This window comes from Lactuca serriola, chromosome 3, assembly GCF_051521515.1.
Source record: "Lactuca serriola cultivar US96UC23 chromosome 3, Lser_US96UC23_V15, whole genome shotgun sequence".
NCBI classification, from domain to species: Eukaryota; Viridiplantae; Streptophyta; class Magnoliopsida; order Asterales; family Asteraceae; genus Lactuca; species Lactuca serriola.
This window is the reverse complement of record NC_136410.1, coordinates 15661544-15733632: the sequence shown is the minus strand read 5'-3', so window position 1 is coordinate 15733632 and position 72089 is coordinate 15661544. Positions and strand designations below refer to the sequence as shown.

General features: G+C 35.9%; 4 protein-coding genes across 6 annotated transcripts; all 4 read left to right on the top strand.

Annotated features, from left to right (window-relative positions):
* Nucleotides 1–31715: 31715 nt before the first annotated feature.
* On the top strand, nt 31716–33094 carry LOC145091540 (Integrase-type DNA-binding superfamily protein). The gene has a single exon (XM_079029280.1). It carries the CDS (start codon nt 31966–31968, stop codon nt 32854–32856), a length of 891 nt encoding a protein of 296 aa, XP_078885406.1. The 5' UTR covers nt 31716–31965; the 3' UTR covers nt 32857–33094.
* A 16972-nt stretch (nt 33095–50066) lies between these two features.
* LOC145091539 (polarity axis stabilization protein) lies at nt 50067–53172 on the top strand. 2 transcript variants are annotated; one of them, XM_079029279.1, is made up of 4 exons: nt 50067–50402; nt 50860–52518; nt 52632–52824; nt 52919–53172. In XM_079029279.1, exons 2-4 carry the CDS (start codon nt 50987–50989, stop codon nt 53054–53056), a joined length of 1863 nt encoding a protein of 620 aa, XP_078885405.1. In that variant the 5' UTR covers nt 50067–50402; nt 50860–50986; the 3' UTR covers nt 53057–53172. The 2 variants fall into 2 exon arrangements, with proteins under 2 accessions (XP_078885405.1, XP_078885404.1); XM_079029278.1 differs by having other exon boundaries at nt 52916–53172.
* A 5408-nt stretch (nt 53173–58580) lies between these two features.
* LOC145091538 (abscisic acid receptor PYL8-like) lies at nt 58581–60826 on the top strand. Its single transcript, XM_079029277.1, has 3 exons — nt 58581–58915; nt 60066–60281; nt 60365–60826. Exons 1-3 carry the CDS (start codon nt 58781–58783, stop codon nt 60581–60583), a joined length of 570 nt encoding a protein of 189 aa, XP_078885403.1. The 5' UTR covers nt 58581–58780; the 3' UTR covers nt 60584–60826.
* A 5122-nt stretch (nt 60827–65948) lies between these two features.
* Nucleotides 65949–68842, top strand: LOC145091537 (putative polygalacturonase). 2 transcript variants are annotated; one of them, XM_079029275.1, is made up of 6 exons: nt 65949–66117; nt 66202–66245; nt 66347–66699; nt 67420–67540; nt 67624–67798; nt 67944–68842. In XM_079029275.1, the coding sequence occupies exons 3-6, from the start codon at nt 66355–66357 to the stop codon at nt 68641–68643; spliced, it is 1341 nt and encodes a 446-aa protein (XP_078885401.1). In that variant the 5' UTR covers nt 65949–66117; nt 66202–66245; nt 66347–66354; the 3' UTR covers nt 68644–68842. The 2 variants fall into 2 exon arrangements, with proteins under 2 accessions (XP_078885401.1, XP_078885402.1); XM_079029276.1 differs by lacking the exon at nt 66202–66245.
* The last annotated feature ends 3247 nt before the right edge of the window (nt 68843–72089 follow it).

Below are 72089 nucleotides of genomic sequence, written 5' to 3'. Positions count from 1 at the left end.
AAAGTGTCGTACGCCGTCTTGTTGGCTTGAGGCTGGGGAAAAGCAGTTTATGGGACTGGAGATGGTTCATCAAACTGCTGAAAAGTTGAAAATAATTAGGGAAAGAATGTTAGCAACTCAAGATCGTCAAAAGAGTTATGCTGACAAAAAGCGAAGACCGATGACGTTTGAAGTAGGGGATTCGGTTTTGCTTAAAGTCTCGCCGTGGAAGGGACTTATAAGATTTGGTAAAAGGGGAAAGTTGAGTCCAAGGTTTATTGGACCGTTTAAAGTTCTTCAGAGGATTGGGAACCAAGCTTACAAGCTCAAACTACCAGAAGAACTAAATGGAATTCATAACACTTTTCATGTGTGTTATTTACGGAAGTTCACGGGGGAAGTTCCCGACATGATTCCACTTTCGGAGTTGAGAATCGATGAGAACAAAAGGTTGATTGAAGAACCAGAGGCAATTGTTGATCGAAAGACTAAGAAGTTGCGACACAAGATGGTCGAGTTAGTGCTTGTCCGATGGAAACACACAAATGGGCCGAATTTCACCTGGGAGACGGAGAGTGACATGTTGAGTCGCTATCCGCATTTATTTGTTGATGTGTGATTCCGGGGACGGAATCATTCTAAGGTGGAGAGAATTGCAACGTCTGTGTTTCCAGGCTTGCCATTTTTAGCAATGTAATGGTCTAGGTTAACCTTTGTAACCCGTTTTGAAATAATAGAAGTGTATTATTTGAGTATTATGTGTTTTGTGCTTAATTGCTTAATTATGTGGTTTGATTAATTAAGAATAAAAATAAGCATCAAAATTTAAGTGTATAATAAACTTGATATCTTTAGATAATGTTGTAGTAGTTGAAACAAGGTTTCCGAAGATATAAAGAATGCCGAAATCCGAGTTATAACGAAGAAGTTACGACCTGTCGAAGTTTCGCGACATAACCGACACGACACAGCCGACGTAAATAGTGAATTTACGTTAGAGAGATATTTGTCCTTAGCGATCTAAATGAAAGTCGTAGAATACATTAAACCGAGAGCGTGCATAAAAAGAACGTCTAAATCTGACTTCGTATGAGGAAGTTATGATTTTTCGAAGTTTCAGCATTAGCAGTATGCAGCCCGAAACTCGAGATTGAGGTCGAGTGATATTTAGCCAAAACTTTCTCAATGATAATTGAATATCTCATCAATATTAGTCCAACGATAAAAAGACAGACGAAAACGGAGTTCAGATGAAGGAGTTATGAATTTCGAACGGAGTTTTCCTGTCCCGGCCTACTAAAAGTAATATATTTATAATATATTAAAAATAAAGTCAAAATTAGCCAATGGAGTCTAAACGAGAGTTGTAGATCATAATCTCACCTTCGCGGCGATATAAAGAACGTCGAAAACGGAGTTCGTATGCGAAAGTTATGAATTTCTGAAGTTCGGGGCACGAAACCCGGTACTGTGTCAGAGTTCACGACGTGAACACTGTGTTCACGACGTGAATTTTGAGATTTGACCTTCCGGAGCTGTCAGACACAAGTGGATGAGTGACGCATGCAGTGACGATCAATCCCCACGACGTGAGCCTTAAAACTCACGACGTGAACCCTAAAATCTCACCCTATAAATAGAAATCAAGGGTCAGCCGATTTTGGTTGCTCCTCCCTTGCTCTCTCACTCCCGATACCTTCTCTAAGCCCTATTTTACCCCCCGAAGCCCCGGTATCATCCCGAGACCCGAAGCAAGTCCCGAGATCCCGATACCCGCGAGAAGTTCAATTTTTGTGGAGATCTTCCAGATCTGCTGTGGATTACTACTTCTGCAAGTCGTAGTGCTGTCCGATCATCTTCTGATCAGGTGAGTGTATACTACCTTTCATAAACACGATAATAATACAAGTGCGGTTTGAGTGTATTAAGTAAATTGTGGTTTATATGTGTGAGGGTGCAGTTACTTTCTTCTAACAAGTAACTATGAAGTATTTTATGCGATATACTTGCTATGTGTATATTTTGTGATTGTATGCGTGAATGGATATTCACTTTATTCCATCTCATAGATCTGAATTGCTTTCTATGAAATACGTGTTATGTGGTATGCCTCATCTGTTATATGGAATATATATATATATATTGAATGAAAATGATATACAGGTTTTAAACTATGTATGAAAATATATTCTTATCTACTTATATGTTGGGTAGAACATGGGTAGATAGTTGGTGTGTAATAAACAGATGAGAGGCCTCGATGTTGTTGTTGTTGTTGATCTAGTTATTCAGCGGAGTATGGATAACGACCACGGACTCTTTCTAGACAGTCCAGTGGAACGCTAGCATGTTCATAACCTGTAGGTGTTGTGAACGATGTGTTCACCGGTGTACTCTATCCCCCTCATGGTTGCCTTTAGGATATCTATTGTTGAGGAAACCCCTTCGCAGTGATGTCCGTCCCGATGAAAAATCCTAGATTAGGTCCCTTGAGATAGTTGTTGTTTTAGGGACGTAAAGTGAGGATAACGGGAATGGGTAATCGGGATAGTGATTGGTTGGTGAAATTAAATACAACTTATTTATTGTGGGTTGAAAACCCTATATGCTCACCAGGCTCCCAAGCCTGACCCATTCAGTTTTATTTGTATTACAGGAAGTGGCACAAGGGTGTAAGATGGATGGATCATCTTGTTGTTTTGTTTACAAGTCTGTATATGTATATATTTGTTGAATGACTTGTAATGTATATCGTTTATGCTTTATGGTCTGTATCGGAACATGACATCCCGAGTTTTGATTATATAATGAAATGCATCTCTTCATAAAATGCTTTGATAAATATTATTTTATCATGTTTTGTTTTGGGAACAAATTCCGCAACTCTTTCAAATTAAAAGGATTTACTCTGAAATTATTTAAAAGCATAAATGAAAATCGGTCTTTTCTGGCCGAGATTTTGGGGATGTCACAGGTCATCACCGTCAGTAACCACTGACACTCCTCTCTTGACATAACTTGGTGTCGAGCACTCCTCGACTCAACTAACTGAATTCCACCATAACCCGCTTACCCGCACTACTACTGACTAGATATTTCTACCACTCCTCATCTGCCTTCCGGATGAACTGAGACCACTCTGGTCCCTACCAACCTATCAATATCTGGATTACCGGCTCCCACCGGTAGCTAGTCCCAACACCATCACTAGTCGCTCTCAGCGACTTCCAAAGGAAACCTCGACCACCTATAACTGCTCAATCAATACTGCCATTCAAGCACTACAAACCTGGGATCCCCGATCCCCTAACTTGACACTAAGGTCCCTACCAGGTCCCACCTGCGCTGCTAAAACTCACGGGCCTCGCCCACAGGTCCCACCCGCCTCTATCCTTCTAGTCCCACTAGTCTATTCACTCTCGCTCGAGCCTCACCCACGGGTCTCACCCTACTATATCCTGGAGCGGCCTTTCCCAAGGTCTCACCTCGCTAGGGCTATACAGGCCACTCCCTAACATTCTCATCCGCTATCCATCCTGATCCCTATTTGATCACTAGAAAATAAGGGCCTCACCCCAACTCCGCTAACGAAGCGACTAAGGAATGCTACGGCTTACCCATAGCCTTACATCACCATCCAAAGCTGGCTGCTAGTGAATGCTACGGCTGCCCCGTAGTCTTACAACACTTCTACCACTGACTGCTAATACGAAGGCACCCATGTGCCATTAGCTCTCAAGATCCTCATTCCGACTCCCTCGAGTCCTACGGGCGATCCACAATCTAAATCCCCAACCACGAACTAACCATTACCATCACACGCACTAGCTGATGGGGAGTTTCTCAAACTCCCAACCCTGAAATCCTCAATCCATCAAACGCTGAACTACTTCCTTTCCTCCTCGGAGATCGCGCACTCATTCTGGGTCTGCGTGCTCCTCTCTGGGCACACTCGGAGGATTCTCCCCCACTTCAATCCTGCTTACCGCTTGCTGCTCGATACTCAAAAGAGAGCCCGATCTATGCTACAATTCCATAATCCATCTACTGAGGAACCCAAGCTTACCATAGCTAGGGGTCTAACCAATCCATCTCTAACACTATACAACTCCGATCTAGCGAGACATACCAAGTCTCTTCCAAGCATGCTACAGATATTGCATCCTATGCAACCTTCTCCAACAGGGCACATCCCCTCACTACCATTCGAATAACCAAGGTATGCAGATGGCATAGAACTCAACCATAAACAACCGCACAAAAATAAAATACTCATACCGATAATGATGCAGAACCATAACAATATAATCATGCACAAAATAAAAGAACTGAAAATGGAAATTGCATACCTGCAACGTCCGGCGATGCTCGCGTCTCCAAGGTTGTCATCTGAAAAGCCCTGCTTCCTGTTGCAGGTGCCTCTACCCGGCCCTGACGGCCATCCGTGATCCTCAAGGTTGCAGGGGCGGGTGCCATCACCCGTCCTGTCGAAGACAAACTGGGGCACTGGGCCTTCTTGTGGCCCCGCTGGTTGCAATGAAAACATATCAAGTCTGATCCCTGCGCGGCGGTAACAGTACAATCCCTGCTGAAATGACCAGTCCGACGGCACTATAAGCAGCCAGACTCACCACCGCTACCACTCTTGCACGCGCCCCCGTGCGCCCTGCCACACTTTCTGCACCGACTGCGGTCCTGATGATCCCTCGATCTCGAATCCGATCCCTTGGGCCTTTTGCCCGAACCCGTAGCTACCTGAACCTCATCTGGCTTCCTCTTCCGGATTTGCTCCAAATCAATTTCCCTTTCTCTAGCCCGAGAAATCATATCTTCTAGCGTCTTACAGTTGGATCTGCTCACGAACTCCCTGATGTCATCCCTCAACATCTCATGGTACCGAGCCTTCTTCATTTCCTCATCTGCGACATACTACGGTACAAGAAGAGCCCTCTCCCTGAACTTGGCGGTGATCTCTGCTACAGTCTCAGTAGTCTTTGTCAAATCCTGAAACTCGTGCCAGCTGTTGCACCTCAATCATCGGCGAAAACTCCGCCCTGAACCTGGCCGAGAAATCGCTCCAAGTCATCACGTCCAACGCGGCATCATCCCCCAAGGCATGACCAATCTCCTCCCACCAATCCCTCGCTCTGTCCTTCAGAAGACAGGAAGCGAGTCTGACCTTGTCCCCCTCGGGACACTTGCTCGTACGAAAAGCGTTGGCTACATAATCCAACCACCTGCTGCTAGCAATGGGGTCCCTAGCCCCATGATAATCTGGTGCCCCGCAGGCCCTGAACTCTCGAAATGTCAGAGTACGCGCTCCCATCAATGCCATCATCTCAGTACGGAAGGTTCCCAGCCTCTCATCCAAGATCTCCAGTATACCCTCCTTGACCGTGCCAGAGATCACAGGAGTCTGAGCTAGAATACTGCGCATAACCTCAGCTGATATCCACTCTCTCATCCGCTCCTCGAGCTGCTCGGCCCCTGAACCCGAGCCTGATCCCTCTCCGGCGTCTGATCCGCCCGCTGGTCTCTCTCGCAATGTCACCATGCTGCAAATATACCACAACCACTATCAGAATACTCATCACTGATGCGAGACCAAACATACCCTACCAGGTTCCCGGTCTTGTCTCGGCCTTTCCCGAATCGAGTACGCATCCTCTGCTTTCAGTAGTACGGGCCCATACTACCTTCCACATCTATCCGTACTTTCCTCAGGAACTGCTTCGACTCCACCAGGTCCCTTTTTCCCATTACTACTGCTCCCAGCACTACCCATCCTAGGCTTAACCTAGGGAAACCTCTGACTCAACTCAAACCAGTCCTCAGTTGCTGAAGGTCTCCTTGTGATGCCAATTAGCCATCACCTGGATACCATCACATGCGACGAGGCTCAGATAATCCTTCAAGTAAAAGACTCGTTCCTACAACGGTTGGACTCAGACAAGAGCTGCGCAATATGACCAAATCCAGCACCCTGAGATTATTCAACCCTGATCGCATGTGACGTGTCGTATCCACCTAATGGCGAACTCCCATCACTCAGAATCCCACAATGCACAAAGCAAGCAGCATTCGAACAAGGGAAAATCTAACCATAACATACTCAAGCAATCATATCCACATAGCAAGAATCGGAACTAGCATGCAACACAAACTCATAACTCAGGCATAACCTAAACAGGCTATCCTACTACTGTCTAATCAGCACTACTATGCAGCTCAAAAGCACAATTAACAGGCACATAAGGCATCATCCCTAGATCCTTAGTCCTATTCTAGCATGCTGTTCTATCAACTAATAAGCATAACATAAACTTGTATGGGTATTTTGGGGTACTTACTTGAGCTCGGCTGATTACATGCACCACACCCCTTTTTCTCTTTTCAAAATTCTGCTTTTTCAGGATTCTTTTTGTTTTTCTAAAACTGTTTTTCGTTCTCAAAATTCTTTTTAGAAAACTGTCTTTTTGCTTTTCAAAACTTTTTATCCAACCCCTCAGTTTGAGTTCAGGCACACCCGAGAGTATGCCCGAATCCCTCAAACCAAGGCTCTGATACCAACTTGTAACATCCCAAAATTCAAGACTAAAAATTTCTTTTAATACAATATTACTTAAAGTAAAATCATCGATTCAAAACATAATCAAAGTAATAGTTTTCAAACACATGTTCATTATCAGAGTAAAACATTCCCAAGCTGACAAATCTATGGTGTGTGTGCCATGCGATCACCCCGAGCTCCATCATCAGCTACCGGAAGTACCTGAAACCAAAACTGAAAACCATAAGCACGAAGCTTAGTGAGTTCCCCACCTTACCACATACCATGCATAACCACATACTGCACATACTGGGCCACGCCCGCTATCCGGGGCCTCGCCCCCTACTTTGGGCCTCGCCCGCTACAACGGCCCCGCCGCTCCAGGCTCCGCATGGCTTCGAGCCCCGCTCGGATACAGATCCGTTTCACTTAGGCCTCGCCTATCACAGGGCCCCACCCACTAGCATTTATTAGCACATACACATATCACATAACATCACATAAGTTAAACATGTACTAACAGCTCTTGCTCTAAGGCCTCGCCTATCTCTGGGCCCCGCCCGTGTCCTGCTACTGATGAGTCATGGACCTCGTCCATACTCCTGCTGATAGTGAGATACGGGCCCAGCCCACCCTCACTCCTTTCCTAACTTGGGCCTCGCCCCTGAACTGCTGCTACTAAGATGTGGAACACCATCCACACTCTGCTATTGGTGAGTTACGGGACCTCGCCCACACTCACCTTCCTACCAGGCACATACAAGTATCACACAGACAACAAGTATAAACTGTCACATAAACCATTTCTTGGGCACCCGCCCTCTATCATTGGACCTCGTCCGAATATCTTACTAGCATATTATGCCTAGGGCTAACCCCCGGGTCTTCTACTCATAACTACATGGGTCGGCATTGTGGTCGTAGACCCATTCATACAAAAGGAAACTCACCTGCACTGGCTGAACTTGCTGATGATCCCACTAGCTGATGCCCGACCACTCACTAAACTCCTGCTCTACTTGCTCCCCGAGCTATCAATATCAAAGCAACACTTAGTCTAACTGACCCCCGACAGTTAACCAAGTCAAATCTGGTCTAAGACAAAGTCCTGGTCAAAGTCAACCTTCCAGGTCAACCCTACTCGCCAAGTCCACTTACTGACTCGCCGAGTTCTTATGCTCAAAGTCCTTCCAATCACGAGTTGACTCGCCGAGTCAGCCCCTGACTCGCCGAGTCTACTGATTCTCGAATCCTGCCATGTCCCACTCACTGAGTCCTGGCTCGACTCGCTGACTCGAGTCTTAACTCGACGGGTTTGGGACCACGCGACCAGACTCGCCAAGTCCAATAACAGACTCGCCGAGCACAAGGCAATATCCAACCAACTTGCCGAGTTCATGCCCATCATCATCCGACTCGACGAGCTGTTCATCCCACTCATCGAGTTCCTCCTCATCTTCAAGCTACTCGCCGAGTCCACTCGAAGGACTCGCTGAGTCTATTCGGTTCCACATACTTGCAGAGGACTTTTGAGTCATGTAGGGACTCCAAACCGTAGATCTACCCTTCCCAAGCCTACTCCTCACGTAAAGTTGCAAACTTTACGTGTAGAGAAGGAGATCTAGGCAAAATGCACCATAAACTAAGGTTTAAGACCAAGAGGCTCCATAATCCACTCCATGATTGATACTTTACGGGACTCTAAACCAAAACAAGCATGGATCTGAGGTAGCAACCTCAGATCTGGACCTCAAGCTCGAGATTGATCTTAAACATGGCTTAAAAGCCCCAAAACTCATAACCAAGGAAAATCTGGAGGAGAGAAACGACTTAATACCTTCAAATGCTCTGAAATGATCCCCAAACTTCGGATCCAAAGCCACTCCTTGATGCTTCAAAGATCCCCACTTCTTCTTCTTCCTTTAAATCACTCAAAAATGGCCAAAAGCATGAATGAGCACAATGGGGGCTTAGGGTGCGGCGTTCTGGGTGTGAGAGACAGTAAAGGAGCACTAGGAAGAAGAATGAGGCAATTAAATAGGCTCCAAGCCCCAGATTTAGGGTTTTCCTCGCACAGACCCTACTCGCCGAGTTGGTCACTTATTCCTCGACTCAGATCCCGCTCGGACTCGTCGAGTTCCTCCTTGGACTCGCCGAGTCCCTACTAAATTTAGGGTTTCCTTTACTTTCTTGGCTTTCCAAAATCTTGGGTGTTACAGAGTATAACAAGATAGAATACATAACTCCTTGATATATAATGTCTTCATGAAGCTTGAGTGCCAAGTGCCTCAAGTGTGACACCTCAAATGGTTCACACAACACCAAATACACTTTGAGTAACTTGAGAGAATTCTACACTTCTTGAAAATCGGCTAGCCCTTCTCTAGCATGATACTAGTGCCGTTTTTGGTCAAGAATAAGATACATATATAGTTAGGGTTACACCATTTAAACCCTAATTGACATGGCCTTTCATTTCCATGATCCATGGGTACAAAAACACCATGGAGCATCCATGAAGCATCATATGGGTTTTAGCCCAACTAGATAATCCATGGAGCATTAGCCCACTATATAAGTATGGATGATTTACACAATCAACCCATATATTTAATTAGACTTTTTTTGATCACTTAATTAATCCTAGATTAATTATTGATCAATACAAATTAAATAATCTTATTAATATATTAGAACTTATAATATATTAACCAACCTTAAGTGTTATTTCTCTCATTATAGTCTATCCAAATGCATGATGCCATGCAACCCAAATGGACCATGCCGGGTCGGGTCAAGTCTTACCAATTATAGTTATGGACTTAGACATTAATCCAACAGTCTCCCACTTGGATAAGTCTAAAACTATTATTGCGTATGACTTCAAGAACCGACTAGCAATCGTAGCTCTCAAAAGCTTATGTCGAACTCTGACCTTGTCAATGACTTGTCCATTAGATAAGGGATCATATATTCCTCCATTCTAGATATCATATGGACTGAGACATGGATTATAATCATTCTCTCTGTCCATTTGTTGTTTCCTGATTTTGGATTTATGACGACTGACTAATTGAACAAATCAAATCAGTCCTGGCCCGGCCGAGCACTTCCATTTGTCATCATCAAATCATCGAGGGGCCCACAGATATCACTTTTATCCCGAAGGTAAAAGGAATGGATAAACTTCGACTCATATGGCTTGTTCTACTACTTGTTGAATCATAAACAAAGGTACGTTTTATAACATCGAGTTACCAATGCGTTTTCGTGCAATCAATGTACAACCAACTTATAGTAACAACTCATATCTCTGGGTTTGAAGAATATAAGATATTATCGTCTCATTATCACTCGTGATAAAATCCATGAAGTGATTCCAATGAGCGCGGGTTGAATCCAATACTCAGAACTTATGAGTACTCATGAGTGTTGTAGCCCTTTGTCCAACATCTTAGACCTCTACAAGCCAACCCATGACAGTCTTAATTTATATCTACTTCCAACATATGACCGACTGTGGACGGTTTGAATAACTTAGTCATTCCGAAAGAATAACCTAGTTTATTCTGGAAGTCAAAACATGCAAAATGAAACACAATAATAATCGAATCCAATATGGTCTCAAACCTTTTGAATATAAATAAAACACCTTTTATTTATCACCATATGATTACACATTATTCATTGTATACTGTTTCAGCTATCAACTTTATTGTTGAATTTAAAACAATAGTTGTCCCATGCTCCAAGCATGTACACTATGTTTTCTAAACACTAGTCATGCCATACACCAAGTATGCATACTATGTTTATCTGTGATCTTTACTTTGTGAAATAGATCAATTGAACATAACTCCACTGACCCTCTTTTCATAGTCCCAAATCCTTATTGCAAATGCAAGAATTCCAAATTCATGCAATTTACTGAAATCTATTAGATTCTAAGCTTACATGCATTGATCTTCTTGTAATGATTATGCACAAAGTCAGAAAGACTTGACAACAACCATTACAGAGCATTCCAAAGGAGATCAGCTCCTTGGAAACATCCTTCTTGCATTAAGTTCCCTAATCTTACACAGATTGAATAATTTCTAACTTTGAAACATTTCTAGATTCCATTTTGACTATCACTTCTGAAGAAGAGTTGCCTCCTTACAGATTATGTCCATATGGTCCTTCGAGAATTATCACTATACTTCCAACTGTCCTTGAGCAACCAATCTTTGGTAAACCTTAGATTGTCCTCGACAATTGATTAATCATTTTAGTCATATCCAATTCTAGACCTTTTCCCTTCTTAATACTCCAGGCATTTGGAAAATTTTAGAAAGGATGAATATAGCACATGTAATCGATCCTATATCCGAAGCATATGGGACACGATTCATGATGTCTCACATAAAGACCAAACCAGTCTTTTGCTATAACATTTCCATTTCTATTTGCCAAGTTCTCATAAGTCAGATTATGAAAAGAGATGTCGTAATCATAATTGAATTTTAGAACGCAAATAATGGACCCATATACAAAATTTCCTTACGTTGAGCCATTCCAACATGAAATTCATATATATATCCTTTACTAAATACGACTAAAACCTCAATCTAAGCTTTTAGATTTGAGATGAAGTATAATTTCCTCTCCCTTAATTATAGCAAAACAACTCTTTCCCAATTGAAACTTTTTGTTTTCTATAATTAACATCGCTAACTTGCAATACTTATCATAATTATCATGCTCCCACTAACATGATGATTATTAGCATAACACTTATGCTCCCACTAGCTTTGACATGTACTCAGAAAGTAGTTGGACTTCTAGAAATCAATACTTTATTGACTTTCTTACCAAAGTTCAGATTTCTGATACTAGATTGTTTTGATAAAACTTTATCAAAATCATACACCTTCCCTTAGATAGCTCATAGGTGTGTCTAAACAATATAAGAACTATGAAAAGGGATGTTGTAATCATAGTCTCGATTGCTTAGACCTTTTCCACTTCTCACAAGTCCATGTTAGTGTGCCGGTAAACCACACACGCTCCACTAACGACTTTGAGAATGCAAATATCACAATTGCTATCTAGCTAAAATCTACTTAGTGAAAGTGTTTCCTCACCATCATTTTCTTGAATCGGAGAGAAACCTTATGACACTTAGATTTAATGGTGTATGTGTTCTTATCCATGTGAATTGTCAAAACCATAGTCACAAGACTAGGATAATGACAAATCAAAACTCATATGGACTGAACACAATCTTAATTTCCTGCCACCTGGCAGCTCAAGGGCCTGCCATTGCTTCCAAGTTGTTGTGCAACAAATTGAGAAATCTAAGAACTCGTATGCAAAGCCAACTTTAACTGGAATGGGCACAGAATATGTCAACATGATAGGTTATAAACCTCAAGTCGTGTGCTAGTGAAGAACTTCGGGTTTTATTCTTGATTAGTTCTTGAGACTTTCAAGACCTTTAAGACTCCCATTGTCCTCTTGACATATATGACTTTCTTGTCAGATATTCAAGAGATAGTGTGGATTCTAATCAAGACAAACACTTCACACAATTGGCCTAAGTTGGTCATTGTTTTATCCAAAACATCACAACTTACCAATTTCAAATGTACAAGAGTAGAAAACTTTTACTCTTACATTTGACAAGTGTTTTAAACCTTCTTTAAGACATGTCACTCAAATTACAATCTTGGAGTATGACTCTAAGACTTGTGTTGGAATGAAGTATGACTCATCTTCTTGATTTAACCATTTCAACAATTCAAGTTCCTCTTCTTATTCATAAGAATGCACTAAGATTTCCTTAGAGAACTAATTTTGATATGGTTTCTTAATCATTAAGATGATCACAAAAACTGATACTAAAGTACTCTCCCATCTTTTCAGATTTGAGAAACTTTTATCCTTCTGCCTAATTTGATTCTTCTTATTCGCTCTGTCACACATTGGAACCTTTTCCAATGTCTCAGAATTACACTTAAGCTTGTAAGTATAACCATATTTACTGAACTTAAGTAAATCATGACGAATAGTTTTATCGATCTTTTGTGGTGGACTTAATCAGTACACAAGAATGTGTACTCGATCCCTTAGTCCTTCACTTGACTCACACATCCATGTGAACAAGTAATTAGTCTTAATTTTCCAATACTTGAAAGTTCTCATTCATCATGCTATACAACTTGAATGAATCCAAGTTCTGGTCCAATTGAAACTTGGGTGATGAGAATCTTTCCTTATTTAGTAAATTTAGACATTACCACAAATGAAAGAATCAATTTCATATTCCCACTCTTGCTATTAATGGAATCATATAAGCAACAACTTTTCCTCAAATGCCATTGTAAGGATATTTTAAAATAAATAAAATCATCATTTTTCCTTTTATTTTAAAACTTAGCGGAAAGACTATCCTTACAATCCATATGAAAACTTGTTGTTATCTATTCCTAAGCAATAGCTCATATCTCCTAATAAGTAGCTCAAGAATCTGATCTTCAAACTATGCGATAGAAATCCATCTACGCGATCAGATTCAGCATATTCTTTCTTTAAGTTCCTTTACTTTTCTTTGATTCTTAAAACATCAACATGTGACCCAGTCACATCATGTATCAAGAATCTCGGAATAGAAACTTAGCAGAGTTAGATAGTGGACTTTACCTGAAGTAGAGTCAAACTTATTGACTTTAACATCCTTAGGTACAATTGGCAGCTTCGCAACCAATGCCCCTTCCTTTGGCAATTTAACATATGGACGCTTTGGTAATGGAGCATGGGACTATCACATACTTAGCCTTTCTCTTTACCATTTGGTCAACCGAGTTGACTATGGCCGATCCCTTTCCATTGGGAAGAGAGAGCTTTATTGGATATCCAATGTCATCATTGTCAATGTCCATAGAGTTTTTAGGAAGTTGATCTTAGCAGATAGATAAGATCATTGAGGGTCTTGTCTTAGTCTGTTTCATAGGAGTCCCAAAGGAACTCACTATGAGACTTAGAAAGTAGTTGAGCCACCAACTTTCTCAAGACTTTGACACCCAACTCTCCCGGCTTGTCAATATGTGACTACATCTCCAAGATGTGACCACACCTAGACCTTGCCTTGCCAATAGGGCTTGACTGACCTTAAAATTTTCAAGAACTTGTGGGTTAGGGAGAATAATTGGAGGAGGTGAAAGAAGTATGATTTCCATGGGACATCATCTTCATTTAGGAAAGCTTGTTTCAAGAGATTTGGGAAGATCACAAATATCTAAACCAGACATCTTTTGGGAGATATTCAAGATAGTTGATTTAAAGTCCTTAATATGACACCCAATATGAAATATTAAGGCTAGGACCCTACAAACTATTTTATAACTTAGAAGAGGGATGCCGTAATCCAAGCTATAAAATATTTGAAGGTAGGTGAATGACGATTCACCAATTTCCACCAAGATAAACGAAATGTATTATTAAGTTTTAATTGGTTTTGAAACTCCTAGATCTTAGAGATTCATTGAACTGTTTAATGGCATGTTTCAATCTCGAGTGTGCCCTTCAGGTTTTGTGACTGGGATGCCGAGGATCACAAAACAAGGTGTGAAGTAACCATGCAGATTACTTGGTACCCTTAAGTTTTTACCCCTCAATCGATGTGCCGGTTAACCACACACGCTCCATCGATACTATGATAAACATTAAGTTTCCCTTTGCCTACCTTGTTAAATACGAGTTAGTGTGCCGGTTAACCACACACGCTCCACTAACCGACTTAAAAAAAGTGCAAGTGTAATTTCATGGATTAGCACCTTATTCACATTTTCCTAAGTAACTAAGATTGTGTATTATTAAGAGTTTAGTTACTTAGTATTTATCATTAATACTTTTAATGAAGGGAGATTTATAGTCCTGTCAAACCCGTTCGGCTAACGACCCTCCACCGGTCAAGGAAGCGGTGGGTGAGAGTGGACACCCATTAAACTGCCATTTTATAGGCAGTAACCTTATACCCCCCTTATAGATCGACTTCGTGAATGAGGCATACTAACGGAAAGACTGACTTTACTCTTATACATACATACATATATACATATATATATATATATATATATATATATATATATATTAACTTATAATATTATAAAGTATAAGGGTTGAATTTTAACTTTTAAAATTCTAAGGGCTAACTTGGAATTAAAGTATTCATAAGTGAAAACTTTTCAAATTCCAAAACTTGAGGGCAAGTTTTGAAACTATTCAAAACTAATTAATTCCATGTCTTATGTGTTTAAAGTAGTTTTAATCCAAAAACTCTTCAAGTTCCATAACTTGAGGACAAGTTATGGAAGACTTTAAACTAACAAAAGAATTAACTTTTCTTTATTTTATAACTTATGGAATTAATTAAGGTTACATTTTTTTAATTATTATTTAATGAAGAGACTCTTGATCCTCCATAACTTGAGGACAAGTTAGGAATGTCATAAAACCATTTAATTAGAACTAGACTCTTCATTTTGTAACCTTTGCCAACTTTTATGAGTTTTATGAAACTTAAATGTGACTTTTCATATAACTTGAGGACAAGTTACAAAAACACATTTTAGAATCAACTCTTAGATTAATTTGGATTGAAAACAACTATTTCACTCAACTTTTCTATTAATCTAAGCAACTCATAAGAACAAGATAATTCAAATCAAACTTTTTCATGTAATTAGTCTAAACCTTAAACTAATACAAAACATGAATCTATTGACAATTATCTTTGAAATTGGATTAGCATGAACATTACCACATCAAAAACAAGTTTATAAGTCCAAAAACATCTTAGGGTAATGTTCCTAGTCCAATTCCAGCCAAAAAAAGTCGAATTTATGTTATCTGGGGGTCCAACTCGTCGAGTGCACGAACCATTCATGGACTCGGCGAGTCTGCTGGGCAGACAGCATCAAAACTCGATTTTTCAGCTACTTTTGCAAGTATAACAAGAAAACAAGCCTAGTCTCTAATACCACTGTTGGGTTTTGAGCATTCTAACACTCCTAAGTGTACATGCAACCCTAAATACCTCGGATCTATGTTTTCTCTATTATACATACAAATATGAACATCCAAGGTATTATCCTAATCTAGCATACAAAACAACGAGTATAACAAGATAGAATACATACCTCTTTGATATATAATGTCTTCATGAAGCTTAAGTGCCAAGTGCCTCAAGTGTGACACCTCAAATGGTTCACACAACACCAAATACACTTTGAGTAACTTGAGAGAATTCTACACTTCTTGAATATCGGCTAGCCCTTCTCTAGCATGATACTAGTGCCATTTTTGGTCAAGAATAAGATACATATATAGTTAGGGTTACACCATGTAAACCCTAATTGACATGGCCTTTCATTTCCATGATCCATGGGTACAAAAACACCATGGAGCATCCATGAAGCATCATATGGGTTTTAGCCCAACTAGATAATCCATGGAGCATTAGCCCACTATATAAGTATGGATGATTTACACAATCAACCCATATATTTAATTAGTCTTCTTTTGATCACTTAATTAATCCTAGATTAATTATTGATCAATACAAATTAAATAATCTTATTAATATATTAGAACTTATAATATATTAACCAACCTTAAGTGTTATTTCTCTCATTATAGTCTATCCAAATGCATGATGCCATGCAACCCAAATGGACCATGCCGGGTCGGGTCAAGTCTTACCAATTATAGTTATGGACTTAGACATTAATCCAACACCCTGCACGTCCCCTCGTGCGACCTGCCGCACTTGCCACAGCGGCCTCGGCCCTACTGGCCTTTCCCCATCACACCCACTACCTAGTGCCTCTTGACCAAACCCTCAACACTGGACACATAATTTGGCTTCCTCTTCTTCTCCATATCCAAATCAATCTCCCTCTCCCTAGCCTTCGCTATCATGTCTTCCAGTTGGATCGGCTAACAAACTGCCGAATGTCACTCCTCAGCATCTCATGGTGTCGGGCCTTCTTCTTCTCCTTGTTCACCACATACTACGAAACCAAAAGTGACCTCTCCTTGAACATAGTGATGATATCAGTCACCATCTCAGTAGTCTGGCAGAGATCCTGGAACTCTCACACCAACTGCTTCACCTCAATCACTGGTGTAAACTAGGCACGAAACCTGGTTGATAAATCACTCCATGTCATCGAATGAATAGTAGCATCATCTCCGATAGCACGCCCTACCTACTCCCACCAATCACATGCCCTGTCCTTCAAGAGGCAGGAAGCTATTCTAACCTTGTCCCCCTCGGGACAATGGCTTGTATGAAAGGCGTTAGCAACATCTGCCAACCACCTGCTGCTCGACATACTTGAAAATCCCTGAAAGTCAGGGAGCGCGTCCCAACCAAAGCCACAATCTCAACGCGAAAGGCGCTTAACCGCTCATCAAGAAGCTCCAGAATGCCCTCCTTGACCGATCCAAAGATTACAGGAGTCTGCTCAACGATACTATGTGTAATCTCAGATGAGATGAACTCCCTCGTCTAGTCATCAAGCTACATGGCTCTTAGATCTAAGCCTGAACCCTCCCCAACACCGAAACTGCCCACTGGCCTGCCTCGCAATACCACCATACTGAAAATAGATCATATAAACCATCAGTATATGCATCAAATATATACATCGCGGAAATCACAACTCCACAAGCTCCCTAGCTTCGTTGCAACCCTCCTTGAATCGAGTACCGATCCCCTGCTTCCAGTAGTATGGGCCCATACTACCTTCCACATTTATCCATACTTTCCTCAAGAAGTGACTTAACTCAGCCAAGTTACTTTATATCCAACAATTCCCTCACAATTAAGGCTCCCATCACTAAATCTCATCCTAGGTGTTCCTAGGGCACACCCCACACCATTCTCCGCCATCAGTTGTAGAAGGAACTCTCGCTAACTTCCTCTAACTAGCTCACGAATACAATTACACATTACAAAAACTAGATAATTCTCGAATGAGAGGTCTCACACTACAACGATTGGACTTAAACAAGAGTTGCGCAATAGAGTTAAAACCTAAATCTCAAAAATTATTTAGTTCTCACAATATGTAACTTTTGCTTCCTAGTTAGCCGAGGCCAACTAAAACTCCTAAAAGCACAAAGCAAGCAGCATTTGAGCATCAAAGTAATCAGAACCAAGCATACCCTAATCATGACGTCCTATTACTGACTGATCAGTACTAGCATGCAAAGCTATAAGCTCATACAACAGGCATATAAAGGAATCTCTCCTAGATCCTTAACCCTGAACTAGCATGCGATCACAATTCATAGTTCAAACATATCATAAACATATTATGGGTATTTTGGGATAACTTACTTGAGCTCGGCTGATTGCATGCACCACACCCTTCCTTATTTTAGAAAACCTTTTCTTAAATATGTTGTTCTTTTGAAAACCTACCAAATCCTCGGTTTGAGTTCGGACACCCCCACGAGTGTGCCCGAATCCCTCAAACCAAGGCTCTGATACCAACTTGTAACATCCAAAAATACAGTCCGAAAAATTTTGTTTTTATAACAGAAAAAATAGTATTTTCGAATATCATCCATACATCTCAACAAAACCAATGTATCAAGTGTAATAAAAAATCAGAGTAAATATCAAATGCGTAATCCCAATGGTGTGTGCGATGCAGTTAACCCGAGCTCTTACCCTTGGAACCGAAAGTACCTGAAACACAAACTAAAACCTAAAAACACAAAACTTAGTGAGTTCCCTAAGATAACGCATACCAAAAATATCACATAACGGTCCCCACTCAAAGAGATACGTGTCCCCACCCACACTCGCATAACGGGCCCCGTCCAATGAGATACGGGCCCCACCCAAACTCGCAATACGGGCCCCGCCCACACTCATAATACAGGCCCTGCCCAATAAGCGTACATATACAAACACATACAAGTATCACATAGACAATAAGTATATCAACATAATCATCAAAGTTCGGCCTTGGTGCCTTAGACCCACTAAACTTGGTGAGGAAACTCACCTCGAATGCTGAATGATAGCAAAATGGGTCTTAGCTCCAAATATCAGCTCTACCCAACCCCTAAACATAAACAATTCCTTAGATACAACTCAGAATGCCTCACCACCCCCTATAGGTCAATCGTGGTCAAAGACAAAAGTCAAAAGTCAAGATCAACGATCTGTGTTGACCCAACACGCCGTTTCATCCTTCATCACGCCGTTTCGTCCTTCAACACGCCGTGTCTCTCCATCAACTACAAATTCAAGGAAAAATCCAAGCCAACACGTTGTGTTTACCAATAAACACGTCGTGTTCGCTTGAAACCCAATTGCATACAAAATAACTATCGGTCCCCGCCCAGTAAGCATACTAGCACATACACATACAAGAGTCACACAAACATCTAGTATTCTAGCTAACAGATCATGGGCCAGCATTGATGCCTTCGACCTGTTACACATAGTGAGGAGACTCACCTCGAACTATTGAATCACATTGATAAATCTCTAGTTGCTGATCCGACAAATCCCCGAGCTATCAATCACTATAACATGCAATTAAATATTTAGATTCCAATACATAACCATCAGTTCAAAATTAGGGTCAAAAAACCATTTTACCCCTTACCTAGATTCCAATACATGCTCGTACGCGCAACGTACTCACCTTGGGGCTTGTACGCTAAGCGTACCTGCTTGTATGCTAAGCGTACCTGCTTATACACCAAACGTACTCCCTCATTCAACCAACTTTCATTTGTAGCACCTAACTGATTAATACATCACTCCAAAACTTAGATTTGACTTCCTTAGGGTGATTTATCACGTAAAGTTGCTAAATTTACAGGCATGCCTGAATTAATGAAGCTCTTAAAGCTTAAAAAGACTTAATAGATGACTTATTGCAAGCATGTAACCATAAACACCATAAACTTTGCACCTTTAAGCTTAAGAAACTCATAATACGCCCAGATCTAAAAGGATAAGCCCCACAAACGACTTAACTCATCAAACTAACCTAAAAGGGACCAAAAGCATAAAAACCATAACATTAAGAGATCTAATCATACAAGGATCAAGTTTGGGACTTTATACCTCAAAAGTCACCAAGAGATGGAGCTAAATTTGGATCTCTAAGCTTCCTTACAAAGAATGAGTCCACCAACTTCTTCTTCTTTCACTTCAAGGAGCATAAATCACCAAAATCAAAACCAAGGCTCAAGAACACTCAAAGAGGCTATTAGGGTTCGAGATTAGGGTTTTAGGGAAATGGAGGCTAGTAAGGAGGCCAACCCTAGGGATTTAATGACCTTATATAGGGTGCAAAAACCCAAAAGAGGGTTTTCATCAACCCCTCGTACTACCCGTGTAATCCTCATACGCCCAGCGTACTAGGCCTCGGTCCCATGATCAACTCCACTTAGTACGCTAAGTGTACCATGTGGTACGCCCCGCGTACTAACTCCAAAGACCAAAATGCAATAATTAATTACAAATGGGCTAAAAAGAAACATACCCAAATTCAATTTTTACAAGCAAGCAAGTTAAATTTCAAGCACTTAATTGAAGAAATCTCAAGAAATTCAAAATTTGATTAAAGAACTCAAATTGAAGACAAGATACAAATTCAAGTTCAATCAAATCAAGAGCCACAATGAAGAGAAATCTGGTGCAAGAATGGTGTGATATGATATTTGTCGTTCTCTACCAAGTGAAAGCATAGAGCTTTGGGCTTCTACGGGGGTTGGCCCAATGTTGCTTCCGTGAAAGCTGATTTGGTCATGCCAGGTTCTTAAGGATGCATCGATTCTGGTTTTTGACTATCTAGTCTTGAGGACATGAGATTCTAAACTGTGTTATTTTCGCTCACAAGGCTAATTAAGGTATAAAGTTTAAATAAAACTATGGCTGGACTATTGGGTTACCGTTTTGGATCTTCCTAACTTTGGGAGTCTGTGATACATGAAAGGTAGCAGGATGGTCGTCTAGGTAGTGATTACATTGGAGCTCCCTCGGTGTAGAGTCTGATTGTATAAAAAAACAAAAAACAGAGAAAAAAAATTTAGTTGTTTATTTTCTTTTCAGTGTCGTTGTTTATTTTTCATTTTGTTTTGTTTTTTCATACATATTTTATTCTTTATTTATTTTTCTGTTGATCTTGCTAGTTAGGTATTTCTTTTTAAGTTGTTAGTTTCGCCTAGGTTATTTCCTCACTCTTGCTAGTTAGGTTTTTCTTTTTAAGTTGTTAGTTTCGTCTAGGTTATTTCCTCACTACCCATTTCCCTCACATCCATTTCCGATGCCTATCATTTCCTTACTCAAGGACTAGTAAGGTCTAAGCTCGAGGAGGTTTGTTAGATGCATTTTATATGCATCTATTAGCACGTTTTTGTCACTATCTTCTTTTAAAATGCTAACTATTTCCCTTGTTTTGTTATAAATTGTGTGTTCGTCGTTATGTTTGCAGAATGTTCATACTACTCACTTTTGTTATGATTTTCAGGGCACATTAGCAATGATGGAAAATATGACACATAGAGGATGCAATTGATGGAGATTTGGAGCTAAATTGGAGCTTGGAACTAGTGGACGATGTTGAGGAATGCTTGGAATCTGCTTTAATCGAGGAAAAATCAATGTTTCGGACAAAATTCAAGAAATTCGATCGAATTATTCAGAAATTCATCGAATAAATGTGTCGAGGATTTATCAGTTCGTTTTTAGTCGGAGAAAAAGGAAAGATGAAAAATCTGATTGAATTTTCCAAAAAATTTGATCGAATTAACTCTTCGAGCTCAAAATTTCAGAAAAATCGAAAAATATAAAATTCGAGAAAAAATTTGATCCGAGCAAAAATAATCGATCATGCCAAAATAAATTCGATTGAATTCATAACTCGAACTTTTCGAGACGTATAAATACGCCTCCTTAACATTCCTACAACCTTAACTTTCGATCATTGGTGATTCCAAACGACTGAGAGGCAATTTTCAGAGGTTTTCAAATGTTAAACACAGATCTGAGAACACGATTCGATTTTTATTATCATTTAGTAAGATTCGTCAATTAGGTTTCGTTTTTACTTCTTGTAATTCGTTTTTACTTCTTTTAATTCGTTTTTAGCCATGTCAGGCTAAAAACCATAGATTTCAGTTTTGCAAATGACTCGACTTTTTGTGCAAGTAATCATTAGACACGAATTTTGACTATCTTTATTGTTTAGTTTGATCGGTTTTATGATTAATTGAACGTTTGATTTTGTTTCAGTTTTGTTGGCCACTTTAATTGTTAATAAATCATTCCAGTTATCTGATTCGCATATATTCGTAATTTTCTTTATTAATCAGTAAAAGTAACAAATATTAGATTAATTTTGTGTTAGGGTTAACTCTAATATAAATTAATCAAACAAGTCTTTACGATTCCGAGCTTGTGACAAGTATTGGACTTAACTGTGAATTTTACACTGTGTCTAATACTACTTTCCTAAATTAAATAAGAGCTTATTTAGTTAATTCAGTAAAAAGTAAGGTTTAATTCAAAAATCTTGTTTTGGTTGAACATTTTAGTAAAAGGAAATTGTTAGAGCTTATTAATGATTTTCAGTACCAGTTTAAACAGTACATAGTTCAAGTATTGTGTTGAAGGTTATTTGCATGATTAGGAGAGTCGCCGTGAAACTAAAATTGTTTTTACCTTCTGAACTTTATTCTAGTGTTTAAGTTGTGTTTTTCTTTTATAAATTTATGTCCAAGTTAGTTTTAATAGTCAACAAATTCCCCCATTTTAAGTTCTGCTAATTTAGTGAGTGCCTTACGTAAGAGAGGCATAGTCCTTAGGACATGTCCTTGTGGATTCGACCCTGCTTTCCTGTACTACTCATTAGTGCATTAGAGCGGTATTTTTTATTAATTTTATTTGTTTGTTAGGCGTTGCGAAATGCTGCTAACACTGCCATAATAATTGTTCAACTACTATATCTCGTTCGTTCGAATCCCATCAAATCTTAGCTACATTCCTACACCAATACCCATGATATGAATCATGGAAGACAACATAATGTATGGATTTAAACATATAGCATAGGAATTCAACTTCCATAAGACATTCTTTAGCCTCCTTAGGAACCATATCCAAGCGATGTCACTCTTTGTCATTCCCATACTAAACGCTATGATTAGGAGCTCATGGTTTACTGTGACATCCCCAAAATTCATGGTCATTTTGAAAATTTTATTTTTGCTTATTTAAAAATAAGAGTATTCATTTTAAAGAATAATATTGCGGAATTTGTTCCCATAAAACATGATAAATATATTATCAAAGCATTTCTAAAGAAATGTATTTTGTTTATATTAAAACTTTGGGATGTCATCGTCAATACAGAAACATAAGCATAAACAGACCTTACATTTATTTACACTAGTGATTTACATATCCTTTAATCTCTCAGTGTAATGTAGCTTCATATAGACACATGTGATACAAATAAACTGAGTGGTTCAGGTTGGGAAACATGGTGAGTACATAGGGTTTTCACCCCACAATAATATAGTTAATTTGTTTCTTCACATAATTCATGTCAAATGATTAACCCAATTACCCATCCTCATTTTCTTCATTTAATCTTCCATAAAGATTTATCCTAAGGGTCATCTCCTACATCGTATTTACCTCTCATCGCCTTACATCGCATTTCCTTATATGTTTGTTCCTAAGCACTTTTTCTAAGGATCATCGCCTACATCGCATAAACAGTACTGTTTTGGGGATTACTCCCCCATTACATGTCCAGTAAGGGTTAGGGTATCATCACATGAATAGGTAGTTACAACATCACATGAACTCGTAATTCAAAGTAAGGGTTAGAGTACCATCGCATAAATACGTAGTTACATCACCTGAACTCGTAATTCATCACCTACAGGTTTTGAGCATGCTAGTGTTTCCACATGACTATCTAGAATAGTATGTGGTCACCGTTTATACTCTGGTAGATGACTACATTGCCACATCGCAACATCGCGGGTCAAGGTTATGGAATCTCCTCACATCTCACATAACCTAGTTATCATCACCTATCTATCATCACTTAGCTATCATCACCTTTCTCTCATCACCCATCGCTACCCAATATATATATATATATATATATATATATATATATATATATATATATATAAGCATAAAAGTACATATACAGTTTAAATCACATAAACATGTATAAATCGTTCATCTAGCATAAATATCAGGAACACATATAATATACACACATAGTATGTAATTTATATTAAATAATTCATATCTATGTATAAGAATAAAGTAACTATGCACTCACTTGTTAAAGTGATGATTCCAAACTCATGCAGCACTTCGTTTCTAACAATTCTATTCTCCTTTGACGAAACCTAGTATCATTACCGCTAGATTTTAATATAATATTTATAGCGACTATTTATGAGTGATATTGTTTTTATAAGTGTTAAACAATACTTTTCAACTACAATGTACAGACATGGGCCAGACATGAAACACCGGAGGGCAGGACCATTTTGGCATTATAGTTGTTCTGAAATCCAACAACCCTATACGGCTCATCAAACTAGATCCCCCGTACCGGGAGTACTTAAAAGATATTATAATAATACTTTGTACATTATATTTTATAATACATATATTATTTATAGGTTCATAATAACGAGATTAAACTTAAACATAAGCTATACTTAAAGTAGGGTAAGCATAACTCATTTACTAGGAGGTTTGGCTGGGAATCGGGCTCTGCGAGGGCAGAACTTCCAAGCCGAAAGCTCTTCTTCTCGGAGCCTTTTGGTGCTCCAGGACTTGCCTCTTAGCACTTGGGAAGTACTAGGGATTGGGAGGGGTTTAGAGAGATGTTTGAGAGAGAAAGAAAGGTTGTGGTGTGAAGAAATGGGAGAAACCTCGCATCTATTTATAGCCCACAGCTTCAGACTATGTTGGGCGTACTCCCCGGGATACGTTGTAACACCCCGAGATTCAGGTACATTTCTTTCATCCTTGTTCTTTATTGCTTGGGCATGTTTAGTCCTTGAGTGGTGGGATTGTAGCAAGTGAGTACGCTGGGCGTACCAGAGGGGTACGCTGCGCGTACTCATGCGCTTAATTTGGACGCGGAGTCGCCAAGGTACGTTGGGCGTACCTAGAGTTACGCCAGGCGTACCCAACCTAGGTGCAAAAACCCTAATCCATCTTGTGCACTATTTAAAGGGTGTTATGGCTCATTTCTCAGCCTCCATATCAGTGAGTGAACCCTAAAAGAGAGCCCCATCGTCCTTAGTGTGTGAGAGTGCTGATTTGAGCTTTTTGGTGCTTTAGTGACTTGGTGAAGAAGAAGGAAGGGAGTTATTGGAAGCTAAAGCTTGAGGTGTCACTTTGGATCTGATATCTACAGAGAAAAGGGCTACACTTGGAGGTATAAAGTTCAAAACTTTCCTCTTCTTTTGGTTGTTGTAGTATGTGCCCTTTTAGGGCTAAAAACCCCAAAGGTGGAGACTTTATGAGTGTAAAGTGCTCCATGGTCCGAGATCTGTCCCCTTTCAGTGTTATTGGTGATTTAGAGCCATAAAGTTTCCATCTTGGATGTTAGTTTGAAGTCATGCAAGTGTATTTAGCCTTCTAGAGTTGAAGGTGGGGTCATTGTGAGAGTTGGTGACTTTTTCAGCCATGCAAAGGCTTAAAGTCATCAACTTTATGGATTAAGGGGCTTAGATGGGGTCAGATCTAAAATATGGATGTAGGTCTTAACTATTTAAGACCTCAAGAGCTAAAGGGCTGAAGCAGGGGAGTACGCCGGGCGTAATCCCTAGTACGCGCCGCGTACTGGGTGGTGCTCCCCGATTCTGAGGTGCAGCCGGGTACGCTCAGCATACACATCTAGTACGCGCAGCGTAACCCGGAGAGTTGACTTTTGGTTGACTTTTAGGGTATGGTCTATTGTGGGGCCTTTGAGTTATGAGAGGGGTAAAATGGTCTTTTACCCTTCTGAGAGTGTCATAAGAGAGCATAGTCTAGCCTTTGAGAGTTATATTAAATAGAGTGTTTATTTCATATGATTAGGTGGAGGCTAGGCCAGCGTTTACCGAGTCAGAGATTTACCGAGATACCCGAGGTGAGTCTTCTCACTATACTTTACCTAGTGTGGTAACAGAGTTATGTAACAGAGTGCAATAGAGTTATATGCCAGTGTATTTGTATGCTATTTATGTGTTGTGAATTATTGTGATATGTGATATGCATGATTTAGAGTTACAGAGTTGGGACTTTTGGGTCCCTAGAGTTAGGGCCAGAGGGCCCACAGAGAGTTGGGGTTGGAGGGCCCCACTGAGACACATTGACCAGAGGGTCAACAGAGTTACAGCCTCGAGTGGCTATTATGTGTTAGAGTGGTATTTTGAGGAACTCACTAAGCTTATGCTTACAGTGTTATGTGTTATGTGTTTCAGGTACCAGTGATGATCGCGGGAAGGCGCCGGCTTGATTCGTAAACACACACATGGGATTTTATTTACTTGATCTTGGGAGATATTTGTGAAACAAAAGACATGATACTTTGACATTTTATGAATGAATGAATTTGTGAAAATGTGTTTGAAAATACGAAAAATTGTTTTAATTTTTACGGTTTTACATACGTTGTGCGTACTCAGTATGCAGAGCGTACGAGGCAATGCTTCGTGTACGAGGGGGCAGTTGTTGGTCATCCGAAGTGAGGCCATGGGGAGGAAGCAAAAGCTGAGATTAAGCCACGTCACCCTCCTTCGCATCAGCCTATTTCCGACTTCTAAATTCCGTAACTTTCAAATACGAGCTCCGTTTTCGATGTTTTTATATCCACGCGTAGGTAAGACGTAATCTACAACTTTCGTTTAGACTCTGTTGGCTAATTTTGACTTTATTTTTAAAGCTATATTTTAACAGGCTTAGACAGGTAAAGTCCATTAAAATTCATAACATTGTCATCTGACGTCCGTTTTCATCTGTCTTTATATCGTTGAGTTCCTATTAACAAGATCTCTGATTCTCATTTAGGTTTTGTCAGCTAAAAATCGGTCGATCTAAAATTCGAATTTCGGGCTATGCACTGTTATGTTAAATCTTAGAAAAATCATAACTTCCTCATACGAAGTCAGATTTGGACGTTCTTTTTATGCATGCTCTCAGTTTAACGTATACTACGAATTTCATTTAGATTTCTAAGGCTAAAAAGTAATTTATCAAAAGTTCACTTTTTACGTTACACGGTGTCGTGCCAGTTTAGCCGTAAAATTTCGATGGGTTATAACTTTTTCGTTATAACTCGGATTTCAGCGTTCTTTATATGTACGGAACCCTTGTGACATATACTATAACTTAGTTAAGATTATTTATTCTAATTAATATTTTATCAAAAAGTCATTTTTTGACGCTTATTCTCTCTAAATTAACTAGCCTGAATCTGCGGGCGTTACAGTTATCTCCCCCTTAGGATGATTATGTCCCGGAATCATCAACATAACAGGGCTTGTATAATGACTCCATACATTATCTTTTCATCCTAGGTAATAACCGTAACTCCTATGTTCATTCAAATGAGTATCTAACTCTTGGACTTCTTGACTGTAGGCGGTGCTCGATCTTACAACCGCTCTCTCTCTCACGTTGGAATTTCAATCGTGACCTTCAAGTCACAATCTCGATCCTTATTGGAAACCCCTTCTTGTTCTTAACAGCCTTAAGTTAAGTTCTTTCCTTCGATTACCATAATAGACCGAGACTGATGATTCATGTTCTAATGACCTCTCATCGTATGATGCAACGCTTAGACTCAAGTCTTTTAGAGTTAAATTCCAAAATGGATGATATTGTCCTTCATTTCCTAATGTGATATAATCACATTCTAGCATGTAGTATTTCTAGCTACTAGTTTTTTACTTTCACGGTGATTGCGATACTAATATTGATCGTTTCGATTATCATTCATTTCGAACTCCTGGCTTAAGTCAGATACTACATCGAACTTGGTTCTTTAAACCACGTAGAATACGTATCTTAGTCAGACTCGATATGATATGAACACTAGGGTCGGAATAATAATCATCATCATCTTAGTTATTATCGAAACGATAACAGACATGAACAAAATAGAATCAATTACTAGCGCCCAAGGTTCTAAAAGGCGTGAGGCGTGGTGTGGCGGCAAGGCCAAGCCTCAAGCTTAACGAGTTATGGCGAGCCATGGCATTTTTCAATGCATGATGTAAGGCGGCGATTTTGTATTAATTTATAATTATATTACCGCATAAATATAAATTTATATCAAATATACCTAGTTTTTAGAAGTGTTATATCAACAACTAATAACAGAAAGTTAATAAAAAAACACAATACTTGTATGTCCGATTAGAAAAGGTATAAAAAAGAGCAAAAAAACGTGTCTCAAACGAAAAAACACGCGCCATAACACGCCATAACGCGCCATGGCACGCCATATCACGCCTTGCCACGCGCCACACCTAACAGCAACGTTATGAAGCTTTTCGTAACGGCGACGCCGCGCCTCACGCCATGGCGCGCCTTTTAGAACACTGCTAGCGCCTTGGTAATCTTGTGACTTTCCCTGATTCAAGTGCGAGTCATGTGCGGTAGTATAGGCCTCTACTACCTTTCACACCTACTCATACTCATCCCAAGTATTGTCTCGCAGATCACCAAGTCATCATTCAAGATTTTCACATAGTCATTTAACACATCAGATAACATAACTAAGTGTTATATTACTTTCGAAACGATTACATATATTCAATTTCACCCTACACTATGCCTCTTATATTAGGCTATACCACATGATACTATATAGTTACTTTATTGATCCTTACTTCTAATCCCTTGTGGTTTCACCAGCTTCATTAAGGATCATCTGGAATGCTCTCGCCTTTGGCTTAGGCGGCGCATTTGCCTTGCAGCTTCGTTCTTCTTTGGGCAGTTCTTCGAAATATACCCACCATTTCCACATTCGTAACACTTCCTGTTGTCGAATGTACAATCTTTGGAATAGTGACCGATCCTACCACACTTATGGCAAATCACTTCTCCATCGCATCTTTCGAAGTGCTTATTCTTGCATTTCTCACACCACTTGGTTCCACCACTACCTCCATACTTTTGGTCGTCCAGGTTGGACTTCACGAATCTTCCTTTCTTATCATATCTTGAGGATACCTCCATCTTCCTCTTTTCTCACGCCTTATCTTTTTCTAGACTATTTTCTCTTATCGGGGCCTCTACATTCTTAGCTACTATAACGGCAGATAATAAATGAATCATCACATCTGAGTTTATGAAAACTAGGGTTAGAAACACCCAAGAATCACCATCAAACTACTATTAAACAACAGTACAAATATTTGATGATATGAAGTGATGATCTAGATATGAGATTAGAACTACAAAACTCCATTGATTTAGTTAAAAGAATATGAAATCCATATTTGATTTTAACACAAAGACTATACTTGAAGATAAAGAGTTCTAAATAAGGTTATGAGATGATGAGGAATAATGGCGATATCTTTGATACTTTAACCAACAAGCTTCAAATCTCCATTGGACATGAAAATTATTACTCATAAGCTCGCTAGATGGATGGGAATGTTTGAAATGACAGAGGAAAAAGAGAGAGCCACTTCTAAGGCTCAAACTTAAGAATTTATAAGAATGGTCCATCTATTACAAAAGTTTCCACTTTAATCACCATTTAACATCATAGAAATAATTAGCAGCTTCATAAGTTTCCAAAATAAACCCCATCCTATCCATATCATAACATTCTAGTCCTACTTTTATTCAGTAAGTCAGCTATTGGTCAAAATCCCATCTTTCAAAAATTGATAATTATGAGCCTTTTAACTAATTTACTTTTATTTGACTCCATCGACCTTTAAATTAATTTTTATCTTGATTATTTAATTGATTACTTTTTTATTTCATCGTATTAATTACATGTTTCTTATTATATAGTTTGTCCTTATGGTTTATGAAATAGAAAATAACATAAAAGTAATAAATGATTGGTATGTTGGTCATTTACCCCTCAAACTTAATGCTTGATTTTTTTAATGAGTTATCATGAAGAACCATTGGTGCAAGATGTAAAAACTATTTGACTTCTTAAGAAGCTAGCTTGAAAAACCATTGATACAAGATTGAAAACCACATAAACATAACCTATTAGTTTTTTTTTTTTTAAATAGACTAAACCTACACCTCCAATTAAACTATAAGATCCATTTCTATAATTTACTCTTAAAATTATATATAAAATTAAATAAAAGATACACATGCAAAAGAAAACGAAAGCATGGGAAGGAAAAAGGTGTAAAGGGAAAAGTTGGATAGTTTGACTTTTGAATTTCACATGGAAGATGGACCACCTCAACCCAAACCCCATCCCTATCCCCTATGTCCCACTCTACTTTTTGAATTTAATGTAGCTTATCTTCATCTTCTATTAATTTCATTTATTCGTATCTTATATACTTCAATCTTATTTATCTAATTTATTTAAAATGTCCTTGCAAAAAAGTAACATTTTTTATTTAAAGCAGCAAATGTATACACCAACTAAGCATACTCTTAATGCTAAAACTTGTGTCTGTGAAGATACTTAAAACTTGGAAAAAATACACATTTTCAATACCCTTAATACCGTTAGGCTACAAGACCTTTTAGTACATAAAAAAAACATTGGTAAACACATGAAAAAAACATTGTATAAATGGTTAAAATTTAAAAGAAGCACAAAAACAAATTCCTTTTAAAGATATAGTAACAACTCATAAGAACGTGTTCAATTTACAACCACATGAACAACACAATTTTAAAACAATTGCACTTGAATTGAATCGTCTAATCTTTTTGTCACATCGAGGTTTTGTCACAAAAGCCAAACTTCTTATACCTCTTGGAAACCTATCAAAGTAATAAGACTTTAGAGGTTTGATTTTCAAACTTCTTAATATCTCATGTTTCAACATTTTTGTGAAAGTTGAAGGTATGATTGGTTAATAGCAACCACGAACATGAACATGAACATGGGTGTTGAAAATACATGACTTGCTAAACAATACCATGCTTTAAGGTTTGGTTTAGCTTTTGAAACTTAGCTCCAATACCATGTGTTCTGTCTAAATCATTATGTCCATCATTTATCTGCTTATTTTTTATATAATTTCTTAAAAAATATACCCAACATATGTGACGTACAAGATAATCGACAACACATATCAAAAGTTTAAATCGACGTACGCGTTGCATCAAAAGGACTGAATCATCATCTATGAATGATGCAGGGCTAAATTGTACCTCAAGCATTTAGACTTGTACGTTGATTTAAGCCCTAATTTCAAATTCTTTACATTTAATATCGTCAGCTTTATATATATTAAAAAAAAAAAAAAAAAAGATGGATGAAAAAAGGAGTGGAAGCAAATTTCTCCTGAACAAGACCCATACCACCCTATGATAAAAGCAAAATGGAGACCACAAACACGCGTGGCACTCTTCGGATTGATTGACCTTTTAATATTAGTAGTTAACATTTAACAAGGAACAAAAGGTTAACTTTTTTGCACAACTAAAAAGGTGCCCATTTCAGACTCAAATGTAAACCAAAAGATCGCCTTGCTTTTTGACCTTGAGATCATCATATTTCGTAAAGTCAGTAGCTTTTTTCTCAAGGATTACAAAGAGTCAAACTCATAAGATGTTTGCATGATATGTTATGTTTGAGAGAAATGATAAAAAAAATATATATAGATTATATAGGGCTTATGTAATGAGTTTATTGTGTTACGTATAGTCGGTATAGACACCATCGAAATCTATTGGCCTTGTAAAACTACAAATGTAGAATTTTTTTTTTACTATTATCTTACAAAAATAGACTTTTTGTTCTGAAAAATCCAGTATTTCTATTTCATAAGGGTTTTATTTTATAGACACTAATACCCTCTCGGGTTTTGAATGGCAATCATGTATACCAAGGGCGAGATGGTCATTTCCGCTAAAAGGACCATCGATAATATTTAACATTTGCAGCTATAAATAGACCAACAGGAAACCAAATGAGCAGAGATTTAGATTTCAAACTTGGACTTTTTCCTCCGTTCCATTTTCCCACAAGAGTCAAAAGCTCCCAGTTCTTAGCATATTCTTCTTCTTATTCGGGCAGGAAAATCGATTCCAAAAACCCTTTTGTTAGATTCACATCTAAAACTAGTAAATCCATCGAGAATCGAAGCCAGTAGTTCTCCTGTTTCCTTTGTTTTTCACTCTGTTCTTGATTATTCCTCTGTAACATCAATTGCACATCATGCAACAAAACAGTCAATATAATGATATCGGGTCATCTCTTTCTAATCTAATTTTAAGCGGTGGAAATGGTAGCAACACCCTAGATTCAATCTTCACTCACTGTTCATCATCTGTACCTTCGAACTCGATTCATCGACCACTAGGGTCCTCAGTTTACCTGAAACAGAGAGATTTGCTCCAGAAATTCTCCGAGCAAAATTTCGGGAAAAAAAGTCTGTCGAATTTATCTACAACGACCCCAATCGGGTACCCACGGTGTTTAGATTATTCCATCAATCCGTACAAAAAGAAGCTTTACAGAGGAGTGAGGCAGAGGCATTGGGGTAAATGGGTGGCGGAGATCAGACTACCTCAAAACAGAATGCGAATATGGTTGGGGACCTACGAGACAGCTGAAACAGCGGCGTATGCTTATGATCGGGCGGCATATAAGCTACGAGGTGAATATGCGCGATTGAACTTCCCAAATGTCCAGGATCCGAGTCAATTAGGGTTAATCGGAGATGGGCAGAGGTTAAATGCGCTTAAAAGTGCGGTTGATGCCAAGATTCAGGCCATTTGTCAGAAATTGAGGAGAGAGAAAGCCAACAGGAAGAAGAACAAGAACAAGAACAAGAACAAGAGCGAGAGTGAGGATGATGAAAGAGAAAGAGAAAAAATTATGAAAATAGAATACTCTTCTTCGATTTCTTGTGTTGGGGATGAATTAATGTCGTCAACAAGTATGTCTGAAGATGGGTTTTGGAAGGGAGAGAGTTCACAGTGTTCAGGGTCCGGCGAGTCAAAGGTGGTAGCAGTTGGTGGTGGTGAGTCGGAGTTTGAAGGATGCTCTCTTGCTCGCTTGCCTTCTTATGATCCAGATTTGATTTGGGAAGTTTTAGCAAATTGAGAAGATCTGACTAGCTTAGGCCAAAAATCATTCCAATTGTTATTTAAAAGATGCACTAATTTTGGATGTTGCTGTGTCACCATGTAAAATGCAGACTTGATGATGATGAGCTAATATTATTACTACGTATTTATTTTTTCAGTAAAAGGTAAAAAGTGTAATAGTAATATATTGGGGAAATTCTCAGCCACATATCTTGACTTGAGTTATCCCTTATTATAGTCTTGGAAATTATTTATATTTACATATGAATATGATGACGACACTGTGGTCCTGGTGTGGTATGGGAATGTCTAATATCCACAAACAAAAATGATTTGGATCTTTACAAGTCTGCCCATGCCAACAGATTTCCAGCTGTTCACGTTGGAAAGATAAAAAAAATTTCGCTTTCTCAATATGCATATATCAATACAAATTTTCCCTAAAGTAGTTAATTGTAACAACTACGATTATCTGATTATGATGCTACACAAATATCAATTTCCAAACACCCCTAAAAAGAAAATGAGATTATCGTATTCGTATGACGTTAATTGGTTGTGCATATATATAACCACTAACCTTACAGGTTACAACCCAGAAACAAGATTATACAGAGTATATGAATGCATACGGATGTCATCGGCCAATTCAGTGATCCGCATTTTTCTACAGTTGGAGATCGGGATCAACAATCAATGATAAACTATTCGTTTACTTTCTGCAACTGAAATAGCCTCGAGCTCAAAACATGATCCGAAGCCAAACTGAACGTGAACATGAAAACTGAAACTGACGTCGTTGAATACACCGAAGAACGTTGTTAGTGATGACTGTCCAGGTAACGGAGACAAATATGGTGAAACGGCGAAACTTGAGATTTTTCGTCGGAAACCCATTGCCGGAAATGCACCGAAGCCAAGCAGGGAGAGCCGAGGTTACAGATTTTATTAGGATGTTAACAAGTGAGCCTTCAGCCCGTTGAGAGTTGGGTTACTTGTAATTTGTAAAAGTTAGGATTGGTCCAGTTATAACATGTTAAAAGAACCGATCAGGCCCGACTTTTAGCACCTCTAGTAGAAGAGAGTGTCTAATGTAAACCCATATTTGGAAATGCTAAAATGATATAAAATAAGTAATACATGATCGCTAACAATAACAAAATGTGTTATATGAGAAAATTATATGACGTATTTCTATTGTTAAAAGTAATAATAATAATAAACTGTATGAATGAACATTTTATATAACACCCATTCATTGTGTAGTAGCCACATGAATAAAAATGTCTAATTCTTTGTATTTATTTGCTATGTCTAATGCTGTGTCATGATTTCAATTTTCAATATTTGTGTTTGGTTCGAGTAATATGGTACATCTTTTTAGGGAAAAAAATCAATAAATATAAAACAACAAACGATAAAATATGCAAATAAAAAATAGAATACACGGATTTAATATGGTTCACAGATTATAATGATCGGCTAATCCACAATAGATTGGATAATTTTTTTATTAGGCTTGTAGAAACACAACCATCGTACACATGTTTTATGTTTGGGGTTACAAAGGTGCAAATGGTTCTATTTTTAAATACGAGTTGACATAACATTGCTAGTGAACCAAGCTCAAAATGTCATCATCTCAACAATCTTTTTGGTCTATGCACAACAAAGTTTTTCATCAAACATCGTAGACTTTATGTCGAGCACCGCATACCTTGTGCTCATAACAATGTAGATTGCAACGCAGTTGCAACCACAACTCATCAGGCACCACAACTTAAAGGGGAGATTGAATCCAACAACTCAACAATCTTCAACTTTGAAACTAATAAACTAATTTGTTGTCATCCAAACCGATTTTCATAAAACTCATCTCTCTTTAGCCCACGCCTTCGTTTCAAGTATATGTGTAACGTACCGATTTTTAGAGAAAATTTTCATTTTAAAACTAGAATAAACACTAATTTTCATAAAGATAAATGCAAAGCAAAACTTTTTGTTCATAAACCATAATCCATTAATCAGAGTTATAACGTAAGTATCGTGGAATCTCAAATCATAAAATTGATGGTGTGTGTGTACAGTCATGTCTTCGACTTCCCACGGTCTAATGAAGTACCTGAAAAACATATAATTCACAACTGTAAGCCAAAGCTTAGTGAGTTCCCCAAAATACCACATACAACATTATGCATAACAACAACGGGCTGCATCAACCCTAGCTTTGTATCAACCCAATGAGTATCTAGGCTCACAACATTGTATTTGTTCTTGCCATCAACTCGCCCTTTGTGAGTGTCTAGACTCGGAACGCTTAATGTCGATCTTGTCATAAACTCAACCCTTAGCCTTCAGCATAAAGTTTGTATGCTCTCACTTCACTTTTCGCACGAACTTGGAACGTCTTATCTCACCACTAAAAATGTCAACACATACAAAATAAAGATAAACAGACAACTCAGCATCACAGGTAACAGTCTACAAGTCTACCGGCCTAACATCATACTACAACCTAACCATATCCTAGCACACAAGGATACATACCGCAATATATAGTATAGTGAGAAAACTCACTTAAGCTAACAACATAAGCTCAACAATTAACCCAACAACAAACAGCTAACACAAGCTACCTAATTCCAAACCGAAACTGGTCCTTAGTCAAATATGATGGGTTTTGAGCATATCTACATTCCTATGTGATCATGCAACCCTAATTGCTTTGGATCTAAGTTTTTCTTTATTGAACATACAAATATGAACACCAAAGCAATAACCCTAGATCTAGTATATACAATTTCGAAATTCACATATGTTTTAGGGTTAGAAGATTGCCTCACTTGTTATATTGTAATAACAAGAAAAATCCTTGCTTGATCTTGACTTTTGAAAGCCTAGTGCCCCAAGTGTTACACCTCTAATGGAGTCATAAACACTCAACACAACAAGGATGAGAAGGAGAGATAAGAAATTGGCTAGGGTTCTTCCAAACACAAGAGTTGCCCGAAAATCCAAGGAGAAGCCTCCTTATATACTTGTTGTATTAGGATTTTCAAGTGGAAACCCTAATTTCCTTACTTAGGGCCAGAGCAACTCATGGACACCCCATTAAAATCCCTTGGACGAAATCTATAGGGCCTCCCCATAGAACTTTGTCCACTACTATCCAAAGGGTCCAAGAGCCTAATTTCACAATTATCAATGATTTGCAAAACAACCCCTTGCTTTATTAATCAGTTCCTATTAATCCCAAAATTAATTCTAGATTAATTTCTGATTAATTACTAATTAATAATATGATTTCCAAATAATATATTAAACTCTTAATATATTAATAAAATCATTTAACCACTAATTTATTATTCCAAATAATAAATTCAACTCTCTCCACTAGTCATCCTATCAAGTTGCATGAGTGAAGGCAACCCAAAGGACCATGCTACAAATCAAATCAAGTACATACCAATTATAGTTATGGACTTAGACACCTAATCCAACAAAATACTCAATTCTACTAAAGTTTGACCAAAAGTAAAACGTGACAAAAGTCAACGGTCAAAGTTTGAAAAGTCAAAAGTCAACACGTGGTCAATCATGCGTGTCGCGAACTCTACAGGGCGTTTCGTGTTTACTACAAGAGAAAGAATTCAAGTTATCGTTACTAAACAACGTGTATCGGAAAGTCCAAAAAACCCATTGTGGCCATTAAAAAGCACGATGCACTTTCCTTGCTTCAACAACTTAAAAACGACTTAATCCATTAAATCTAAGCTTCTAAATTTCATATCTGGTTCAAAATGATTTCTTAATGGATAAAGTTTCCAACTTTATCCATTCAAACACTCCAAGCTCACTGGATCTTAAAGCCTTAGTTTCCAAAAAGTCTAAGATCCCATTTTTCTTCAAGTATGGAGTAGAGAGAGCTCTTACATGCACTCTCTACTCCATACAAACATCATATCTGAAGTAATACATTACTCAAAGATCATGGAGTTGTCCAAATTCCAAAGATTAAACCAACGAGGGACCAAATACCAAAAACTTGACCAAAACTCTAAGTACTCTTAGATCTAAAGATGAAACACCAAAAGCAAGGATCTTTATGACTTAAAAAGGGTCAGTGCTGGTGTGAGGACTGAATACTTCATTCCCAAAGCTTCAAAGACCAATCTTTCTTGTTCTTTTTCTTCCAGCGTACAAAACACCACCAAAAGAGAATCAAAATGGGTTTAGGAGAGAGGATGGGTTTCAAATATCACAAGGGAGGCTATGCAATATGTAAAGAGGATCTAGAGCTTATGGAGGCTGAAAAATAACCAACCCTATAGTTTAATGCACTTAAACTGGGCCAAATCCTGATGCCTAAGGCCTAATCCCAAATCCAAGAGATGCGTCGCGCTCCTACTAGTCACATTGTGTCTATGCTAATCTCTCAGATTCTGATACGATTAATTCTTCGTGCTTCGACTCTTCCATATATTTTACCATGGACTATAAAACCACCAAATAAATAATGGAAAAAGACCATGAGAAACTTAGATGTTACAGTTATGCCCCACTTAAACTAGATTTCATCTACGAAATCTGTCTCGACTAGAATATCATAAACAACTCCATACACAACCTATTTGCTTCCTCCAAATCACTTCATAAAATTTATGCATCCATGAAAGATTTGCGAGATCACTCGAAACCTAGCAAATGCCAACAAAACAAGCAAATTACTTGAAAGTACTCAACTTCAACACAACCTTTCCCACCACTAACAGTCTGATCAACTCCAATGAAGCCACTCAAAATGGGAAAACTCTTAATACTGCAAACACAAAACAAGTCCATCGGTAAACATCTTAAGACTGGAAATCCATTTGTCTGAATACCTAGAAATCATACTCTGGGACTGATGGTCAATCATCTGATATGCCCATCCCTTAGTCATTACGATTAGAAACACCGACATACCGTGTTGAGATGAGAACACGAAACGTTCTGACCATAACAATCAAAACAACCTCTACTCTTGAAATTCATAACCAGAAGACCTTATATGTACATTCGTCTTCCTAATAAATAATAACTAACCCATCACACCCCACGAGCATAACAATGGATGAATCGAAATCTCTCGAAACGCCCAGACTTCATCCTAGCTCAGGTGCACAACCACCAAATAAATCATCAAAAGACCCAGTACTAACTCCATTACTAGCAACTTAATTCACACTAAACGATTCTCATAAAACAAACAAGAATATGCTAACAATGAACTACTGATATATAACCATGACTTTTCTAATAGTTCAACATCCTATCAATGTCCGACCAAAACTTCCTAGCTACTGAGCCATCAATAGTATTTCCATACGTCTCAAAAAAAAACAACTACCCCAAAAGACTTGCAAACCAAACATACTAGTTCCCACTATACAACTATCGGGTCCAACCAACATAAGTCATATCCATGATGGTTCACGATACATCGTACCACTATCTACTCACTGGAATGAGAAGCTCACGGATCTATACTGCTCTTGTCATTAAACACATTCATGAAGACTCACGACCATCACCTCATTCATCCTGTAGCCACACAACTATCATCCCACCGACCTGAGGGAACTCAGTAAACATCTTTTTCAACACTTTGCCAAATACAACACGAACCATACCATACTATAACACGCAAAACCTTCCATAGTCCAAACTAGGGATGAAAGTGGGTCCAAACCCGGACCCGATGGACCCGGACCCGGAAAACCTGTAACCGGTTAACGGGATTTTATAGAACCGGAAACCGGACAGGTATATAGGAACCGGTTCCGGTTCGGTTCCGGGTAAAGTGGGTCTAGAACCGGAAAACCCGGAAACATCAAAGTGGGTAGGTTGGAACCGGATAAAGTGGGTTTAGACCCGGAAAACCCGAAAAAACCGGATTTTTTTGGTAATTACTTACAACTTAGTGGGTTGAACTTTGAAAATTTTCATATTGATATCCCCACTTTGGGGGCTGTAACTTATTGAATACGAAACCACAATTAACAAAATTAGAGTCTAAAATCATGTACAAACTCTAAAATACACTCTGGAAAAACCCGCATGTCAATCCGAATTTAAACGAATGAGATATACTTGTGTTAATATTTTCACATAATACAAAGTACAAAAACAAATAGCTGAAAAGTTGAAAATTTTCAGTTTTGATATCCCGACTTCGGAGGACTGTAAATCATTGAATGTTAAACCAAAAATGACAAAATTATAGTTTAAACTCATGTACAAACTGTAAACTAGAAGTTGAAAAAAACCACATGTCAATCCGACTTCAAACAAATTAGATATGCATGCTTTAAAACTTTCACCGAATACAAAAAAACTAATAAAACTAAAAACTTTCAGCTTTTGTATCTCAACTTTTGAGGACTATAAGTCAATGAATATAAAACTAAAAATGAAAAATTTATAGTCTAGAATCATGTACAAACTCTAAACTACATGTTGGAAAAAACCGTATGTCAATTGGAGTTGAAACGAATAAGATATGCATCTTGTAAACGTTTCACAAAAAGTGGTTCCGGCCCTAAAAGTGATTCCGGTTCCAAAAACCGGTTCCGGATTTTAGACCCGGTTTACCCGGACCCAATGGACCCAAACCCGGATTACCCGGAACCCGGATAAAGCCAATTTTTAAACCCGGAACCGGACCCGAAAGCAATAAATCAAAAGAGGCAATTGAATACTTACTCCAGCTCGAAAGCAATAAATCAAAAGAGAACCATTCCATGTGTAGACCAAGAGTAACATCAGACAAAAACGTGGTTGTACGTAGCCAAAAATAATATAGGCAATTGAATACTTACTCCAGCTCGAAAGCAATAAATCAAAAGAGAACCATTCCATAAAGTTAGACCAAGAGTTCTCAAGTTATCTTACTCAGTCCACATATACCCTCACAATAATATTAGATGAACTGCCAAGATTACACACTCCCCATGAGAATACATAGCATGCCTCAGGTCGACATCATTCATTCTTCTTCACAACCTTACCCAAAGCGTGAAATACCAATGGACCCAACTAATTAACAAACATCAACTGCTAACATAAACATTATCTAAAACATTAAAAACAAGATCCTTATCCTTAAATAAAACTTAACAGATCTCCATCAATACACAACTAACCCAATAAAACTTCCAAATCCATAGGAAAATTTCAAAATCACCCTAAACGCTGTCAGAACCCTAATCGGATCGATCCAAATATCAACCTTGTCGACGAGACTTGCCAAAACTTGACTATGTGTAGACCCAAGGTCACACATAAAAAATTGAATAGCATCATTGCAACATCCAAACTCTCATTATCCTAAGACAACTGCCAAACCCAAAGTTTCTATAAACAACAATCCCATAACTAAACAACCAAGGTTATACACACCCAGAACCTAGATATAAAGCCGAAAAAACTTGAAGTAAAGTCAGTGCACCAACTACACCTTCAACTATTACTACTTGAAACCCTCGAACGACCCCAGATGCTAACGAGGAACAAAATGACCAACCGATCAAAAGATGGATCAACAAACTAAACCCAATGATCTCATATGTTAATGAACGAATCCCATATGGAGATACACATACCAAACTTAGAAGCTGCTCAACGGATCAAACATTCCCTATCTTTAACCAAAGATAACATACCCATAGCGCAAGCTAATCATGCTCTCTATACCCGATACAGAACCTGAGCGACCCAATTGCTTCTTGTCAAAGTTCTTGGCATTACCGAAAGGAACAACTGGGCACAACGAGTTCCTTGTTCAACAGCTTCCTGCTATAAAGACAATCCAAGGATTCTTGAAGACTGTAATGTACTAAATTTTGGAGTAAAATTTTCATTTATTAATAAAACATTTCTTCCAGTTTCAACTTCAACATCTAAATAAAGCCATTTGTTTCAAAGCATTAATTAGAGTATAAACATAAAAGTCATTAAGTGTGGAAATCTCCAAAGGATGTGATACAATCAAGTCATGCCCTTTCTTCATTACCAGGAAACTTGAAACAATTTAAACTTAAAATTGTAAGCATAACGCTTAGTAAGTTCCCCAAGATACCACGTACATCAAAAGTAATGGGACCTGTTGTTTTGGTCAAAAATCTACTAGATGTATATCAACCAAAGTGCATGAAAGGTTGTGGTGTTGTTATTAATATGAATATGGAATTGAAATCAAAATAATACAAGAGGTTTACAAGGAAAGCCCTTGATCCTTGCTAGGATCTCCGACATAAAACCTTGGGAGGTGATAATGATCACCCGACTTATATGATCTTATTGATTTGAACATAAAATATAGATATGAGCTTGATAATACGATTATAAATGATAAAGTGGGTCTAGATGAGTCAGGTGTCAGAGAATTGTACCCGTTGTGTGTGTTTTATAGGTGTATTTATAGTCCAGTTTAAGTAACTAAATGTCCGATATTTTCGGGATCCTATTGATCTGGTATTTACAATGTGCTTTGACTTGGTATTTCCGGGTCTTAAGCCTGATTGGACTGATTCTTCATTGTGAGTGAGCCCTATGTTGAGCATTTCTACACATGTGAGAAATAAACAATAAATATAGTCGTTAAAATTATTAGGAAATAATAATAGCGATGCTTAGGATCCTGATGTACGTCCGGGATCCTAATACTCCTTTAAGATCTAGGATCTTGGATAGGTTTAAGGATCCTTAGATATCTTTTAGATCTGGGATCCTGGATAAGATTGAGGATCTTGGTCCTAACAATTGCCCCCAAATTATACCTGCAAAATTTTTGAATTGATTTCAAGTATTTAAAGTGTATAATTTAATTAATTGGAAATAAAGGACTTGAAATTCAAACTCTAACGGACATAATTGTATCCGTTCAAAAGATATGATTATGTTGTCAAATCAATTTTATCTCCTTAATTTGAAGGTAAATTTCTTTCTCCCTTCTTCTTATTTTTCTTGTTTGTTGATTATGGGTAAAGAGGCATGATGCGTGCAAGTAGCTACACCTAATTTTAATATTTATAACCTAACTACCTTAGCTAACTAATTGCACCTAGGCAGTGTACCTAGTCAAAATTATAAAATAGTTGGGTAAGTCGGGTGTCGATCTCAGGGTACGGTATTGATTAGTTAACCTATCTACTATTAAATTAACCTAAATTATACACAAAGTTGGGATTTTTATCTGATTTTACTAGACCAAATGAACTTAATTCTACTAAAATAAAATTCAACCAATTACTAAAAACACTCATGTTTAGTTCGAATCCACTTCTTCTATCTGGTTAGCTAACAATTATGGATTGTCAAAGTTGGTTTTCTAATTTATATTATATTAGTAATTTAAGTCTAAATTTACCAATAATTAACTTATTCATGTAAAACTATGCATGTTCACACACATTCAAACACAAAATTAGTTATAGTGATGAATAGGCTATGTAAGATTTATTATGTAAACACAATTATAGTCACAATTATGTTATCCAACACAGCTAAATTTAATTACCTTAATTGCTATCTAAGATTAGGTCGATCCTAGCTCTAGCAATTCAATGTTCACTAAATCACTAGGTTTCAAGTTCATGTAATTCAATAATCACTAAGCTACACAGAACATGAATTCAAGCAACTAAAGAATCAAATGCATGCATGCTAGGTAATAATAATCAAAGACAATCAATTTACCAACTAATCAAATCCATTAATAACAAACTAAACCATATGTCAGAAGCTTCATCTAGCTAAACAAGAGTAGCTAAATTTAGCTACTCATAGCAGCAATTAAGCTAACACAAATCAAAATTATAAACATGTTCAAGTACCAAACAATTGAATGAATTATGAACTCTCACTCCTTTGGTGTTGAAACCCTTTTTCCAAAACTTCTCTCTTACTAAAATCGTCTCCTGAAAACCTTCGAGCCAGCCAAAAAAGTCCCTCAATTCGTAATGGAGAAGGGTATTTATAATAATCTTGAAATTCATGCTTCACGTCATGAACGATCTCTTCACGTCGTGATTTGAGAGATATCCTTATCGGGCACGGATTCTTACTTTGCATGTACTTATCTTCTAGAAGACTCATGCCACGTCGTAGCCTTCTAGTTCACGTTGTGACATCGGTAAATTCCATGAATTTCTTCAACTTTTGTACTCCAAGTCTCCAATGTTCCAAGTGTTGTCAATTTTGGTCCCTTTATTCGAAAATGCTTTACCTTGGCTGCAAATAACAATTTATCCTTATAAGTACCATAATTCTATGCAAATAACCAAAATATCAATAAAAATGTAAATAAATATTGCCTAAAAATATGTATAAGTATGGCAATATCAAGGCACTCCATTCTCGCTCGAGTATCCTTGATTTTCCGACGAGGACTTCGTTGATCAAAGGATCCTATCTTATGAAGAGACCTGTTCTTTTGGTGATGACGACATCGAGTCCTTGAATTCAATCGGGGCTTTTACTTCCGATGTTATTTTCAAGCCTTTTGATGCTAAGACCCAACTTGACTTCATCTCTTCTACTTAGGTTTGGTCCCATCCAAATTATGCTCATGATTTGGAGCATCCTGCTTTAGGTTGATCGATTAAATCAATCTAAGGATCTAGACATGGGATTTAGCTAAGTTGGCCCATGTTTGTGATCTCCGAACTTTTGGGTCATGTTGTTTCCTGCTCAGAGCCAAAACAAGTAAATCACATCTTATTTTGAAATCAAAACAAAACTAAGGTTCTCGGAAAGAGAAATATTTCTTTGTGAAACATGAATCCATCCCGCCAGCGATCTCCTGCCCAGAAATCGGGTTAGAAAATGTAGGATTTTATTTTATTTTGTTGAGGATATGAAATTCACACTTTCTTGTTTTATTTGTTTTGATGCAACTTTCAAGTTCGAGGATCTCGTCCCTACTGCTGAAGATACCGCAGAGAGCATTAGGAATTTCATTGCTTTGCCTGAGGCTGAAAGATCCTTTAGGTTCGAACAACCCAACTTTCAAGAGAGTATAGCTGCTATTGCCCCCACGTCGAAAGGTAAAGATCCTTTATCTGTTAATTTTTTATTCTTTATGAAGGATCCTAAACTTATTGATTTCCTTTGTTTTGCTTAGGATCCACGGCTACACACTCTAGTGCTTGGTTCTCCCTTGTTGATATCGACTCCAATATGTCGGTGGCCAACTTGTGGTGAAGAAGGAGAAGACCTCATCTTCTCTTCCTCTGAAGAGAACCTCGATAAATCTGTCTATCAATACTCTAGGATCCCGAAAGAGGAAGTCGGCTGAGACCTTGGATTTGGAGAGCCTTGGGGTGGACGAGGCACCGAGGAAGTTGCTCTCTTTCTAGCAATCTATAAGAATATTTATGATTTTTTCTGTTTTATTTTAATTCACTTACCGTGATCTTTTCCAGGTTGCTTGATCATGTTTCTCGATCCATCGAAGATCTGAAGGTTAAGCTTAACCGGGCGGAGCATGCGCTGGAGACCGAGGAGTTGATTTCTAAGGTTAAGAGCAGTGTTGTTGAGGTTATCTGAGAGGTAAAGATCAAGTTGGCGGAGGATGTGGAGAATGCAAGATCCTAGAACGTGGAAGATTGGCATGAAACCCTGGCTAAGTTGACTGGAAAGCTTATAAATGTTGGTCGGGATCCTAAAGAGAAGAGAAGAAAGAGACAGAGTATATCCAAGTTAGGGTGATCAAACCTTGAATTAAGTTTGATAAAATTTTAAAACAATCTTAAATTTTTGTTTTGTAAAACAATATTTTCTTTTTTGTTGGGTTGGAGGGTAACCCCTTTTAATACTGATGTTTTGGTTTATCTCTTTTTTGCGTGATTGATTTGGTTATAGAATCAAAATAGGTTTTTGTTAGGGCTAGGATCCTTACAATATTCAGGATCCTCAAATATCCAGGATCCTCAGCTACCTCAGGATCTTGACTAATTACAGTTATTATTTTTATTAATATTTATAACGGTCATATTTTGTCTATAATTAACACGTGAAGAAAAGACCAATTCTTAACAAAGAATCGTCTCGACAATGCTGAAGACCCGAAATACTAGGTCAAATAACGTTCAAGAAGTTCGTCATAGAGGATCCAGGAAATATCGGACATCTTGTTGGCTAGATTAGACTATAAATTGACACTTGTAATCTGCACACGATACATTGTTCTTTAGTCTAAGCTTACTCTAACATTTATTTACTCATTCTTACTAAGAACTCACTGTAATCTTTATTTTATATCAATAAAATCATCAAGGCAGGTGATCATTGTCACCTCCCAAGGTTTTATGTCGGAAATCCTAGCAAGGATCAAGGGATTTCCTTGTAAACCATTGTGTCTCTTTCCTTTACCATTTGCTATTACACAATCTGAACACCACAACCTCTCATTCAATTTGGTTGATTAGTACTTGTGTAATTTTTAACCAAAACAATTTGGCGCCCACCGTGGGGCCGTGGTGTTCAAAATCCCCGAAAAAATCATTTCCACACAACCGATCCTTTCTTCGTCCTCTGATCCTTCCATTCCAACCAAAAACCTACCTCCTCCTTCGAGTGGCCCCTTACCCAGAGGAAAATGCCCGATACTTCCAAGAAAAGCACCCCCTCAATCGCTAATCTAGGAAGTTTGGGATCCTAAGGGCTCCAAGATCCATCTGCCTCAATCACTACCGCAGAACTTTTCGCTATGATGAGAAAAATGACGCAACAGGTGACCCAAAAGCAGGAGGAGAATAGAGCACTACTCAAAGAAGTGGTTGAAAATACCCAACTTCGAAATTGGGGTAATAAATATGAGAAATTGAAGATTAAACAAGTTCAGTCCCTGCAGTTGGTGAGAATTTATACTTTATGCTCAGTTTCGCAAATGGGGTAGAGTTTCGTATCTTAAACTATTTTTGGCGCAACGGGTCCCTGCATAATTCAGAAAGTGACAGTTTTTACCAGGATTTTGGAAAATCTTGCAACTCTCACCCAAAAGTCAAAATTTTTCACAAATTGGAAAATTTTCAAGGCTTTTTCGTGATTGTTTTTCCATGCAAGTTTTTTTAGTGTTTCATTTTTTGGACACATCAAGGGGGAGTTATGTGAAGATTAATCCTCAGGCGCTTCTCACCCTTAATGGGTTTTATAATCATTTTTTTATTATAAAAAAGGGAGAATGAAGAGTGGGAATTCGAAAACATAATATCAACATGTTGCGTTATGTTTAAAACACATATATAATATATTAAATTTCGACGCAAAAAATAATCACTAGTTTTATTGTTTGCCATTATAACGCTACAAACCGATTTTAGCATTTTTAATAAAAAACCCATTATTTATTATAAAGACATGGAGTTTATATAATGTTTAAACATCTTTTAAACCATTTCAAATATTTTCAAGTTGGATATTTATAATTTTTACAATAAACTATTTTCAACAAAAAATCGATTTTTCACCAGTAAAAAGGTTTTTGTAAATATCCATTTATATACATCTTATGTTATCTTTTAAATATTTTTTACTCAAATTCCAAGTGATATTATCTTATGTTAAAATGTTGTTTGACATGTAAAACTTATTTTCATACACAAAGCATAACATACAATAACATAAAAATAAACATCACATGCATGTACTGTGTATAAACCAAATCACGTCTAGTAATAATTTTTGTGAGTCATCACAAGAATTATTAAGTATTTCTTAAAGGACTTAAGTGACACTTCAAAAAGTATTCAAACTCCCACTTTCCAAGTCAACTTTTGCTTGCAAAAGGACTTCAAATCTTTATGTTGTGAAAGTTGCAACACTTAAACCATTAAGACTATAATTAAGCCCAAAACCAAAAGTAAAAGTTTATGATTGAGATTATGGTCTTAAATGGTTAAGTAATCTTCAAGGAGGTCATTTCTTCATCTTGTTACATTTTAAAAAAAGAAACACAATCATTATAACTAATTTATTACAGCAAATCAACAAATTAAAATTTACCTATTTATGTATTACATCTTATGAATAAATAAATATCAACCAGATACAACACAAATGTCCAAATGGCTTGTTTATAATATTATAACAAAAAATTCTGTGTTTTTTCTAAGACAACTTTCATATAACCAAAATGCATGAAAAATGGTTAAATATATAAAAATAAACAATTTTAACCAAAAGTTGTCAAAGAAGACAAATATGGATTTTTCTTAACCAAAAGAAATTCATGATTGTTTTCCAAAAACCAAAGATTATCAAACATACAAACTCATTCTAACATATAAAAGATGGCTCTGATACCAATGATGAGTTTTGATACAAAATATAAGTTTGTTTTTCACAAAAAATCGACAACGCAATACTTTAAAAATAACAAGTTTATTTTTAGTTCATAACAAAACGACCAAACCATCAAGGATCCATTTATAGAGGTTATAATGAAATAAAACAACCAAAAAGTTTTTAGAATGATAACATTGGAATCTTTTGAACCCACTTGGTTTTGGGGTGTTGATAAAGGTAGCAAAAATCAAAAATTATGATTTCTCTATGTGTATCCACCATTAAGAGTACGACATTTGGAATGCTAGTTCCTTTTTGTATTCTTGAGTGTCTTAAGCCTTTAAGTGCTTAACTCAAATAAGCACTAAAGGAGACAACTCAAGAAGTCTTCTAATCTTGCAACAATCTTCAAAAGACAACAAGAAGAGGGAGAGAAGGGAGAATTCGGCCATAGAGAGAAATAAAGAGATTTCACCAAAAAAATAACTAGTTTTTTTTATGCAAATAGTCCCTTTTTATATATCATGCAAGTTAAGGGTCTTATAATAAAATACTCTCTTATAATTATTATTTTAATAAAACAATAATTGATACTATTTATTAATGATCACGTTAATATTAAATATACAAAATGTGCCAACTTGATAAAGATGTGACTCTATATGATCATATATTATTAGCAATATCACTCCATAATGATTCTTGGTCATATAGTTTCAACACGTACGCCCTGCTTACGCTAGGTACGCCCAACGTATGTGAGCTTGCTCCAAAATTACAAAAATACCACTATGGGTCATTTTGCAAGCTTTCTCATGCACAATGGCTAAAATGCAAGAACCCTTCATTCTTAGGGTTAAAATTGAAAATACTTCATCACCGGAATGTTACAATATCGGATGTAGGGTCCGTTTAGTATACATAGTATACTGTTTGAAAATCTCACTAAATCTAGCTTAGACATCACCCATGTAAGTAGATCAATCAATATTTTGACATGAAATCACTAATAAATCTTATTTATAGATTCATAATAATGACTATAAATATAAATATCAGTTATACTTGAATTAAGATAAGTGAAACTTAACTTACAAATATTTTCCTGGCGAAAAGTCAGAAATTGTACTGGTAGAACTCCGACTCGAGAAAATCCGAATCCTCAAAGAAAGACCTTAAAAATCGGGCCTAATAAGGAAATTTTCCAAAGAGAGGTTTGGAAAATGTGTGAGGAGGAAAGGGTGGCGAATAGGGTTTATATAGGCGGATTTTTGATTGGCGCGCCGCGCCCTGGCCTGATCGGCCTCCCTCCTTGTGACACGTGGCATGTTCTAACTGGTCCTACGTCAGTGACTTCTAGAAGCTCCTGCGTGCTGCGCCCAGTGCCACGCGCGCACAGAATTTTTAGATTTTCAAAATTTTCATATATTCGTCATACAAGCTTCGTTTTCTACGGTCTTTATATCCACACGTAGCTATCGACGAATACTACAATTTTCATTTAGATTACTTAAGCTAATAGACAACCCATCTCTGATTCACTATTTACAACACACTTTGCCATATCGAGTTGAACACGAAACTTTAAAGAATCATAATTTCTTTATACGAAGTCAGATTTGAACGTTCTTTATATGTACAGAATCACCATCACGATTACTTCAACCTTTATTTAGATTATTTATCCTAGATAATATTTTATTTTTGACGCTTATTTTAGCTCTAATACTTATGTTATTTTATAAACTTATATATATATATATATATATATATATATATATATATATATACACACACACACAAATCACGTATACTCAAATGATTATCTTTCATTTATTCATAATAATAATATAATTGTTGACCAACGTTAATTACATATTTTATTAATGCATAGTAAGAAATGCAGGTGTTACAACATTGTATAAGGGTGATCGAGACTGCAAATGATCCAACCCTAGAGGCTTAAGTGTGTTTAAATAGCCCCAAAACCTTAAAAACACGACTAGCCCATTGGGCCGGAAGCACGCTACCCTTTTTAAGAGGAGTTATGTGCTTCTTGCGAATAATTCCAGATTTTCAGCAAATGTGATAAATGGCTTCCTGCTTCCCCCATCCTTCTACTTTCTTATCGACTATAAAAACCTCAATTTAAGAGTGGAAAAACACCATCGTAAATATGATGTTACAAAGACAAAGATTTGTTGGTAACTCATGCTGCACCCACAATCCGACCAATTCTTGAATTCTCCCTAACCACGAAGGACTCCGACGGATCCATGAGAAACGCAACGAGAAAACTTCCTAGCCACAAACACTTCAATGGATCTGACCCAAAACGTCGCATACTCAAACCACATATTCTTTTGACTCATTGTACTGAAACCACAAAAATTGAACAAGTCGATGACCCTTCAATCAAAATACCCGGTTCCCCCATTTTAAGTATTTGAATTAACTTATATGGTGATAAAAAACTATAAGTTGATAAATTCTTTATTTAAAAAATATTTGGTTGATGACAAAATGCTATAAATTGGTAAAGTTCTAAAAATATGTTTAAATTAGTTTATATATATAAAATGCCAAAATAGACATGTTTATATATTTAAACTAATTGGTATTTTCACATATAATATTTTACATAACAATATTAAATTATAAATAAACTATAAAGGTTAGATTTTAATGCAGGTATTATAGTATTTTTATATTTATAAATAAATGAACCGTAAAAAATAACTTTTTAAAATGATAAAAACTTATTTTAAAAGTGTTTATCAGCTTTATAAATACTTTTTTTAAGTCTATTCGTTTTTTTAAAAAACTAACAACTCAATAACCAATTATCAGACTTAATCCAAAATACCTATGTATATCGATTTGTTTATGTGGAGATTGTCATCTAAAGGTAATCAGAAAGGGCAGAGCTCCCGTTTCCTCCGCTTTCAAAATTTATAGCAATGAAAATACTGCCTAATCGAAAGAGAACAAACCCCACCCCAAAACTTATTCGAAAATTCGTTTCTTCTGCATTCAAAATCAGTCAAAAATTTCACATCATATCAAGACATTGAAGACCATTAGTAAGTGTATCTACCCAGTACCCACCCAATCGCCTCAAAACCCTTTTGCATTTCTTCTTCTAGGATCTCCTGCTCTCACCCACTTCTCTTTCTAACTACATCGCTTTCTCTCCCGATTTGGATTCACCCCTGTTTGGGGAAACAAATTCAGGTTATTAATTACAAACCCTTTTATCTATTTGATCTGCTAATTTCTTAAATGAATTGTAATTCTCGGATCAATTGATTCTCTATATCTAGGTCTAATTTTGACCATTCTGCATGTGTACAGTCTAACCCTTGTGACATCCCGTTGAATTGAGTACTTCAAGTCTGAACATTGTATGCATTTTCTGTTAGTCTATGAATCAGATAGCTATATTTGTTTTCAAGCTTTACTTTTATATCGGTATCGAAGTATTCTTCATTTTTGCATTCAATACCTTAGACGCCGCACTTATCGTACATCTGCTTCCAAATCGAAGCCCTAGATGTTTGGATAGGTGTTTATCATTGATGCAAATATATGTTTTTTAGTATTCAAGTTTTGATTTTTACGCTTGTAACACTGAAGTATATTACAGCTTTCAATAATCTCTAAATTGATCCCGACTTCTTATGCTTCCTAGGTTCAAATTGACGAACCATTTGAATGAAGTTATTTCTGCCAAGTTTGTAGCTTCTGATGAACGTGAAGGTAGATGATGGATATCAGATTGCTATATTGAAAGAGTAGATTCATCTTGTTAGCTGGCAATGAGCAGGTCACCTTCATTTACAGCCAGGACAGAATCCAATGCATATGTGGATCCAGAATCTGTACAAAAATGGATTGTTGCATTTTGCATTATTAGATTCGATCTTGAACAAGGTCAACTCATTGAAGAATGTTATCCACCTGGTTGTCTTACCCCTGAAGAAGAACTCGACATTGCTTTCAGTTCATTCCCTGATTCAGTATCCCAACACCATAACCGATCAAGCATCCATGATTCCATGTTCTTCTTCAGAACACAAAGGCGAGGGAATCTTCCAGGTGAAAAGACACATAAAAAACCGAATGAATCTAGATCCAAATACTTATACGGTTTTGTATTCAATAGACAAAGACACGATGAGAGACTGAAACGAGGTGGCGAACAGAAATCAGTGGTGATTCTGTCACGAAGTCCATATTCCAGTTTATTTAAACCTTTATTACAAATCATGGGTCCTTTGTATTTTGATGTTGGAAGAAAAGCCATTGATTATATTGCTGGTTCTATGTCAACATGGTCTTCACCTTTACCCGGTCAACTCATGGAGCTTCCTATAGGAAACGCAACACTTAAAGTCAACCTGCCACCTGTCCATAGCTTGTCATTCGATGGCGAGGTGGCATTTGAAGAGTCTGCTTCCTCCATGGCCCCACTTCTTCCTACAAATCAATCAATCCCACATGGCCTCTTTCATGATTCAGATGTTTTCGGGATTTTTCGTGGGCTTTTATTACAACTTTGGTTATTATGGGAACTGTTATTAATTGGTGAGCCTATATTGATTATAGCACCAACACCCCCACAGTGCTGTGAAGCTGTTGCTAGTTTAATAAGTCTAGCTGCCCCACTTTTCATCAGTGTTGACTTTCGCCCGTATTTCACTATCCACGACCCGTATTTTGCCCGTTTGAATTCCCTCCAAGAAGGTGAAACTTTCCCTCCAATTCTTTTAGGGGTCACGAATCTTTTCTTCTTGAAATCTCTTCGTAATGTACCCCACATTGTCTCTGTTGGAAGCCCGGCTCCGAATTCGGGCAGGGTCGGTTTTTCTTCACGGGCATCCACAGGCAGGCTTTCGGGCAGGCCGGAAGGGTTTAACTTTCCAAATCTGAAGAAGTTTTCTCCTTCGAATTTGTTAAGTGCTGTGAAGTTAAGGAGAGATGGGCCACTTTGTCTTATGACAGAACACAAGGAAGCTATCTGGAGTAGTTATATGCCAATTACTAAACCGGACACATCTGTTTTGAATAGGCTTGTTGATGCTGGATTATCTCCAAGGGTAGAAGAGTCAATGTCGGTTGTTAATAATGAGATACTTCGTCGCCATTTCTTGGAGCTTACTACAAATTTTTTAGCTCCATTTGGCCCTTATTTTAGAGTTAATACGCCTTCTGTGGGGTCATCTCCTTTTCTTGATCCACCTCCTTTAACTGCTTTTGATGGTGATGAATTTCTTGCAAGCTTATCCACTAGAGGTCCTGGGAAGTTTTTATCCAAGAGGATGAGGTCTAATTGGCTGGATCTCTACAGGTAATAGTTTTTTCATTTTATTTGATATATATTTTTTTATCGTGTAGCATAATTGATATCCCATCAAATATGTTGGAACATTTTATATAAAAGTTTGATGTGTATTTTTGAAGGCGGTTTATGAAAGGGCATAACTTTAAACCATGGTTTCAAAGAAAGCGAGCTGTGGCTGAACAAGAACAGCATAGATTATGGAGGCAAGCAAGAATGCATGCTGACATCAGAGAATTCATTTCCAGATCATCTGAATTGGAAATTGTTGAGAAATTCCATGCAATTGAAAGGCATCTTCTTTTTGAAATGCAGGCATGCATCCTATCATATCTTTGTCTTGTTGACTTGAGGCTATTTTTTTAAAGGTATTTATATAACATACATGTGGTTAATTTTCCTGCAGCAGTCTGAAAAGTTGGTTGATAATTCAGAGGCAACATGGCATAAACTTAAAGGAGATTTGCAGGTGGTTTTCAATGTCCTTCCTAAAGACATGCAGCATCTCCTCCTTATGAACCCAGAAAGAGCAACCCTTTTACAATGACACCTGTCTTTCACCATTGTTAGCTGTATTCCCCACAACCACAAAATATGAGATTGAGATTTACAACTTCTAGACATGGTCTTTATTCTAGGTCAGTTATATCTGTCACCAACAACTTTCATTATTCATTATATAATATATATATATATATATATATATATATATATATATATATATATATATATATATATATGGTGTTAAGTTGATTCAGAACTTATTGATTTTTTCTTACTCATCTGTTACAGACATATATATATATATATATATATATATATATATATATATATATATATATATATATACGTATCTCGGATAATTGAAGGCATAATCAACACAGCCAATTGGTGAATCATCTTTTTTGTGGGTATTATAAGATAAGGTAACATGTATTATTATGTAATAGTTATTGCGATCTATATGCATATCTACTGGATTTGTGTTCTAGAATCAGATACTCATATATTCTTTAAACCATGTTCATTACTTTTTTTTTCTAGAATTTAGGATATTGGTTTTGTCATGTGCTAATACAGATGATATGTTATTGTTATAATCTCAGGAATTTTTATTGTTTGAGTTTCTATTTCCCCTCCAAATATTCTCATTCTTGGATTTTGTTTTTCATTCCCTTGAAAATGTTACTTTCTTTTTTTGAGTGAGTACAACAAAAAATTTTAATTATGTGATAATAATTCTTTTTTTATTTTGTATTTGGCTAAATGCACAAAATAGCAATTCACTTTCATTTATTTGCTTATCAAGGCATTGCACTTTGAAAATTCTACCAAATTATAGTATTGTATTATTAAAAAAAAAAAAATCTTATTAGGATATTGTCATTTCAAAAATATATCAAAATACTTTGTATTTGGATGATTACTGAAGTTGTTCTAATTTACTTTCTGCTATGTTTTTGCACTTTGTATCTGCCATCTACTATAACTCACGGTTGTTCCAAAAAAATGATCTCATGATTTGCAACCTGAAAATGGAAACTTATATAAGGTTGCATTTTCTTTGTTCGAGTATTGTTTTGTGGGATGTATTTTTCTAAGATTTTGTTATATATGTATTTGGCACATTGTATGATGCAAAAATAGAACATTATTATTCATTTGGATATACCTAAATGCAAGGAAACTTAAAGCTAACCGAATTACCCACATAAAGAATTTCAAAAAATGTTATATGGTTATTGCATAATATAGAGAACAAATTTCTCAATTGCAAGAGGCCCAACACTTGATTTTTTTTTTGTTCCTTTACATGGTTATTTTATTTACTTTTATTAGTTGGATTTATACTCCACTAATAGATATTGTTAAACCTTTACCTAACCCAATAAGTACCTATCTCAATTCCGAAAAAGATATAATGTTTAGTTTAATACATAATTGAGTAAAAATAGTAAATTACTTATCAAAATATCTTAACGCAAACAACACTAATTAATTAATTAAATACTTGGGGACTAATACTAATTATCTTGTTATAGTATCTTGTCTTTAAAAGAAGTTCCGACTTTCAATGCATTGAGAAAAAGAAATTCATTGCCCTCATGAAAAAAATGTGACTTTCAAATTTCAATGCATTGAGAAAAAACTTACCTTATTTCCCTCGTGTTTACAGATTTTTTTTTTTTGAGAACGGCGGATGCATTAAAAAAGACTAGCAAGACGCTAGACAAAATTACACAGTACAAGCATTACAAGGGGAGATACACCAAACGAACCAACAAATGAAATTATAATAAGATCTATGCTTAATCCAATTAAATGTAACCAGTTGAATCTCATCCGCCGTTTGTAAAGGGGAGCTTCTCCTTTTGTTGAAAACCAAGGAATTACGGGTCTTCGAAATTAACCAAACCACCAAATAGATTAAGGCAAGTTTAAGCTGTTTCTTCTTCTTACCCTAAACAGGTTCGTCTAGCTCTTTGATCAACTTCATTCCACTTCCGGGGCAATTCATCAATAAACCACTCCAATCTTGAAACCATTTCTAAATTTAAGATGCAAAAGAGCAATCGAAGAAAAGATGATCAACATCTTCATCCTCTATGTTACACATAGGACAAACAACAGAAACTAGGGGAATGCCCATCTCTTTTAAATTTTTTGTCACCGGAATACGATTTATGAGAACTCGCCACATGAAGCAATTGATCTTAATTGGGACCCAACTAACCCAATTAAAATCACGTAAAGGGCTGTGAACTCCAAGATTTTCAGTCATCAAAATCCTCAATGAGCGGACAGAAAAAAGCCCCGAAGCATCAAATGCCAACGACGGCTCAGTTATCCTTTGTAAAAAGTAAAGGAATCATAGCCGAAACTATTTTTTATGCACATACAATTAGTTTTATTTTTTTTAGGGGTGTGTATGGGGCGGTTTGGTTCGGTTATTGATCCAAACCGAACCATAACCATTACAATTGGTTAATGTATTTCAATAGCCATTGGGTAGCGGTTACTATTGGTTTTGGATAACGGTTTTAGTCGGTTAATGGTTACATAATGGTTCAAGGTGACATAAAATTAAAAATACTTTTCTATAAAAATTAAAAAACATAAAGTCAATTGTTATAAAAGGTGAATGATTATGTATATATAATTGTATTGATAGAAGATTATTTATCATATATAATTCTGAATAATTACCCTTTAAAATTTTATTCTTCATATAATTACGTATAATATACTCCTTACATCCCATATTTACTGTTCAATTTTGACTTTTAAATTATTTATTTTTCAATTTTAACCTTAAATATTTTTATTTATGTTATAAATACTCGATAAAAATTCTAAAAGTGAAAAGACATTTAAAACACAATTCAGTAATATATTTTGCATCAAGTGTTATATATATATATATATATATATATATATATATATATATATATATATATATATATATATATATATATATCAAGTGTTATATACTCCATGTAGTATTATGGAGTTAGGTACCTAAGCTTATATAAGGTTGTTAGGTATATTCACTTTACCTATATATATATATATATATATATATATATATATATATATATATATATATATATATATATATATATATTTGAAAAATAAAAATTTCAAAAGTCAAAAATGGACAATAAATATGGGATTAGGAGGGGGGAGTATTTAATATTATATTATATTAATATTATCGGTTCGGTTAATAGTGGTCCGGTTTAGATGAAAACCATAACCGAACCATATGTATTTGGTTAATCAAAATTAGAAACCGCACCATAATTTTTAGTAATGGTTCAGTTAAAATGGTTCGGGTATATTGATTAATTTGGTTATGGTTTGACTTTTTGGTTAATATGATCACCCATATTTTTTTTTTATAAATATATAAAAATAGATATGCAAAATAAATGAGTTCTTACAAACTTAAATGCATAAAAAAAAAAGTAAAAAAAAGTTAGAGACCCAATTTATAAAAGCAAATTAAAAAAAAAAAACATTAAACTAAATGAAAAATATCAAAAAATACAGAAAAAATAGATAAGAGGACATAGTTGAACTAGCATAAAAAAGTTCAATAATTATAAAAAGTTATACAAAAAGAAAAATTCATTTACTAAATTTGAAAGTAATCCATTGGCCAAATATAGAAATCATCAGAAACCAGAGTTTCTTTTAATTAACTGTCATAATGCTACATTTTAAACATTTTATATATTATAAACTTACTGATATATATATACAATAAAAAAGTGAATAAAAATAAACAAAAATATAATTGATTACCTCATAACTCAATATCCCTAAAAAATATCTATGCCAGATTTTTTTTAAAATGTAAGAAGAAAAGACAAAAGGACGAAGAGAAACAAAACGACAAAAAAGGCATTAAAACTTCGCAATGAGGTCGCTAACACTGAATAAAAAAAGAAAAAGTAAAAGGAAAAAAAGAAAAGGAAAAGGGAAAACCTTAAAGTGGAAAGAGAGAGAGGGGGTCAAATACAACGTACTCGCCACAAAAATCCAAACCTCTCTTTAACTTCTCCCCTTAACCAATAGCGTCACTTTGTTCCAATACTATTTTTATGTATAAACATTTTCACCCCTTCATTCATACTCTTTTGTCCCTTTACACCCCTTCTTCCCGTTTTGTACCCCAATATTTCTTCATTTCTCCCTTACACTATTCCAAAATGATTTTTTAACCCCTTCATTATTATATATAAGAAAATAAGTGCATCTTCATGTTCATGTTACGAGAAGTCTCGAATCCCAATATATTTGAATAAAACATCTTATCATCTACCACTCGGACAACATGTCATTTGTAATGTGGATTATTCATTGAATTTTTTTTATCAATATTCAACAACTGAGCTATTATTTAACTTTAAGTTGTGAAAACTTGTATGAAATGTATTGTACAAGTTTTACAACGGAATTTGCAAAAATGTTTTTCCTCCGAGTCAACTTATGATAGTGCTTAGTAATTATGAACTTGTGAAAATTTGACTAGTTTTAAAGGAGTTTGATTGAATTATTTACCAAAGACATTTGCTTTTTTGTGATAACGATATGTTGTTTTGTTTTGCATGCTTTAACAATAAAATGGTAACATGGGCCGGTGAAGTGATGTATCAAAGAGTTTTGGACAATATAGCTCGATCATGTTGGGCTGACTCGCCAACACTTTTCTAATTTTTCATATTTTATAAATAGTTTATGTATTATTTTTCATTATCATTAAAATAATGTACAATTTCTCAAGAAAGATAAATAAAATTTTGGAATCTTAGAACTCATTTAACTGTCCTATGTCGGGTCATTTCAATTTTAAGTAAGTTTTGTAATTTTGATTTTTATTATGTGGAAGATAGATCATGTTTGGCAAAACTAGCTGATAGTTGGAAGTTTGAGTTTTTATTTGTTATATGAGTGTTTGGAAAAAATAACGGAAACTTTGGAAATATGTAAAATTACATAAAAAGACAATTGTTTACAAAAGCTAAATATATAATATATTTTTAAAGTCAATTCTAGAAATTGATTAAAAAAACTCAATAACTTTTTTTTTTAAATGTTGTATAAAGTAATTTTTAGATTTGAAGTTTTTGTTTAAACTAAAGCTAAACATTTATAGTTTCAAAAAAAAAATGTTCAAATTTTTTTTTATTAAAAGTTAAAAACTAAAAACGATTCAAACGTTAAACATACCAAAATATAAATCGGTTGTAAACTTGCACACGGTGGAAGATCTGAATTTTGCATTTTGAAAATTTAATAAATCAATATCTTTTAATATAGTTACCAAAACACGAGTAAGTTTACAAAATATATTCATTTTTCCAATGAACGAATAAGCAAAATAAAAAATAAAAATAGTAAGTTGTTTTGAAACCCCTTTACCATAGGCGCATGTAGTAGATTTAGAAATTTCTTTTTGTCAAAATGCAAGGACTAAAAAATACAATGTTAAGTAGTGTGGGGGTCAAACAGATATTATAACTATTTTAATATCACATGAAAATGGTGAAGTGAGAAAAGGGAGATGTGGATGAGAAAGAACCAAAAGCCAATTAAGGCACACAGACACAGAAACCCCCAATTGGTGATGTGATTATTCTCTCTCGGAAATCTCAACGCATCAACCGACTTTCGAGAGTTTTATTACCACCAGTGATCAATTTCTGGTGACGGATCGTTCGACGGCCGTTTTTTGTCGTTATTGTTATTGATATTTACCTTACCGATGGTAATCACCGGACACGACGACGCCACAGGTTCATCGGAGTACGATTACATTAGGAGACACCATAAGCATGAGGTTAGAGACAATCAGTGCACTTCATCTCTCGTTAAACACATCAAAGCGCCTGTTCACCTTGTAAGATCTCAAATCTATTTTATATATAATGACTTTTATCCTTTGTATACTTTAATTTAGTTTATTACTGTTTCGTGGATCTGAGTTAAAGGTTTCAGTACTTTTTAGTAATCTTAATGCATGCGTGAAAAGATGGAGTATTCCAATTGGAAACTGTATTTTCTGTTCGTGATTTAATTGCTGATACAATTCGTTTCCTCGTTAATTTAGTTGTCTATGGATGCAATCAAAGTGTGTGTTGTAACCTGTAAGATATGCTTCATAAATTCCTCAAGCAATACTGGACATGCTTTCCTTTTCTCGGTCGTATTCGGGCAGCATGTATACGCCTGTCGCATTGATTGAGATTTTTTTTTTGCATTTATTAATTAGATAATGAAATTTCTAGACTTGTGTCTATGTGGTTGCTTGCTTCCTCAAAGAATTAAAATCCTTATAATGCTTAAAGCAAGGCTTCCTATATGTGTTTGGTAGGAAATATTGCTTTGTGTGTGTGACAACCAATCAGATTGCTTCCATTTCAACACTTGTATTGGTTTAATGCGTTAATTTTCGCTTGGATTATCATATTTACTCCTCTAACTGCTGATTTTGAAGCAAATCTATATTCACCATGAAAATGCATTAGACACTTGTATTGTACAATCGATGGATGATGCATTTTCGTAGTTCTTGGCTTTTTCTGTCTACAAAAAAGAAAAAGAAACAAAAAACTACATAAATCATCAATGGACGGAATATGCCAAAATTATTTTGGAATCCAAAGGCAGCAACATACATAACACAGGACAAAAAATTTCTGGAGGTGCATCAGTGACAATAAAGTTACTCATATCTGGTCCCCCTCCTTGTCTCTAAAAGACAGAGAGAGACATATCAAAAATGGGCATTCAATTTTATGTATCTAAGTATCACTGCTGCAATAATAAAGAAGGTTACTAGGTATAGTAATAGTAAATATCTAGCATTCTACTCTTCCACTTCCCAAATCTTAACATACATACAAGTATCAACTTACGCTTATTATTGCAAAAGTTTATTATAATAATATCTTTCCATCCATTGCTCCTCCTAGCTAGCTAGATCAACCAAAACAACTAATCTAATTAGAGTGACCAACATAACATGTATATATATATGTTTTTGAAAGGTATGGTCTTTGGTTCGGAGGTTTGACCAACCACAGAAGTACAAACCGTTTGTTAGTGGATGCAATGTTCAAGGTGAGCTTGAAATTGGAAGTGTGAGAGAAGTGAATGTCCGATCTGGACTTCCTGCAACCACAAGTATGGAAAGGTTGGAGCTTCTGAATGAAGAAGAGCATATCTTGGGGATGAGAATAGTTGGTGGTGATCACAGGCTTCGGGTAATATAAATCTTTCTTTTATATAATAGCATTAAACTTATTTTTTTTCATGTATTATTAAAATTAAAAAAAAAATTGTACAGAACTACTCATCAATCATTACACTTCATCCGGAGATTATAGAGGGGAGGCCAGGCACATTGGTGATTGAGTCATTTGTGGTGGACGTGCCAGATGGCAACACCAAGGATGAGACATGTTACTTTGTGGAGGCTTTGATCAAATGCAACCTTAAGTCATTGGCTGATGTGTCAGAACGATTGGCTGTGCAAGACCGAACAGAGTCCATAGTTGGAGCATGATGAATGAATGAGAGATGGGAGCCGAGGTTAGTAGTTGCCATCTTCATCTTCATCTTCATCTTCATCTTCATCCTCATCCTCATCTTCATCTTCTTTGTGCATATAGCATTAGACTTTGTTCCTAAGTGGATTTAAAAAAAAAAAAAAACTATGACTGATTGTGTTTCGTAAAAATCTTATTCCTCTTTGTGAACTATATGTTTGAACCTCATTCTCTAAATCTCTTTAGTCTTTGTCCTCCTCCATCGTCCTATTGTGAATATGAATAAGTAGAATAGGAAATTTTGAAAATCCCCTTTTTGTAAAGAATGTTGAAATGTAGTGGTATTATCATATGTCATATATAATAATGACTATGTGGTCTATGGAGTTGGATAATGGCTTGCTTAGTTGCTTATCTATGCAAGCTGTTTTCCAGACGTGAAAACTGTGTTGGACGTTATGTGGCATGTCACCAAAGTTTGTTGGAACTCACTAAGTAGGTTATGTAGTTGGATTGACCGAATCACTTCTATAAATACTTTGCTCCTTGTCTTGTGGTTGTATTATTTTCATTCAATGCACAAATAATAAACTTTTACTTTTCTTTTCAAAAAATACTCCTACTTTATAATGATTTACTTACAAAAAGTAGTGCAAAAGTGTATAAAAATCCCTAGGATTTTCCCTCTTTAAAAAATATATATTGTTAGTGTTGAAACCTCAAACTTTGTTAAACTTATGTTTGGTGGACTAGCTGAAAACATGTAGAAGATTGAGTTTTTATATAATAATAAAGAGTATATTTGAGAGAGTTTTAAAAAAGCTCAATAAACTTGTTGAAACATCAGTTTGAGTAGTTTTTTCAAACCTAATTTATAAACTATTTTTGGTTTGCCAATACGTCAATTTAAAAAAACTCAAAAAGCCAAACTTGCTAATATAATCTTCTTACTTTTTTGGCAGTTAAATACTTACAACCCGTTCCTTTTTTTTTTTTTTTTTTGAACTAGTAGTTATAACAGAACCAACACATAGCAAGGGTCTACATCACAATACCATAGCAAGTACTAGAATTTACATTCAAAGAAAAGGGAAACAACACCCAATTTACCCAATTGCATAAATACTAAGAACGGCTAACAATAGACAATTCCATAGCAAACGGCTAACAATAGCTTCCTCTCTCTCTCTCTTTTTTTTTTTTTTGGACAATGCTCCTATTCCTCTACAAAATTGAGGATTTCTCCAACATGTGCGAAGGTTTGACGAGAAATACTACACCAACTGAAGATACACTCCCTTGCCTTGATTGCAAATGGACAAGTCACAAGAACATGCTCCCACCGTGTAGAAAGATCATAAATGATTCTTCACCTTATCTCATGAAATACTAAATATCAATCCACTCAAACTTATAAAAATATAACAATTTCTAATAAGCTCATTCAAAATATCAATCACAGTGTCACATGTAACCAAAAGTAATATCAACACCTCACAACCATTGCTCATAAAGAATGTTCATGATGTCCCACATATACACCCCGGGCAGCATAATTATATTCCTCCTGTATATTCAATAAAACTTATGATAGTGATACTCACACGTCTACTCACAAAAGAGTATTAATAATATCTCATGTAGATACTTACAAAGAGCATTATGCCAATCTTTCTCTTCCTCGTCTACAATTTATTTCAAGTAGAAAGACAACACACGTAAACTTGTAACACTTATCATAGAGGTTCTCATTAAATTTCTAAAAAGAAGGTTTTACCTTATTGTTTGTTTGCTTGACTAGATTGTTGGTTACCTTATTAAATTGGAAGAGTGATATGATGGTTTATCATGGTCAAATACGGGTCATATCAAGGTTCTTAAACGATTTTTTTGGATGCCCATAAAATTTCCCGGCTGCTAAAGTGATTATGGATGGAAACAATACAAAATATTTTTTTTAATAAAATCTTTGAAGAAGATAATAAGAATAGTCTAACAGAATAAGTTATGCTAAGGCTTGGGAGTATGGCTCGACAAACACCACGCTAGGTGCACGATATGCCAAGTTTTGGCCCCCATCTCGGCAAGAAGTTGTCGAGTCTCTCTCCCCTTCTTCAATGCATTTGACCATTTTCACCGTTATAAATACTACTAAACTTAACATCCATTTTTACTACATCAAACACATATCTTTTCAATATCTCTACACAACCAAAAAACATGTTTTATTCAAACTCTAGAAACAACGAAAAAACATCAACTTGAAACTACCCAAACATTCCATCATTCTACCATCCACAAATGGACCGACCTATTTATTTAGCACCATATTCCATTATGTTGCTATGACATCGTTTATAGTCAATATCCAATGCAAATCGGCTACACTAAACCACTCACAACCATATTCGGCCTCTTCAAATGTGTTCTAGAAACTCAACTCCAACCCCAAACCCCACCCAAACCGAACCCAAATCCCGAAGCAAACTCAAACCCAAATCCTAAAAAGAAAAAAGGGAAGACTTCAATATACCTTGAATCCTGATAGAAAATAAGGCGTTGGTAGTTACATGGATTGATATATCAAAGGATTCGATGGTCGGAAATAACAAAAAATGGCTAGCTTTTAGAGGCATGTTCTTAAACGTTTCCTTAAAAAATGAGTTCACGAATACCAAAACAAAGAATCAATCTACACAAAATGGGGTAACATGAATAAAGAGGTAATGATATTTGGTGGTTTATTTAACAACTTGGAAAGCGAATGGAAAAGTGGTGAAATATATGTTATCACTTTCAACAAGGCCTAAAAATGTTCTGAAAAGAACACGAGACATTTTAAACATCTTGAGTTATGGAATGTTATAAAAGATCGCCAAAATGACATGACATAAGAACATCCAAAGTACATATAGGTGGTTTGAAACTGTCAAAAACATCTAACTCTATTACACTACTTCAGATGCTTGTATCGGGATCGACCTTAACGACGATGACACATTTGTTATTCCACTACCTTCCTGCCCAAAGGGAAGGGTCAAAGTAAAATGAAAAGGCAAAAGTTCAAATTCGGATTACCTACAAGAAATGGGGTTGGAGATCACGAGCTTCAATGTAGATTTGACCAAATATTTTGAGTTTGCTTTAGAAAACGAACGTAACAAATAAAAAGCTCGTGACATGAAGTTTTTAATACATGATTGAGTAATTACACCGGTGAAAAACATGAACTGGCTTTGACGGCAAAAATATAACATATAATTTTTTATGTTTATTATTATTTATTATTATGTTTTATAGTTTTTAATTTAATATTAGTGTAATTTTATTTTAAATTGATGAAATGTTTATTTTTTATTTTAATTAATTGTTTAAATAAATAAAAAATTAATGTAGCATACCATTCATTTTGTTGCAAAGTATTAGAAGAAGAAAATGTAAGAAGTGTAGTAGAAGAAGTGTAGTATAAATGTGATGTGAAGCTAGCATGACAAATTAAGAGAAAGACACTATGATATCATTCCTTTCAACTTAAAGACCCAAACCACAAAAGACTTATTTGTATCAAAATTACCGGGACAATGAGGGTTGGTGAATACGATACCTGGCATGACCTTGACCCTATACCCGGTTTTCGCCTTACAGGGATCATCAGCCTAGGACCCGGTTTGACGAGGAATACTCATCCTCAAACGGATGGATCGACCTCAGGACAAATTTCCATCCCTACGTGAGATAGTCTTTTTAGTGGAAACATATATATAGGTTATTTTGTTTCTTACATTTATTGTGTGATAGAAATTTAGTAAATTAAATAATTATTTAATTAAATAAATATAGATATTAAATGATTTCCATAATTATATGTATATTAAATAATATCCATAGTTATAATTCTCTTTTCTTGAAAACTAATTAAATCTGTCATTAATGTCAGCAATAACAATCTTTCAGAATGAATTCCCATCTAGGTTTTTATATATGAGTTCGTATTTTGTTTCAGGACTCACTAACTTAAAATACAATAAAGTTGCATTAAATATGAAGAACGAGAGTGTATTCTACTAGAATACACACTCATTCTGCTGGAATACATATTCATTCTTTTATATATGAATTCATTCTGAAAGAATATTGTAGTTGACATTAATGACGAATTTAATTAGTTTCCATAAAAATGAGTTATAAGTATGGATAACATTTAATATACATATAATTAATACTAAATTACTATTGGTGCATTCTAGTACACAATAGATGTGAGAAACATTTGAACCTACCTATACATATATATATATATATATATATATATATATATATATATATATAGGGTTAAGTTATTTTGTTTTCACTATCTATTGTGTGCATGTATGACTGATTCTGGACCAATCATTTTAGTTATTTTAAGAAAGTAATTAATGCATATTACATGTTGAAGATATAATAGGTATTAATTACATCTTCAGTATTTAATATGCATTAATTACTTTCTTAAAATAACTAAAATGATTGGTCCAGAATCAGTCATACATGCACACAATAGATAGTGAAAACATTTGAACCTAACTCTCTCTCTCTCTCTCTCTATATATATATATATATATATATATATATATATATATATATATATATATATATATATATATATATATATATGGGAAAAGTGAATATACCCTTAAGGGTATATAAGCTTAGGTACCCATACTCATTATACTATGTCGTTTTGTATCATATAATACATTCTAATTGTCCAATGTTCTTATAATTTAACTTCTAACTTGATTTACTTTCATGATTTTTATAAATTACACATTTATCTTCCTCTTACATAATTTTCATTTTCAAGTACAATATGTATAGGCTAGTAAATGTTCAGCAAATAGAGGTGATATAAGAGAAAGATAATAGTGAAATTTGGAAAATTTTGAAAGTAAATCAAGTTAAGGGTTGAAGTTTAAGAACATTATAATTGAATATATCAAACAAAACGATGTATTATGATGTGTTTGGGTACCTAATACCCTTAAGGGTATATTCATTTTTCCATATATATATATATATATATATATATATATATATATATATATATATATATATATATATATATATATAAAATTAGAAATAGTAAATTCAATTCCAAGTATAGAAACACATACCATAAATGTCTTTTTAGATTGATAACCGTTGATGATCTATCATTTATTATCATAATTTTAATTAAATTGAATATGAATAATACTATAACTTACCATGACAGTATCGGGTGTATATATTATATACAATATTTTTCTTTGATCCGACATATATCAACAAAAATACGAGCTAAATAAATACTTTAATTAAAAAAACATCACACGTTTATTATTCTGCATAGAAAATGAGTCTCATCTTTTGCAATTGAAATCTATCCGTTACTTTATCAATGGAATTAGAAACAAATGGTGCATAGCGTACTGAAAGAAGAAGAAGACGACAGATGCGTGTAAACGAAGTCAGATACCAACTTCCTGTCCTCTCATTGCACAACCACCAAAATTCACCGTCGTCTCAGGTCTGCAAAACCTCTTCAGTCTCCATCTCTTGCTTCCTTTAAGAAAATTCATTCCCTATTTTAAAATTTTCATCCTCATTGCAGATTTTCCTGACAATTCTCCAACTGCATCATCATTTTATTCATACGTATCGTTTCATTTCACCTAATTTACCGATTTACATCCATCAATTTTGAGCGAGGAGATAGGATTTGAAGTCTGATATATAGTATTCTGATTTAATTACAGGTAAGAAAATGAGGATTGGATGTGTTTGGGAAACATTGGCATGCCTCACCGCTGCAATAATGGTCCTGAATAGCTGCACGACGGCCGCCGGCGAAGTGACGACGTGTTCTGGAATTGTACCGATGGTGTACAGAAACGATAAAATATCGATAACGGATTTTGGTGGAATTGGAGATGGTAGAACGTCGAACACGAAAGCATTCAATGAAGCGATTTACAGGATTAAGCATTTGAGGAGGAGAGGAGGGACGCTGTTATACATACCTCCAGGAGTTTATCTCACACAGAGCTTCAACCTAACCAGTCGCATGACTTTGTATTTGGCCAAAGGTGCTGTTATCAAAGCCACACAGGTATATATAAATATGATGTTTTCTTCAAATCAAATCACTGTTCTATCTATCCTCATTACAGTTTCTTTTTCTGTTCAAATTGATTTATGAATGGTTACACTAGTCGACCAAATTCCATTCCGATTTGAACCAAACCGAGTTGCGATTTGATTATTAAAACATTTTAAAATATATATAAATTGAGTATTAACAGTTTGAGTTTTGAAGTTTAAATCCATGGATTATTTAATATTTTGTTGCTTGGTAAACTCTAATAATAAAAATAAAATAAATCATTTAAATGTAAATTAAAATTCATACTAAGAAAAAACATTATAAATTAGAGAAAACTTTACATATAAATAGACCAGTTTAATTATATCTTAATAGTAAAAATAAAAAAAAGGACCCTACTTGTACTTGTATGTGACTGAAAAGAAAGCAGAGAAGGGATAAGGTAAAGAGAATCCTAGTTGTAATTAGTATTTTGATTCTTTATACCATTTTGCAATAACAAAACTAACAAAAAAAACTGCATACATTTCAAAATATTATATACTGTTTCTCCACGTGCAGCCCAAATCATCTACGAAATCTTTCATTCATGATTCTGGGTAATGCGAATCTAGGCTATTCATTAATCTTGCTATTTAAAAAAAAAAGGTTATAAATTTTGCATTTATTCTAAAAAAAATGTTTGATAATAAGTTCGTATTTATTGTTTTGGTATTTATGTTTCAGAACACTGCAAACTGGCCTTTAATCGCCCCTTTGGCATCTTATGGAAGAGGGCGAGAGCGTCCTGGAGGAAGATATATAAGCTTTATCCATGGCGAAGGCCTCCATGATGTAATCATCACCGGTAAATTAATGCATGCTCTCCTATCTTCAAATTCCGTTTACATTTTTAATTTATTTTTTAAAGATGCAAAACTGTTTTATTAGGTGAAAATGGCACAATCGATGGGCAAGGTGGGGTTTGGTGGAACATGTGGAGACAACGAACCTTGCAATTCACTAGACCAAATCTCATCGAGTTCAAGGACTCTAGAGGCATCATCATCTCTAATGTCATCTTCAAAAACTCACCCTTTTGGAATATTCATCCTGTTTACTGCAGGTAATTTCCCAATTACCCCATTTCTTTTATATATATATATATATATATATATATATATATATATATATATATATATATATATATATATATATATATATATATATAATCTTTTACTTAATATATTTCATATATGAAAACCAAACAGCAATGTTGTTATTCGGCATGTGACCATATTAGCTCCACCCGACTCTCCAAACACGGATGGAATTGATCCAGATTCAAGCTCCCATGTCTGCATTGAGGATTCCTACATCTCAACAGGAGATGATCTAGTGGCTGTAAAAAGCGGATGGGATCAGTACGGAATTAAATACGCTCGTCCCAGTAACGATATCACGATCCGCCGACTCACCGGATCCTCTCCCTTCGCCGGAATTGCAATTGGAAGTGAAACATCTGGTGGGGTGTATAATGTGTTGGCAGAGCATATAACTCTTAAAAACATGGGAATTGGAATCCATCTAAAGACAAACATCGGTAGAGGTGGAATTATAAGAAACATCACTGTTTCTGACGTTTATATGGTCAATGTTCGCAAGGGAATCAAGATTTCCGCTGATGTAGGTGATCATCCGGATAAAAATTACAACCCGAATGCCCTACCCGTTTTAAAGCATGTCAGGATCAAAAATGTGTGGGGAAAAAAGGTCCAACAGGCCGGTTTAATACATGGTTTGAAGAACTCACCGTTTACAGATATTTGCCTCTCTAATATCAATCTCCAAGGTCCTATAATTAGTCCCAGAAATGTTCCATGGAAATGCTCTTATGTTAGCGGAGGTGCTATTCATGTTAACCCGTCGCCTTGTTTTGAGCTTATCCGTACAAGATATAAATGTCGTTGACCATGAAAGCTTGAAAAATGAAATCCAAAGAAAATACGAATTTGAATTGATGCCAAATTCAAACTGATTATCACATTGAAATAACCTGCATAGGTTTTTATTCATCTAAATATGCTACATCTCTCATGGATGCAAAAAAGTAAAGGATTGTTGTATACAAGTGATTACATCATATAATAATTCAAACATGCTTTTAACGTTTTGTAATCTAATTGATAAGCATTTATATAATACACACGCAAGTGATACATACCTCGATCATCGAGGATTCATCAATCAAAAGTGTGCTTCAGAAACTTGCCGATGCGCCTCATGAAACTGCCTTTGTGTTCTCTCTTCTCCTTATGGTGGCGTGAAGAAGTAACCATATTCTCGCGGTCGAACATGAACTTTGGCACGAATTCTTCATCTCTGCCATGGTGGTGGTGGTGGTGGTGGCCGTACTTGTGCTTGAACTCCAGCCATTCTGTCGGAACCTTATCGCCTAATGCTTTCGGATCGAAAGTGTAGCTCTTGCTAGATAGGATCATATCGTTTCCGTACGACGTTTTTGTCTGAGGGAGCATGAACGTCTTCTGAAATTTCCGGCATGGATGACGTCGGACAAACCTGAGTGGGATCCGAGAAGTTTTATCAAAAAACTGACGTTTGATCGGACGTGATCTTGTCAACCTCGGACGCGGCGTTGAGTCAATTGTTTGAGTGTTCTCAGAATCCGGCAAACGATCATTACTGATAGTTTGATCTAAGTCCGATTTAGGCTTCTCGATTGAAAGATGAACGTCATCTAACTCGGCGACAGCGACAGATTCTGCGGAAGACTTTGAGGTAAACGTGTCTAAGCCGATCCGAGCGGTGGTAAAGGAGAATAACAAGAACGTGAAGATGGTGAAGACGGCGATCTTGTTCTCCATGGTTATCGAGTACGCCTCTGTGAGTGTGAACCTGAGGAGAGAAAGAAAAGGAAGAAGCTGAGGTATAAGTGGGAGGAGGTGGAGTACGTGGACTGCATATCAGCCGTCCACGTGGTTGTGTATTTGGTGGTGAGAAGATTTTTGTGCCGTTGGATCCACCGAGGGGAATTGGAAAAAGAGTCGGTAGGAGACTTTTCCCACCGCGTCCCATTCCTTACGCCATTCTATTTCCGAAACTAATAATTTTATTGATTAAAATATCAAAAAATAATATTTTTTTAATTATCGTTATGATGTCGTTATAAATCGTTGATTTACTACGATTTGCATCTCAAACCCCCCCTAAAAATTTGATTAAATTAAATCAAGATGTGTCATGAATGACGCATTCTGTGTAATCTTTTTAATGGTTAAATGTCATCTAGAATGATTATTAATATAAGATAATCACAAAAAATAAATGTGTAGTGATTAATTCTTTCAATATCCATCACGAAATAATCATCGATTCTACAGTTTATCCAGAAACTTTTATGTTTAGTGAAACTGGTAGCGAATTGTTTTCATTATATATTGTTACTTTTATAATTTCGGTATTAATCATTAAGATTTTTAGGTTTAACCCGTTATTTTGATATGTACAGAGTACACAAGTTAGTATCGATCACTTGGTTATATTTTGTAGATCGAGGAACTTACATTTAATAAATTATTTTGATGTTGTGTTTCATTTCACTTTTGAAATATTAAAAGACAGATGTTTATGGGACCATATTAGCATGTTCTACTGAAATTAATTTTCACACTATTTCATTAATATTTTAAAGACTTTCAAGAAACCCAAAAAAGGGTGTTTCACTTTTCCATATAGATGAACTTTACATAAATTGAGTAAGCAAATTCTGATCTTCATATGGTTTAGGAAGTTTTATAAATTACAAAACAACATTTAGAACTTTATATTTAAGTTTTGAACACCAAAATCTATTTCATTAATTTAAAAAATTATTCAATAAAAATAAAAAGATTGTTTAACAAATAAATAAATTTTGGTGATAAAAGATCACATATAATATTGAAAGGTAAGTTCCATATGCTAACTTAAGGTATTTTGTTGAAATATTAGGATGCCTAACAAGAAAATGAGGGAACATCCACACTCAAAATAAGGTCAAATTTGTAGAAGGGATAATGACTTAAAAGAGTAATATATTATTGGATTCGTATATATTTAGTTACTGAGTTTTTTTTTTTTTTTTGGTCTATATTTACCCCTTCCAACTTGTTAAACTGTACACATTCAGTCCTTATGACCGTTTACTCCAGGTTAGCCGAGAAAAATGACTTAATAGGGTAATATATTTTTCATTTTGTACACATTTAGTCCTTAATATTTTTGTACACATTTAATCCTTAATATTTTTTTGTTTCAAAATAAGTCATTTTTGTTTTTGTACTCATTCAGTAATTATGAATAATTTCTATAGGTTTTTCTCACGACATCTTACATGAGACAATCATTAATGAAGTGTGTGGGGCTATTGATGTTTATGTGTAAGGTTTCATTTTCACAACAAAAAAATTTTATTTTTAAATAAGGCAAAACTCTCTAATTATAAATCTATTATTAAGAAAAAACGTTTATTCCAAAATACACTGATCGAAAATCAGAGTAATATAGGAAACGCGGTATCCTCAATACTGTTGATGAGTGTGTACAATCCTGCCTTCGCCTTCTCATGATCAACGATAGAACCTGAAAACATAAACAACTGGGTAAGCACAAAGTTTAACGAGTTTCCCCCAATATACCCGATATAACAAACATATTATCATGCATAACGGACCCACACTCATTAGATTGGAATACATTGGCCCAATGAGTCATCGAACTGGAATGCCAACATGCAACAGATCCAATCAGTCATCAGACTGGAATACCCAGGGTTTGTTGGTCTGTCGCCTTAACCCAACCGCTCTTCTCGAGCCTCCATGTTTACGGCTTACAGCCGGCCCACATCAGGTATCTTGGCGTATAACATATAGCACGACCGCCTCAACCTATCCCACTACCATATGACTATCTCATGTAAGATGTCGTGAGAAAAATTTAAAGAAATCATTCATAAGTATTGAATGAGCACAAAAACAAAAATGACTTATTTTGCAACAAAAAAATATTAAGGACTAAATGTGTACAAAAATATTAAGGACTAAATGTGTACAAAATGAGAAATATATTACCCTATTTAGTCATTTTTACCGGCTAACTTGGTGTAGCCGGTCATAAGGACTAAATATGTACAGTTTAACAAGTTAAAGGGGTAAATGTGGACGAAAAAAAACTCAGTGACTAAATGTGTACAAATCGAAAAATATATTACCCTTTTAAGTCATTATCCATTTGTAGAATGCCAATATGCTAATAATCCGATCACTAACATATTTCTTTATAAAATATTGGGAGTATGATTTATGAGATTAATTACCTTTTCCTTTTGTTTACGTCGAGGTATTTTTATTTACAAATTT

Coding starts and splice junctions, on each gene's coding strand:
- LOC145091539 (XM_079029278.1), top strand. CDS start 50,987: ATGAGCAGGTCACCTTCATTTACAGCCAGGACAGAATCCAATGCATAT. Junction 52,519..52,631: donor AATTGGCTGGATCTCTACAG/GTAATAGTTTTT, acceptor GTATTTTTGAAG/GCGGTTTATGAAAGGGCATA. Junction 52,825..52,915: donor ATCTTCTTTTTGAAATGCAG/GCATGCATCCTA, acceptor ATTTTCCTGCAG/CAGTCTGAAAAGTTGGTTGA.
- LOC145091537 (XM_079029276.1), top strand. CDS start 66,355: ATGAGGATTGGATGTGTTTGGGAAACATTGGCATGCCTCACCGCTGCA. Junction 67,541..67,623: donor CCATGATGTAATCATCACCG/GTAAATTAATGC, acceptor CTGTTTTATTAG/GTGAAAATGGCACAATCGAT. Junction 67,799..67,943: donor ATTCATCCTGTTTACTGCAG/GTAATTTCCCAA, acceptor AAAACCAAACAG/CAATGTTGTTATTCGGCATG.
- LOC145091540 (XM_079029280.1), top strand. CDS start 31,966: ATGCAACAAAACAGTCAATATAATGATATCGGGTCATCTCTTTCTAAT.
- LOC145091538 (XM_079029277.1), top strand. CDS start 58,781: ATGGTAATCACCGGACACGACGACGCCACAGGTTCATCGGAGTACGAT. Junction 58,916..60,065: donor TCAAAGCGCCTGTTCACCTT/GTAAGATCTCAA, acceptor TGTTTTTGAAAG/GTATGGTCTTTGGTTCGGAG. Junction 60,282..60,364: donor GTGGTGATCACAGGCTTCGG/GTAATATAAATC, acceptor AAAATTGTACAG/AACTACTCATCAATCATTAC.